This window comes from Calypte anna, chromosome W, assembly GCF_003957555.1.
Source record: "Calypte anna isolate BGI_N300 chromosome W, bCalAnn1_v1.p, whole genome shotgun sequence".
Classification (NCBI taxonomy): Eukaryota; Metazoa; Chordata; class Aves; order Apodiformes; family Trochilidae; genus Calypte; species Calypte anna.
In genome coordinates this window covers 1,831,042-1,903,130 of record NC_044276.1, presented here as the reverse complement: position 1 = coordinate 1,903,130, position 72,089 = coordinate 1,831,042, and the positions used below count along the sequence as shown (strand labels likewise).

General features: G+C 46.3%; 1 protein-coding gene across 1 annotated transcript; it reads left to right on the top strand.

Annotated features, from left to right (window-relative positions):
* Window positions 1–35,124: 35,124 nt before the first annotated feature.
* On the top strand, window positions 35,125–65,502 carry LOC115600042 (olfactory receptor 6F1-like). The gene is given in 5 exon segments (XM_030468277.1): window positions 35,125–35,130; window positions 64,516–64,582; window positions 64,585–64,617; window positions 64,620–65,246; window positions 65,249–65,502. Coding segments are annotated over 5 exon segments (987 nt in total).
* The last annotated feature ends 6,587 nt before the right edge of the window (window positions 65,503–72,089 follow it).

The window sequence follows — 72,089 nt, the reverse complement described above, 5'->3', positions numbered from 1 at the left end:
CGTTTGAGTTAGTGGGGGAAAAGGGGGGAGGAACGTGGTTTCCATTTTCCTGTATATTTGTATATATTTAGTAATTTTTCCTATTTATCATTACTGTTTCATTAAAGTTGTGTAGTTTAGTTTCCAACCCATAAGCCTCTCTCCCTTATTCTCTCTCCTTTCTTTATCTGGGAGGAGAGAGAGATTAATAGAGAGCGTCTGTTACTCGGTTTAATTGCCGGGTCAGTGTTAAACCGTGACAGATTTTATTGGCGCTCAACGTGGGGCCCAAGCTAATTGGCTCAATTCCAGTTTAAATTCTGACTAATTCGCCTGAATAGTTTGAATTCCAGCTCCAGTGGAAGAATGGCTTTGCTGAGCTGGAATCAGACCTTGTTCTTTGGAAATTTCACAGGGTCGGAGATTAAACCAATCATGCCGAACCTTTGGTATTTAGGGTATGTGATATGTATTTTTGCAGCTGGAATGAGTGTTACTATGTGGGTTTTCTTTCGCAAGAGCTGCTTAAGAACCACTGTTGCAAAATGGTCCTCAATATTGATGTACATCATTATGCATGGTGCAGTAGTCTTTCATACAGAGATAAAAAACTTGGTTGGTAATTACCCTCCCAGGTTTAATTTGGGAAATTATACCATTCCATCGTATTTCAGGCTGACTCCATCAGATTTTAGTAACAACAGCATTTCATTTCTTAATCTTCTGGTGGGTGGTGTTAATTTTTCTCATATATTGGTGAGGAGTAACACAAAAACCACAGTAATGAGATTGAGCATGCCTTTTTGAAGGCCGAGAGTTGCTGTTCGGAGAGTGAGAGCTGCTCCTCCTGTGATATAAGATGTTAATGAATTTGTATTCCTAACCAGTAAATTCAGAATTAAACTAAGAAGAAAGTGAATAGGGGGCTAGACAAAGCAATTGAGACCTATAATTTTCCACAAAAACAGTGTAAGCAACACAACGCCTTAACGAGGCTTACTTCTGTCTCGCGATAATTGAAGCATGGGCCTTGTTCTTAAAACAAGGCACTGCCAAGGCTAACTAGGCACCAAAAGAATGCAAACATCTGCACAGAGGCAACATAAAAATGCCACAACCAGCAGATAAGGGAAAAATTATGGCTAGGGTCTAATTTTGCTCTGTAACAAGATAATGAAGTCAGCAAAAACAAGAAAGGTACAGGGTTCAAGTTTGAGGAAGACTTCTTACTTCATCCAAAGACCCCGTAACGATCCCCTGATATTTCCCCAAAAGAGGACGCCACCCAGACTCCGCCTAGACTTGACCCAGACTCCGCCTATCATGAATATTGTAATAACATGATGTAATCCCTATGAATATATATGTGAACACATCCCTTTTTAATATTCATAGAATTGTAATCAATATAAGGTAATTCTAGAGTTTTAGAAGCATCCGTGTGAGTGGAGTGGAGACTCCCCATGCACCCTGCGATGCTTTGCTTACAGAAATTTCAATTTATTAATTAAATTAAACCATTAACCGACCGTCTCGGTCATTTTTAACACTCGTAAAGAGCACCCCCACTCCTGCCTCCGCAGCCGCTTCTCGCCCCCCCTCACGCAAGGGCACAACTCAGATACGGCCGGCCAGCATCGCCAGTGTTTCTGCTACAGCTGCAGCTACTGTCTCTACCCCCACAGGCACTGCTCCTGCTCAGAAAGCAAGCCCTGATGCTGCTACTGCTGCAGACACCACAGCCTCTCCCCCTCTGCCCACACAGCTGCTTGTTAACCCTGTAACTAGGAGAAAAGGAAAACAATTGAAATCAGAAATGAGCCTTAACCCTTCCAGGTCTGATTGAGACGACCAGGTGATAGAGGAAATAGAGGATACTGCTTCTCCTCATAGAGCAGCTAGAGCAGACTCTAAAGCAGAGTCAGCTTAGGACTCAGACTCAGAATATGCTCAGTCCTATTCCATGAGGGACTTGCGTACTCTGAGAAAAGACTACAACCGTTTTTCAGGTAAACCACTTCTCTCTTGGTTACTCCGATGCTGGAGGGAAGAGACTGCTACCATAACATTAACTCAGAAGGAAGCCAGGCAGTTGGGATCCCTAGCCAAAGATGCAGGTATTGATCGGGCATTTGGGGAAAAGCCTGGAACCACCAGCCTATGGAAACAACTCTTGTCAGCTGTAAGGGAGAGATATCCCTATAAAGAGGAAATAGACTGCCCACAGGTCAAAGCACCCACACTTGGAAAAGCTATCAGGTATCTGGAAGAATTGGCTGTGCGAGACGTGATCTATAATGATGATGACATTGAAGGTCCTTATCACGTACCGTGCCCTAGGACTATGAGGCAAAGTTTTGTGCATGCTGCACCACCACCTTTTAAACATACACTGTCAGTAATGCTATGGGTTCCTGGAGATATGGATGAAATTGTGGGTGATATAATTAAAACTGCACGAGAATGTGAAGATGCTGTCACAGCCCCTTGTCGGGCCTGGGTCTCAGCTATAAAGAGAACATCTGAGAAACTGCATTCACCACTTTTTCTTCAGACAGAAGGAGGGTGCCGCATTGCAGCCATTAAGAGGAGATGCCCTCCTATGAGACGGAATGGAGAGAAACAGAATTCAGCAAGAGGAATCCTATGGGTACTCCTGAGTGAGTATGGAGAGGACATGAAAAAGTGGGACCAGAAACCTACTGCTGTCATAGAGAAGGAAGTTTGTAAGTTGCTGAATAAGACGAAGGCAAAAGGAGGTCCTTCTAAAAAAGATGGCATCTCAAGTCTCCAGTGTGGAGTTACCCAATTCAAATATGCTGGAGACTCAAGATCCCTGCACATCAGGTGTGAGTACTGGGGATGCAAACTCCAGAAATGCACATACTGACAATGTTGTATGTGCTCAAGCTTAGAGGTGCCCTGCCTCCAACCAGGTGGAGGAGAGGGACAACCGAATCTATTGGATTGTGTGGATTCGATGGCCTGGCACATTAGAGCCACAAAAGTATAAAGCCTTGGTGGACACTGGTGCACAGTGCACCCTAATGCCATTGAATTAGAAAGGGACAAACTCCGTCACTATTTCTGGAGTGACGGGGGGATCTAAAGAACCGACTATTGTGAAGACTGATGTGAGCCTCACTGGAATAAAGTGGCATAAACACCTGATAGTGACTGGTCCAGATCCTCCATGCATCCTTGGCATAGACTACCTCAAGGGAGGTGATTTCGAGGACCCGAAAGGGTACCGGTGTGTAGTGGAACAAAGCAATCAGATGCCTCTGATTACCGAGAAGTGGGTGTGAGCTGGTATCAAATCCACCTGTGCCCAATTAGGGCAGGCCCCCTATTGAGTATGTGCAAGACCAGGGGGCCAATAAAAGGTGAGGCTCACACCCACTGACTAGCTTGCTCTTGGGCTAGTCACAAGAGAGTGTGCTGGTAGCTCATTGAGCGGCAGACCAATCTTGCTAGTTCTACTTTGTGGGCAATAGACTTAGAGCACGGCTCGCGAGTCTATATCATGACACCAGGTAGACCTTGAGGAAACGATCCCTGAAGAAAGATTCATCTTGCTACACCGGTGGTTCTTTGGTACTGCAGCTATTAAGACTGAGAATGCAGAATGGCTGCATGCTTTGTTTGGACTTTCAGATAAATCCTTTGTAGTGGGATTGCTGAGGACTATAAACCAGCCGGTGTCAACTGCTACTTCAATAGTGCATCGAAGACAATATCGTGTCAACAGAGATGCTGTGATCCCCATTCACAAGCTGATCCGGCAACTAGAGAGCCAAGGAGTGATCAAGACTCACTCACCCTTCAACAGTCCTGTATGGCCAGTGAAAAAGCCAAATGGAGAGTGGAGGCTGACAGTGGACTATCGTGCCCTGAATGAGGTTACACCGCCACTAAGTGCTGCTGTGCCGGACATACTAGAACTTCAGTATGAGCTAGAGTCAAAGGCAGCCAGGTGGTATGCGACTATTGACATTGCTAATGCATTTTTTGCTATTCCTATAGCACCAGAATGCAGAGCACAGTTTGCTTCCACCTGGAGAGGTGTCCAGTAAACTTGGAATCGACTGCCCCAGGGGTGGAAACACAGTCCTACCATCTGCCATGGACTGATCCATGACACCTTGGAAAAGGGTGGAGCTCCAGAACATCTACAGTACATCGATGACATCATTGTGTGGGGTGACACAGCAAAAGAAGTCTACGAGAAAGGTAAGAAGATAGTTGAAATCCTTCTAGAGGCTGGTTTTGCTATTAAAAGGAGCAAGGTCAAGGGACTTGCACTAGAGATACAGTTTCTGGGGGTTAAGTGGCAAGATGGACGCCACCACATCCCAATGGACGTGATTAACAAAATAACAGCTATGGCCCCACCAACTACCAAAAAGGAAACTCAGTCCTTCTTAGGAACTGTTGGTTTCTGGAGGATGCATATTCCTTCTTATAATCAGGTTGTGAAACCTCTCTACGAGGTTACTCGGAAGAAGAAAGACTTTAAATGGGACTCAGAACAACAAGCTGCTTTTGAAAGTATTAAACAGGAGATTGTGCAGGCAATGGCCCTTGGACCAATTCGAACAGGGCCAGACATCAAAAATGTGCTTTACACTGGAGATGGAGGTGATGGTCTTACATGGAGCCTCTGGCAGAAAGCTCCAGGAGAGACTCGAGGCCGACCTCTAGGATTTTGGGGTCGAAACTACAAAGGCTCTGAAGCCAACTACACAGCCACTGAAGAAGAGATACTGGCCACATACGAAGGAGTTAGAGCTGCTTCAGAAGTGATCGGTACTGAAGCACAGCTCCTCCTAGTTCCACGATTGCCTGTACTGGGTTTTATGTACACAAGTAGAGAATCTTCCCATCATGCTACCGATGCTACCTGGAGTAAATGGATTGCTTTACTCTCACAGAGAGCTAGGATAGGAAGACTCAATCGTCCAGGAATTGTAGAAGCAATAACACATTGGCCAGAAGGCAAACACTTTGGAATGCCACCAGGAGAAGTGGTAAAACGGGCTGAAGCCCCACCATATGACCAACTACCAGAGAATGAGAAACAATATGCTCTTTTCACCGATGGATCCTGTCGCCTGGTAGGAGGCCATCGAAGGTGGAAAGCTGCTGTATGGAATCCTACAGGACTAGTTGCAAAAACAGATAAAGGAGATGGTGAATCAAGTCAATTTGCAGAGGTAAAAGCCATCCAATTGGCTTTGGACATTGCTGAACAAGAAAAGTGGCTGAGACTTTATCTCTATACTGACTCATGGATGGTAGCAAATGCCTTATGGGGTTGGTTAAAGCAGTGGAAGCAAAACAACTGGCAGTGTAGAGATAAACCTATCTGGGCTGCTGAACTGTGGAAAGACATTGCTGCTAGGTTAGAGAAACTTGATGTTAAAGTACGTCATGTATATGCCCACGTACCTTCTTATTGAGCTACTGAGGAACATCAAAACAACCAACGAGCAGATGAGGCTGCTCAAGTGTTCCAAATAGATCTGGACTGGGATCATAAAGGTGAACTGTTTTTAGCTAGATGGGCCCATGATGCTTCAGGTCATTAAGGCAGGGATGGAACATATCGATGGGCTCGTGACCGAGGGGTGGATTTATCTTTGGATGCTATTGCGCCAGTTATCTACGATTGTCATGTATGTGCTGCAGTTAAGCAAGCTAAAAGGTTGAAACCTCTATGGTATGAAGGGAGATGGTCAAAATATAGGTATGGGGAGGCCTGGCAAGTCGACTACATCACACTGCCTCAAACCCGCTAGGGTAAGCACTATGTGCTTACAATGGTAGAGGCAAGTACAGGATGGCTGGAAACATATCCTGTGCCTCATGCCACAGCCCGGAACACCATTCTGGGCCTAGAGAAACAAGTCTTGTGGAGACATGGTACACCAGAAAGAATTGAGTCAGATAATGGAACTAATTTCAAAAATAGTCTTATAAATAATTGGGCCAAAGAACATGGTATTGAGTGGATATACCATATCCCCTATCATGCACCAGCCTCAAGTAAAATTGAAAGATACAATGGACTGTTAAAAACTACCTTAAAAGCAATGGGTTGTGGAACTTTTAATAACTGGGACTGCTGGGGAAACAGTTCAGAAATATACAGATTGTGAACAATACTGACTTACTTCATCTTAGGCTACAGTGGGTTAATGGTTATTGAGGCCTAGTGTCATGTTTCTAAAAATGAGCTAATGGTAAAGAGATAACTAAATTGGCAGCAAAGAGAAAAATAATTATGTGAGAAGAGTGGTTCAGTGAGAATGGAATGTGTAATTGGAATACAAAGCCACCTGCATGATATTATGGTGTAAACAAGGCTTCTCTATATAAGTGAGTGCAAATTATTAATAAATGATTTCATATGATCATATTGATGTGTACATGGAATCCTTAAGCCTCTGCAGAATTTTTTCCCACAGACTAGCATGCAGTAACTTCCTCAAAGTTAACTTGAATCTGAAACCTGTGGACCATGGACATGAACTGTGAAGATTGCTCCTTGTTTTAGGAATTTGTTACAATAGATGAGCATCTGCAGTCATAGACTGAATTACTTAGTGAATTTTAGCACGAGAGATAGTAGTGATTTGTGTATAGATATGTTTAGGGATAAGAGATAGTAATGATTGGAGCATGATGCAAATGGTATGGAATAAGGGGTGGAATGTCCTGGTTTGGGCCAGTAAAGCGGGAGGAGCCCTTCTTGCTCCTAGGGCTGATCCTGAGGCCTCGGGGTTTAGCCCATTCCTGGACGATGTCCTAGGGCTGTTCCTGGGGCTCCGGGATCTACCCCTTCTTGCCTGCTCCTGGGGCTTCCAAAGAGAGAATCCTTATCTTGGCTTCCCTCTGCTCAGGGGTTCCCAAACCAAAGAGCTTGCTGGTCATCTTTCAGGGAGAGTGTTAGCCCAGGCATTTTTTCAAATCGGGGATAATATTCCTGTTGCCAGCTTCTCACACTGCCGCTTCTTTATGTTGCCCGCATTCTCCACCAAATAAAGCGGGAGGAGCCCTTCTTGCTCCTAGGGCTGATCCTGAGGCCTCGGGGTTTAGCCCATTCCTGGACGATGTCCTAGGGCTGTTCCTGGGGCTCCGGGATCTACCCCTTCTTGCCTGCTCCTGGGGCTCGACGAGCTGTGTGCTTCTCCATGCTTACTGAAGAGTGAGAGCCCTCTCCGTGGGTGTCAGCTGCTCTCTTATTGGCCCCCTGCTCCTGCACATGCTCAGGAGGGAGGCCAGACACAGGTGAACCCACACCCACTCATCAGTAACTCAGGGCACCTGGTCCTGTCTCACTACAGGCCAGGATAAAGGTGATTTTCTGTCTTGTACTTTTGCTTTTAGCTAAGTCTCTTGGAAGTAGTTGCACTTGCTGAAATTAACAGCAAGTTTCTCAGACAGTGTGTGCTTCTAGGACTGATAACACTTGATGTTTATAGTTAGTGCAAGAGACTGGTATGCAGAGCCAAGGACACTGCTCAGCTCTGAGGAAAACATTTTACCCTCCAGAAGGAATAAAGAGGTCCCACCTGCAGCCCTTTTTTGGGGAGGAACAGACAAGATAGATGCCAGAATTGACCAAACAGGGTATTCCATCCCATATACGTCATACTCAGTATAAATCTGAGGCATCACGAGGGACAAGCCATGCTTCCTGCTTCCATCTTCTGGCTTCCTGCCCTTCCTACTTCCCTTCCTTCACCTGGCATCCTGGAAGGATTCCATCCGTTCGTCTGCCTGTGGTCCTGATCCGTGCCAGCCTGAATCTGTGTGTTCCTGCCTCCAGTTCCCGACTGCTGCTGACTCCAGGAGTCCAGCCTGGACTTTCCCAGGGCTGCCCTGCAGCCTCGGTGGTGACGTGAGAGTTATTGGGGGAAAAGGGGGGAGGAACGTGGTTTCCATTTTCCTGTATATTTGTATATATTTAGTAATTTTTCCTATTTATCATTACTGTTTCATTAAAGTTGTGTAGTTTAGTTTCCAACCCATAAGCCTCTCTTCCTTATTCTCTCTCCTTTTTTTATCAGGGGGGCGAGAGATTAATAGAGAGCGTCTGTTACTCAGTTTAATTGCTGGGCCAGTGTTAAACCGTGACAACTAGATATCTAGACAGAGAGAGACAAAAGCCATCTCACGTTCCTGCCTCTTTCCCCAGCCTTTGTTACATAGCTAAAATATGACTTTTTCTAAAATTTTACAGGTTTCAGTTAATAACTGAAATCACCCTTGTGCAGGGTGCTCCCGGGCTGCAGATCCACATCTGCCCCTCCATGCTCCTCTATGGGTTGCACAGGACAGCTGCCCTCTCCCTACAGACTGCAGGGGAACTTCTGTTCTGGCCCTTCCTTCATTCACTGACCTTGGTGTCTTGTGGAGGGCTGGGAGCAGGCTTCCACCTCCTTCTCCATGGACATCTTGTGCATTTTCTGCCACAGACATTCCATGGTCACCCAGGGCAGCTGCTGACTCCTGAGGAAGGTGCTCTCCCAGATATGGGCACTCCAGGTCTCTACACCCCTTATATACCCCCAGGGTCACCACAGAGACCCCCATGACATTGGTGTCCAGGCACCAGACCCTGCATCACAAAGCCCTGGTGGTGGCTGTGGAGGCGCCCAGACCTGAACTGGCTTGGACTGTGTCACAGAATCATGGAATGGGTTGCGTTGGAAGGGTTAAAGATCATCTAGTTCCAACCCCCTGCATGTATAGGTAGGGATGCCTCCACCCCAACTGAAGCCAACCGTGCCTCTGTCCCCATGGAACTTACTTCTTAATCCCATCCACAGCATCAGCCTCATTCAGCAGTAGTTTCTCTTGGAACTGCTTGAGGATGAGTTTCCCATGCTCCTCCTGCTGCATGATCTTACAGATCATTCCCATGACTCTCCAGATCATTCTGAATCACAAAATACCTCAGGCTGGAAGAGACCCCTGAGCATCTCCTTGTCTGAGAGCCCTGCTCAAGGCAGGATGAACCAGATGAGGTTTCTCAAGGGCTTCCCCAGTGTGGCTTCATCCACCAAGGGGGTGAAAGTGCCTTTTGTCCCACCCCACAGGGGGATTATAAAGACAGCAAACAGTGTTGGCGCTAGTGCTGGACTCTGAGGCAGCATCACTGCTTTCCAGGAGGACTTTGGATCACTGATGGCCCTGTGACCCTCATCATCTCGTGAACTTCCCACCCACCACATCACCCACCTCTTCAATCCAGACATCCCCAGTCTAGCTACAAGGGGACAATGGTAGAGCATGGCAAAGGGCTTGCTAAAGGCCTGGTGCACCCCATGCCTTTCTGTCCCCTGCCCACCCTACTTCAGCAATCCCCTCTTTGTCTTTCACCTGCCTGGAACAGGCTAATTTCTGATTTCCATGGTTTTCCTCATCCCAGGGTCGACGAGTATCTGTCTGTGCTGAGGGGGAGAGGCTGTAGTGTCTGCAGCAGGAGCAGCAGCAGCACTGGCTTTCTGAACAGCAGCAGTGTCTGTGGAGGGAAGGCAGCAGCTGCAGCTGCAGCTGTAGCAGATACGCTGGCAATGCTTGCCGGACATATCAGAGTTGTGCCCTTGTGTGGGGGGGTGAGCAGTGGCTGCGGAGGCAGAAGTGGGGGTGCTCTCTGTACCAGGGGCAGCTCTCCATCTCCCAAAAGGAGTGCTCCTTCTTACCAGTGTGGTTTCTGTCTTACTCCTCACCAGTATACGAGAAAAATTAACAGCACCCATCAGAAAATTAACAAAGGAAATGCTATTGCTACCAAAATCTGGTGGAGGCAGCCTGAAATAAGATGGAGTGGTATAAATTACCAAATTGAAACAGAAAGTGTAATTACCAACCAAGTTTTTATCTCTGTATGAAACACCACTGCACCACGCACCATAACATACATCAGTAGTACGGACCATATAACAACGATGGCTCTTATGAAAAATAAACCACATAGTAACAGTAATCCCAGCTGCAAAAGTACGTATTACATACCCTGAATACCAAAGATATGGCACAATTGGTTTAATCTCCAACCCTGTGAAATTTCCAAAGAAATTGTCCTGATTCCCTCTCAGCAAAGCCATATTGGTATCCTCCCACCGGAGTTGGCATTCAAACGATTCAGGCAAATTAGTCAAAATTTGAAATGGACTCGAACTTATTATCTCAGACCCTACGTTGGGCACCAATAAATCTGTCAGGTTTTAACACTGGTCTGGCAATTAAACCGAATGAGAGATCCTCTCTATTAATCCCCCTCCCAGAGAAGACAGGAGAGAGACTTATACACAGCTTTAATTGAAACAGTAATGATAAAAAGGAAAAATTACTGAATATAGACAAATATACAGGAAAATTGATACCACGTTCCTCCCCCCTCTCCCCCAATAACTCTCATGTCACCACCAAGGCTGCAGGGCAGCCCTGGGAAAGTCCAGGCTGGACTCCTGGGGTCAGCAGCAGTCAGGAGCTGGAGGCAGGAACACACAGATATGGGCTGGCATGGATCAGGACCACAGGCAAACGAACGGACGGGATCCTCCCAGGATGCTGAAGCAAAAAGGGAGAGGTGAAGAAGAGGAAGCAGGAAGGGGGTTTGATGATCGTGATGCCTCAAATTTATACTGAGTATGACGTGTATGGATTGGAATACTCTGGTCAATTTTGGCCATCTATCTTGTCTGTTCCTCCCCAAAGGAGGGTTTCAGGCGTGACCTCTTTACTCCTTTTCTCCTTCTGGTGGGCAAAATGTTCCTCAGAACAAGTAGTGTCTTTGGTTCTGCACACCAGTCTCTAACAGTAACTATAAAGAGAAACTGGCTGATAATTTCAGCAAGTGCAGCTACTTAGGAGAAACTTAGCTGAAAGCAAAATTACAAGAGAGAAAATTATCTCTGTCCTGGACCAAACTAGGACACAGGTACATGCTTGGCACATGCTTCTCAAAAGCCGGGCACACACAGCTCACATGTCTGGAACATGCCGTGCACACACCTGGCACACACTGGGCACGTGCTTGGCACACTCAGTTCACATGCCTGGCACATGGTTGGCACATACATCTCACATGCCGGGCACGAGCTTCTCGCACACATCTCAGGCGCTGGGTACATGTCTGCTGCATGCGTCTCACATGCTTGGCACACGCTTTTCACACGCCTCTCATGCACATGGGACACACCTGGAACACTCCTGGCACACAAACCTTACACTCCTGGTGCACGCCTGGTACATGCATCTCACATGGTTGGCACGTGCCGCGCACACACCTGTTGGTGACCTGGACAGAGGGGAGTGACACACGGGGGGGAAATAAAACTGAGGGAAGGTTACGGGGGGGGAAATGGGTGGGGACAGGGGGTGAGAAAAGGGGGAAGAGACAATGTGACAGGAGGAGGGAGATGGAGGTGACACACAGAGGGGATGAGACATGGAGTTGACAGAAGAGTGAGATGGGGCGGACACAAGACGGGGTGGGCACACGGGGGGTGCCATAGTTGGAGGAGGAACTCAAGCAGCAGGGGCTGCAGCCTCGGGGAGGGGCGGAGTGCAGAGGGCTCCATGTTCCCTCCCATCGCCTGCCAGGAGCCCGCCCTCTCTTTCGCCCGCTCCTTGCTTCGTTGCTGCTGCTTCCCTGCACTCCTTTCCCGAGAGCTCGGTACCCATGGGAATCCACATCCATCGGGTGCTGGGCAGAGCCCTGGAGACCCCTCCTGAGTCGACCCTGCCGCAGGGGCCCTCAGGCACCCATCTCTTCGAGCATCCAGACCGGGTTGTGTACAGATTTGTACAGATTGCCATTTTTGTTCCGTACCCCATGTGTTGCTGCTTTTTCCCTCTTCTCGTAAAGCAAAAAGGGAAAAGACAAGGGAACAATGGGAAGGGCAAGGGGAAAGGAAAGGGGCGCTGAGCTCCAGGCTGTGTGTTCCACTCTGGAGCAGGGCCAGCCAGCAATAGCTGCACACCCACACCCTGGGCGCATGGGGCATCCCTTGTCCAGCCCAGGCCTGGCACCTGGGGCTTGTCCTCACCAGGGTCTCTCCAGTCCTCCACATCTCCTTGTTCTCGACCTCTCTCAGGAGCTTCCTCCACCCCAGGAACTTTGCAGAGGTGAGGAGGGCTTTTCCAGAAGCCTGCAAAGCAGCACACGGTGGGAGCTGACACCACAGCTGGGAGAAGGAGACCTCTCACCCCTCTCCTCTGGGAAAGGCTGCAAATTGTCCCCAGCTACTTCTGGGAAGAGGCAGCTGGGAACAGAGCCTGAAGGGGATTCAGTGCCTGAGGCAGGGACCCGGGACAGCCACCAGCTCAGGTATCATGCTCTGCAAGCCAGCAGGAGAGAGATGGGCAAGAGCTGCTGAGCTGCTGCCAGGGCTGGGGCAGAGGGAAGGGCAAAGCAGGGGGGTCAGCTCTGAAGTCTGTACCTCGGCCACGCTCTCAGTGTTGTCATGCATCTTCAGGAAGAGAGAGATGAGGGTCATCCGGATTAATATATTCATCCATCTCTCCCGTCTGATCTTCACAGCCCCCATCATCTCTCCAAAGAGGTTGATGGAGAGCTCCCACACCTGTCTGGACTCCAGGAAGGAAGGAAGGAAGGAAGGAAGGAAGGAAGGAAGGAAGGAAGGAAGACAGGGGGACTGCAGCAACAGCCTCTCCCTACCCACCGTTACCGTGGTTCTGAGTGGGGAGATGTTTCAGGGTGGTGGGGCTCAGGGCAGCAGAGGCCTCAGCCTGCCAAGGAGAGGCTGTGCTGGGTGAGCCCAGAAGCCCTCCCAGCAGAGCCCAGGGCCGTGAGAAGGGCAGCAGCCCTGCCCAAGTGCTGCCTGTGGGGCTGGGCTGGAGGGCAGCTGTCCTTGCCCCATGCCCCTCTGCAGGGTCAGGTCCCACAGCAGCATTACATCATCAAAGAGGGGTGGGAGCTTCAGCCCCAGCACCAGAGCGATGTTGATGGCTTTGTCCTCTGTCTTGGGAGCAGCCATGATTTCCCTGAGGAGGAGCAGGCTCTGCCACATGACCTCTCTGCAGTTGTCCTGCAGTCTCCTCCAGATGCTGTGCAGCGTGACTCTGTCCCGCATTTCTCTTGCCTGTGTGAAGAAGAGAATTTATGTGCTACTGGAGCAGTGGAGGAGCAGCCTGGCACAAACACCATGTGCTGAGCACCAGGCTCCTTCCCGGCTTCCTGGCAGGCACTCCCAGCATCGCTGCCTCCTCTCCTGCCTGCGGGAGCCGAGGGAGAGCCAGGGAGGGCAGGACAGCAAAGGCTCTGTGGGCCCCTGCTCAGCCACCCCTCTGCTGACACCCACCTCCTCAGCTGGAGCAGGCACAAGGTAGGTGGCAGTCTCTATAGGTACCTCTCCTGAGTCCTCAAGGCTCTCCTGGCCATCCTTGTCCTCAGATGGTAGAGGATCCAGATGTCTGCTGGAAGCAGACTGGGAATCTAACAAAGCAAGGGAGGAGGGTGAGCTGAAGGTGCTGGCAGGAGAGACTGAAGGGCCTGACCCAGCACCCAGCCAGGTGCCAGTTCCTGAGGACAGAGCCAGCTCTGGACAGGGGGACCCAAAGAGTGGACTGGCCCCTCACTCACCTGTCTCTAGCAGCTGGGCCTGTGCGGTGGGGGGATGTCACAAAGGGTCCCCTTGTCACCTGGAAGCCAGGTCAGGTGTGCCGAGGCAGGTGCTGGAACATGCCTGAAGAATCACGGAATCGGGGAACCATCATGGCTGGAAAAGACCTTCAAGATCACCGAGTCCAAGTGTAAGTCCTACACCCCCAGAACCACCACATCATCTCCCCAAGCACCACAGCTGTCCCTTTGTTGGACACCTCCAGGGATGGAGAGTTCTCCATTGACAGCCTGCGCCAATGCTTCTAAAAAGATGGCTGCTCAAGTCTCCAGCGTGGAGAATACTCTTTGTTCATTGACATGCCCCTGGGTGCTGCTTTGAGCAGCAGGTTGTTCAAAGCTCGCCTGTCTTTCAGCAGCCTGATTGTCTCTTTAGACACCTCTGTCATGGTGATCACAGCTCTCTTTTCCCATCTGTCTCTCTAAACCATTTCTCCTCAGATTCTTCACTTTCTCCGTTTGACTTTTCTTGGCTGGCACAAAGGAAAACTCCTGCTGTGCCCATGTGCAGTCAATTCTCTAAGGAGAGCAGGTGGGAGGTGGTGCAGTGGAGCTGTAACCTCCATCTGCAGAGAGGAGAGGAGAAGTCTGATGCAAGGACCAGGGATGGAAGCCCCAGGTGGGACATAAAAGCAATTAGGGTTGGGAGGGTGAGATGTAAAGTTGCTCACACAGTGTCAGACCTCATGGAACTTCTATCACCTCTTCTGAAAAATGAAAATCATGAGATGATTTGTTAAAATATGTTTTAAAAGAACAAAAAGCAAAAACTGCAAAAGTACCAAAACCAGTTTTCATTAAGCACAGTATGAATTTTTCATCCATAACTATAGTGGGAAAAACTCTCCAATTAGCTGTACAAGTCTTGAAGATGTGAAGAATATCGCATGGAGAGCCATGGCTCTTTACTGAACTCTTTATTTCAATGAGCCCCAGGGTGTGTTTGATGCTGAGTCCATGATCCTCAGGTGCTGAGAGATGAATGAAGAAACTGCTCCAGAAGTCAGAATGGAACCTGAAAGTACCTTGAAGCATTGATTGGCCTCACTGAGGGCCATTGCTTCCAAAGCCTCCCCATGGCCTTGTTAGAACAGATCACTGGAGGCCATGATTGCAAAAAGGGCAACTATTCTGTAAAGGTGGCTTTTGTTTATTTGTTTTTATTAAGCAGTGAGGCCACTCTCTGAATCCCAGGTAATGGGAAGGCAGAGCCCATCCCTCACTTGTGGGTCAGGATTCTTCCTGGGGACAGTGCGGTGAGAAGATCAATAATATCAGAAAATGTACACCACCTCCCAGCTACCCCAAGATGGGATGAGGAGCAAACCAAGGTCAAAGCCTCAAGAAAGAGTTTTTCCTGGTGGTGGTGATGATACAGTGACCGTTTCTAAAGTCTCCTTTCCAGACACAGACTGTCCAGACAAAGGGACAGGATGGACAGGTTAGCCCATGAAAACTTCATGAGGTTCAGCAGGGACAAGCACAAGGTCCTGAACCTCGGTTGGGGCAATCCTCAGCAGAAACACAGTTTGGGAAGAGCATGGATTAAGAGCAGCCCTGAAGAATTGGACTTGCGGGTGCTGGTTGATGAGAAGCTCAGCACCAGCTGGCAAGGTGTGCTGGCAGCCCAGGAAGCCAAGCATGTCCTGAGCTACACAAAAAGCAACATGGCCAGCAGATCAGGGGAGGAGATTCTGCTCCTCTGCTCCACTCTGGTGAGACCCCACTGCAGTGCCGGGTCCAGTTCTGGAGCCCCAAGCACAAAAAGGACCTGGAGCTGTTAGAACAAGTCCAGAGGAGGCCACAAAGAAGATAAGAGGGATGATCATCAGGAGGTCTCTAGGCCAACCTCCTGGTCTCATCAGGGATGGTTTGGGGTAGGAGAAGTTGCTCAAGGTTTATTAATTTTGTGCTCAAAAAGATGCGTGATAGAGATAACAAAAGCTCTCTGGGAGACCTGCTGCAGTGCTTGAATGTCTTGATGAGGAGCAGGTTACCTCATTCACTGTCACTCTTTGTGCTCCACCTGTGAGCCAGTTGCTCACCCGTCACATTGCACGGTTGTCCAGCTGTACAATGGACATTTTATCCAGGAGGATGCTATGACAGACAGTACCAAAAGCCTCACTGAAGTCCAGAAATATTACATCCACATGCTTCCCTTGATCAGCTGGGTGGGTTACCCTGTCATAAAAGATTTGACCCAGTAGGATCCTCAAGTCGTTTTCTGCAGGGCTGCTCTCAATCACGCATCTCCCAGTCTTTACTGACAGTGGGGATTTCCTCCTCCGAAGTGCAGGACCTTGCACTTGGCCTTGTTGAAATTCATGAGGTTTGCACAGACCTACTACTCAAACCTGTCCAGGTCCCTCTGGTTGTCATCCCTACCCTCAAGTAAACCAACTGTGCCACTTAGCTTGGTGTCATCTGAAAACTTGCTGAGGAATCACTTGATCCCACAGTCTCTGTCACTGATGAAGATGCTAATTAGTACTGGGGACATCCACTACTATCTTTACAATCAGAAGGTATCTTTACAATCCTTTATTAATAGCATGCCCTCGAACACTGATCCATTGACCATATTTGTCTCCATGAAGTTTTCAGGCCATTTCCTTGGTCATCCAACTGTCCATCCATCAAACACATCTCTGTCCAATTTAGCAATGAGAATGTTGTAGGGGATCATATCAAGTCTTGGTAGATGATCTCTGCAGCTCTTCCCTTCTCCACTGCTGCAATTACTCCATGACAGAAGGCCAGGAGGTTGGTGAGGCTCAGTTTGCCCTTTGTGAAGCTGTGTTGGCTGCCTCAGGTCACCTCCCTCTCCCCCATACATTTTGATATGGCTTCCAGGAGGATCTGCTCCATGATTTGACATCTTTTCAGCACTAACATGGACTTCTGACTCAGTCATCCTGACCCTTGTTGTGTGATAAAAATACCAGGAAATGTAATTTTAGTATGGAAGGTGTGACTTAAGAGGATTTGATGTCAAGAAGTGTTTTGTTACTAAGTGGAAGTGACGTGTAGAGGTTAAAATTGGAGTGGCTGACACAGATTTGAGGCAACAATTTGCAGAGACAGTGGAAATGGAGCCAGGACCAGGTTGAAGAGGCTTGTTCAGGGATAAGGGAAAAGAATGACGAAGGCCCTCACGTTGAGTCATAAGGGTCAGAGTGAACCCCCTTGCTTTCTAAACTCCTTCTCAGAGGAGTCCAGGTGTGGCTGGATCCAACTCTAAAACCAGAAGAAGTCTCAGAAACAGTACCTCAGGTAATTAAGTCACTGCTGGGTCCTTTGATTATTTCAGTACCCAGGGAACATAAATATTATTTTAAATCTTTCCAGTTAATATTATAAAGGAAGATACAGAACTTGGAATGGTATGAACAATGAGATTTCTTTGTGCACATCATTGTGATACGTAAAACAGAAAAAGAACGCAACCATGAGAAGTCCCAGAAGGCAGGCTGAGCCTGTGTTGAGACGTTATGAATGAGATACATTATCAATGATAAGCATAAATATTGTTTCATTTTTTTTCTTGAGAAAAAATACTGTCATCAGTTCCAACAAAGCACCCTTGAGCTCCTGGTTCCTCATGCTGTAGATGAGGGGGTTCACTGCTGGACGAGCCACCAAGTACAGAATTGCCGCCAGGAGGGTCCCGTAGTGCAGGGGTTTAGAGATGGCCACGTAGCGGTCATAGGACATGACAGTGAGAAGATAAAACTCTGCTGAAATGAAGAATAAAAAAAAAGATCTGTGCAGCACATGCCTTGTAGGAGATGTCCCTGTTGTCTCAGAGGGAATTAGCCATGGCTTTGGGCAGAGTGGTGGAGATGGATCCCAGGTCGAGGAGGGAGAGGTTGAGGAGGAAGAAGTACATGGGGGTGTGGTCACAGGCAATGGCGGTGATGATGAGGCCATTGCCCAGGAAGGCAGCCAGGTAGATGCCCAGGAAGAGCCAGAGTGCAAGAGCTGCAGCTCCTGCCTGTCTGCAAATGCCAGGAGGAGAAACTGGCTGATGGAGCTGCTGTTGGACATCTGCTTTTCACCACGGAGCACTCATGATGGGGGAAATTAAAGGAAGTAAGAGGAAACCTGTCTAGAAAATCAAAGACAGTTTCCCAATTATCTTTTCCTAGTACAGAAACACACACTTTTCTACGAGACCTTCCTTCAGCTCTATGCTTGCATCTCTTGGGGGCAGTTGTTAGTGGTGAAATTTGTCATGTGAAAGCAGTGCTAAACAAAAGGCATCGTCAGCATCTATATTCTTAGTGCTGAAGAACCAGGTTGCAGAAGGACAGTTTCAGAGAGGTTTGGATTTTTATTTCAGCTCCCCCCATCTCTCCTGGGGAATGTTCTTGGATGTCTAAAACTCTCAGCATTTCTGCTGCACTCGGGGAGAACAGAGCAAGGCAAGAGGATTGCCTGTGGCTGCGTACAGAGAAGGGGGAGCTGGTCTGATGAAGGGAGGGTAAGCTCCTCCCCAGCCTCATAGAGGGTATTGCTGAGAGCTCCAGAGGGCAGAGGGAAGATGGACACCTCCTTGCCATGGACACATCTGCTGCCTGGAGCTGCCCCAGCCAGGAGCTGGTTCCTTGGCCCCATCTCCCTTCCTGTCCCTGATCACAGAGCCCAGCCCAGCCCCTGGGTACCCAGCTCTACCCTGCAGCCACTCAGGGGGTGCAGGGGCTAAAGAACAGGGCACACAACCCTGAGGACAATGGAAAGGGGAGCCTGAGCTGAGAGGCTGGGGTTGGTCGATTGAGGCACTTTCCGAGGTTCCCAGTTCCCCTCCAGGTGATGCTTGAGGAGTCTCAGCCCCTGCTCTCCCCTGCACAGCTGAGTTTCCATCCCCCCAAGCTGAGCCAGAATGAAGTAGAAGCAGAGACTGAGGAGAGCACAGACTGGAGCAGGAAAGTGCTGCATAGCCCTGCCCTGAAGGGAGTCCTGAAAAGTCCCCTCAGAAATCTTCTGGGCATCAGCTGGAGATGTGAGCAGCCCTGAGCAATTCATCCCTCTCTCAAGAGCACCAGGACAATGCCCTGTGCTCCCTGTCTCATGCCAGCCACAGCTTCTGCTAGCTCCAGGGAGCTCCCCGGGCAGGCTGAGAGCTGCCCCTGGCAGGCAGGCAGGCAGGCAGAAGAGACCCTGCCCCAGCACACAGCCCCTGGGCTGCAGGACCCTGCTCTGAAGGACAGCCCTGGGCACCTCTGCCTGCAAACACACCCTCACTCCTCTTCACAATTCCCCTTCCACCTCCAGCCCCTTCCCCCCTTACAGCTCCCAGCAGCTCTGGCTCTGCAGCTTTAGGAGATGCCTCCAGGAACTGCACCAGCTTCACTGCCCTGCACCAGACACTCAGCATGTCAGAAGCTGGAAAGGTTCTCCTCAACTGTGCTGGCACTCATCCCCTCCATCTTCACCCCCTTGAAGCTCTCTCTGCCTTGCTCATCTCCCCCAGATACCCTGGCAGTGCCCTCAGCCCTGCTGTGCTCTGCAGAGGAGCTGCTCCTGCCCAGAGCTGTCTCTCTGCAGCACTGCCCACTTGCCAGCAGCTCCCTCCATCCCATGAGCCCAGGTCACAACTGTCAGGAGCCCTCTGGGGCGTTGATGCTGAGCCCATGACAATTGCTCAAGAGGCAAGGAGAGGAAGCTGCAGAAGCTTCTTTCTCAACAAGAAAGTCCAAGGCAGAGTACAAGTCCAAAGTTTCTTGCTGTGTGCTTGGGTCCCCCTGAGGGACAGCCCTGAGAAAGCATCCCCGGCAGGGTGGGGGGGGAGCAGGAAGCAGGAGGCAGTGATGGCAGGTGGGGAAAAGGAAGGTGTAGGTGGCTCTGGTGCTGAGGAAGCCTGGCTGTGTGTCAGGACTGCAAAGGGCCCAGCCCTGAGCCCATTCCCCAAAGGTGCCAGGCCTGAGCCTCAGACCCTGGGAAGGGCTCTCCTAGCAGCACTGGGATGTGGAGATGGGCAATGCCAAGGGCAGGACTATGGCACAGCACCTCCCAGCCTCCTGCACATGGACAAGGAGCCCCTGAGCCCCAGTGCTGCTGGAAGCTCCACTTGTGTCCCCATGGCCGTCGGGGACAGAGACAAGAGCCATCAGCAAAGTCATGGAGAGCTTGGCTCTGCCAAGTGTGCCTCCAGCTTTTCCACAGCTTTTCCCTCTCTCATCTCCACCACAGTCTGTTCTAGGGTGTCCCATCCCCTGTGCCTCTTTCCCTGCAGGCTCTGTTCCTTCACCTGCCTGCCCCACCTTGCTGTCCCCTTCCTCTCCTGACATCTGTGTCCTCCCTGCCTCTGCCTTGGCACACAGAGCCTTGGGCTGATCCAGGCTCCTTCTGGGGGATGTGGTGTTCCCCAGCATGGCCCTTGCAGTGACATTTCTTTCTTCTGCTCTCCACTCCAGACCTCCCCCCACTGCACTTTGGGCCATTGTTTCTTGCCCAAGCAGTTTCCTACACTGAAGAAAAGCTTCACCATGGCCAGACCCACCCTTCAAGCACTCCCAGGATCCTCCTTTACACCCCACATTCTTCACAGCACTGAGCCTTGGCCCATTAACCTCTCCAGACTGGCCATCATCTTGGGGCCTCAAAATCCCATCCTGGCAAAGCTCTGTGCTCCCTCCTTTGTAACTGACGTTGTTAAAGGTCTTATAATCATCGAATAACAGAATTATTTTGGTTGGAAGGGACCTCTAAAGGTCATCCATTCCAACCCCCCTGCAGTAACCGGGGACACCCTCAACTAGATCAGGTTGCCCAGAGCCTCCTCAAGCCTCACTATGAATATCCACAGGGATGAGGCCTCCAACACCTCCCTGGGAAACCTGTTCCATTTTTCCCAGTACCCTCATGGTAAAGAACTTTTTTCTAACATCCAATGCAAATAAACTCCTTTCTTAATAAAACCCATTGCTCCTCATCCTATCAGTCCAGGCCCTTGAAAGCAGTCCCTCTTCAGTATTCCACTAGGTTCCCTACAGGTACTGGAAGGTCTATTTTGCTACAGTCAGTACAACACAGGAGGATGAAAGAGGGGAAGGAGAAAGCTTCTGTTGAAACTGAGTGGATTCCACATCTCTGCATTGGTAGATGTAGCTCTCAATAATGAGTAGGAAAGGAGAATATTCAGTACACAATGTGAAAACACAAAGAACGTTTTTAGGAGCAGCCAACATTTATTTACTAAACAGAAATCTTGCTTGACTATCCTGATATCCTTCTGCAAAGGGATGACCAGATGGGTAGTCTAGAGGGCCAATAGTGTCCTGGAGTGCATCAGCAAAAGTGATCTAGAAGATCTCGGTTGGTTTTCCTACTGCTATACTCTTCCCTGGTGAGACCACACATGGAATACTGGATGCTATTTTGGGCTCCCCAGTTCTATTGGGACAGGGATCTACTGGAGAGAGTCTAAGGGAGTGATAGGAGATGATTAAGAAACTTGACCATCTCTCCTATGAATAAAGAGTGAGAGAATTTGGTCTGCTTAGCCTTGAGAAAAGAAGACAGGATATTATATGAGTGTTTATATGTGTCTGAGGGGTGGGTGTCAAAAGGAAGGGGCCAATTTCTTTTCAGGTGAACAATGGGTTTACGCCAGAACCTAGGAAGTTCCACCTCAACATGAGGAGAAACTTCTTGACTGTGAGGCTGTGGGAACACTGGAACAGGCTGCCCAGAGAGGCTGTAGAGTCTCCTTTTTTGGAGACTTTCAACACAAACCTGGATGTGTTCCTGTGTGGCCTGCCCTAGGTGATCCTTCTTTGGCAGAGGGGTTGGACTGGATGATCTCTAGAGGTCCCTTCCAACCCCTAACATTCTATGATTCTATGATTCTATGACCTCAGTCCCTGGGACAGTGATGGGGTCCATCCTGCTCAGGGCAGGTGAAGGACCAAGAGGGGATTGCTGAAGCAGAGTGGGCAGGGGACAGAAAGGCATGGTGTGCACCTGGCCTTTAGCAAGCCCTTTGACATGCTCTACCGTTGTCCTGTTGTAGCCAGACTGGTGATGTCTGGATTGAAGAGGTGGGTGATGTGGTGGGTGGGAAGTTCACGAGATGATGAGGGTCACAGTGCCAGCAGTGATCCAAAGTCCTCCTGGAAGGATGTGACAGTGCCTCAGCGTCCAGCACTTGTGCCAACACTGTTTCTTGTCTTTACCCATGGGCATGATCACTTCCCTACTCCTGCTGGCTATGCTATTCCTGATAGAAGCCAGGATGTTGGTGGCCTTCTTGACCACCTGGGCACACAGCTGACTGATACTCAGCTGTCTGTCCACCAGCTCTGACTGAGGCTAATGCTGTGGATGGGATTAAGAAGTGAGTTCCATGGGGACAGGGACAGGGTTGGCTCCAGTTCGGTGGGAGGTGTCCCTACCCATGCATGCAGGGGGTTGGAACAAGATGATCTTTAACCCTTCCAACCCAAACCATTCTGTGGTTCTATGACTCTGTGACATGGTCCCAGACAGTTCCAGGCCTGGGCTCTCGACAGCACCACCAGGGCTTTGTGATGCGGTAGGTGCAATTTCTCAGCTGTTCCCTTTACAGGTGAGACCCAGCCCCGATGAGGAGCCATGACTGCATCTTCGTATTCTTGTGCTTTTTTAATCACATCACCCACAGTTGGTTCCATTTCTCCAGCAATCCCTAACGTTACTGACAGTGTATGGTTAAATGGGGATGGTGCAGCATGCACAAGCCTTTGCCTCACAGGCTTAGGGCATGGCATGTGATAAGGATCTACAGTCTCATCATCGGTATAGATCACATCTCAGACAGACAATTCTTGCAGATACCTGATAGCTTTTCCAAGTGTGGGTGCTTTGACCAGTGGGCAATCTATTTCCACTTTATAGGGATATTTCCTTTGTGCATGAAATGTGTACCCTTTGTGTATTCCCCAGGTGTGTGAAAAAACACTGTACCATATATCACACTGTTGAAGACCATATCACAACTACGGCTTGTAAGCAGCTCTTATCAAGAACGAACCACAGAGCAACACTGATCCCAGATAAAAATCCACAGATCACACACCCTGAATACCAAAAGTACAGCATGATTGGTTTAATTTCCAACCCTGTGAAATTTCCAAAGAAAATAGTTTGATTCCCAATCAGCGGAGCCATCTGGGTATCCTCCCTCTGAAGTCAAAATTCAAACTATTCACATAAATTAGTTGAAATATCAACTGGGCTCGAGCTAATTAGCTAAAGCCCCACGTTGGGTGCCTATATATCTGCCACACTGGCCCGGCAATTAAACTGGCAGATGATCTATATTTAGATCATTTAGATCTTTTAGATCATTTAGATAGACAGATGATCTATATTTATCCCCTTCCCCTCCCAGATAAAGAAAGGAGAGAGAATAAGGGAGAGAGACTTATGGGTTGGAAACTAAACTACACAGCTTTATTGAAACAGTAATGATAAAAAGGAAAAAATACTATATATATACAAATACATAAAAAAAAAATACCATATTCATCCCCCCTAACCCCCAATTTCTCTCACGTCAAAACCAAGGCTTCAGGGAAGCCCTGGGAAAGTCCAGGCTGGACTCCTGGGGTCAGCAGGCCTGGCTTAATCCCAGATCAATTGTAGTTTTGATGGTGGTGTGATCATTGCCATCTTGGGTTCCTCCCTCTTTGTCCTTCAGTTTAAAGCCTTTTTAAAGCAGTTTTAAGAAAGAGCTTGTCGTGATCCGCTTATTATTTTATATATTGATTATGAGGATAAATCAGCCACTACTTATAGACGATGCGTGAATTTACAAAATAACAAGACTGTTTGATTTAAAATTAGTTACAAGGGTTTATTTTAAAAACAGGGAAAGCCGGTTTGCTGGCAAAAAGGCCTTTGCATAAAGTAATCACCTTAACGCAATGGTTGTTAGAGTAAAAGAGGAGAGAACAAAAGAGAAGTTATCACCATCCGCGTGGGGCCTGGCCTCGGGCTGGAGTTGCTTCTGGTTCTCCGTCGTTCGAGCCTCTGCTGTGTTTTTCCATAGCTGGAAGCCCAGGTGCCGAGAGGAGGGGGCGTCTGGACGAAGAAGCCGCATTTTCCTTTTTTCCTAGCGTTTTTTATACCCCAAAAGAAAGAGGGGTCCCTGCATTGAATAGGTCCCTGATACATACAAATCTCCAGGCTTCCTGGGATGAGTCATCCTTATCTTTTGTCTTTTGGTGTCCTGCTAGTTCTGGGTCTCCACCCCCCACCAGGAGGCGACCTGATAAGTAATCTTATCTTTTAGGTGTCTGTCAGGCATACATTGAGGTAAACATATGGTAATTGCAAGCAGGATGAAGGAAAGAGAAAAAAAAAGCTGATTCAAAAGACATATTTTATATTTTCAATTCCACGTGTATACCACAGAGGTGCAGGCATGGACAGTGTAGGGCAGCCTGCAGGAGAGGTGGCCAAGGGCTCTGCAAGGCTTAAAGGGCTTTGTCACCTCAGACATGGCAGCTGCCTCAACCACCATGGTCTATCGGGAGTAATTTTGTCCTGAGGCTCTGGACTTTCTTTCCCTTCTTGGGGTAGTCAAGATGTGTCAGAAATCTTTTTATTACTTATTTTCATACTCCACTGTCCCCAGGAAGAGTCCTGAACGACAAGTGAGGGATGGTTTATGCCTTCCCATTGACTGGAGTTCAGAGTTTGTCCTCAGTGCTTCATTAATAAATAAATAATGAAAAATCCTTGGCTTCAGATCCACCTTTACAGAATCTTTGCCTCCCAGCAATCATGGCCTCTAGTGATCTGCTCTAACAAGGCCATGGGGAGGCAATGGTAGCAATGGCCCTCAGTGGGGCCAATCAATGCGTCAAGGTACTTTCAGGTTCCATTCTGACTTCTGGAACAGTTTGTACATTCATCTCTCAGCACCCGAGGATCATGAACTCAGCACCAAACACACCCTGGGGCTCATTGAAATATAGAGAGCAATAAAGGGCCATGGCTCTCCATGAGATCTTCTTCACATCTTCAAGACTTGTACAGCTAATTGGAAAGGTTTTCCCACCGCAGTTAAGGAGGAACTTTTCTGAGGCAGTACAATCTCGAACTGTTGGTGCCGAGCAATTGTGATGGAACGGTTCGACCATGGGCCCTGGGCTAAGCGCAAGGACAGCTCTGCGTAAAGCAACTTTTGTAACCGCAGGGACCAGTACGTTAGAACACTCGAAGGTTAAGGAGTAAGCAAGACGATTAGATTAAGGGACTTGGCACGATTGTTATGTCTACAAAGAAGCTCAAATGTGTGAAAGACAAGCTTTGTTAGTTAATTGTTGCTAAATGCTTTGTAACCAATCAAGTTAAAACGTGTGTAACGAGATGTAGAAATCACCAATCAGCAATATGTATACGTGGCATTAGCTCTTAGATTAGTGTATAAATATCGCCTTCTGATTCAATAAAGTAGGACATTTGTTTGCATTAAACTGGGTCCCTGTCTTGGACTGCAACAAATGGTGACCCCCACGTGATCCGGATTGAAGATTATCCGGTCGCAGGTCTCCAAGAACTCGACAGTGAAGAAAAAGGCTGAAAGGAAGCCGATAATTGTGGTGCGCACCCTCATCACCTCCTTGCGATTGGCAGGTGAGCTTGGAGAAACTTTTTGTTATGGGTTTAAAAGAAGAACGAGACGTTTATTATACTTTAAAGACTTTACTTAATAAGGATAAAAAAGTTATACCGGGCCATGATCTAAAACTGCTTTTAAAATGGACTCATGAGCATTTTTCTGACATCAATTTGGTCTCTATTTATGACCCAACATTTTGGGACGAGGTCGGAGTTAAATTATGGGATGCCACTACACGGGGCGATAATGAAACCGCCAAACTCTTAGCACCTTGGCGAACACTTTTTGAAACTTTAAAAGGGAAAGACTCTACTACTTCATCTGACCCCCCTTCCGCCCCCCCGCTGCTAACCACTGCCGCTATGGTGAATGTGGATTCGGAGCCAGACCCCTTTGACCCAGACCCTATCGATCTTGAATCAGAGCCTGACCTGTATCCTGATGACTATAATGACCCGCGAAGTGTATGGGCGGCGATTAAAGTTGAGGCACAAAAATCAGGGAATATGGACATTGCTTGTTTAATTGAAATCCCCCCAAAGCCGAAACCACGTAGGACAGACAGAGGATCCATGATAGCTGCGCCTGTGTTGTATGCCGGGAAGGGGCGACCTCAATGGACCGCGCTGAATTTCTCTATTGTAAAAGAACTTCGCCGCACTGCAGCAGAAAACGGCTTAAGCTCTCATTATTTTCAAGGCTTGTTTGCAAACATTTGTGAGGGGCATGTACTTACTCCTTATGATTTAAAATCTATTGCTGCTCTTCTTCTCAATCCCGCACAACAATCATTATGGGAATCGCATTGGAGAACGGCGGCAGAAAAACTGCTACAGGAGTATGCAGCCGGAGATAACCAGCAGCTGCAAGCCCTTACAATTAACCATCTCATGGGTACGGCTGAGTTTGGCGACCCCGCGAGACAGGCTCGAGATGTTCCGAGAAGGGCACTGATAGATAATATGCATATAGCAAAAAGAGCCTTGTTGCAAATCCCTGATGCAAATAAGCCTGAAAAAGCCTTTACAACAATTTCTCAGGGGCCAAAGGAATCTTATATGGATTTTATTTCAAAATTGCAGGATGCCCTAGAAAAACAAGTTGATAATGCCGAAGCCCGAAACATTCTCCTTCTTAAATTAGCCGCTGAAAATGCTAATTCTGATTGCAAAAAGCTTTTGAAAACTTTACCTAATCCTAACCTGAAATGATGGAAGCCTGTAATAGGTTTGGGTCTTCCGAACATAAATACGAAGTTATGGCAGCGGCATTCAAAAATATCCAGCTCACTCCAGCACAGCCTAGATTCTCTGGGTCCGCCCCTATTTGTTACGGTTGCGGGAAAATGGGACATTCGCAAAAGCAGTGTCGAGCTAGAACACTCATTCCTATTTGTAGCCAGTGTCGAAAAGGTCGGCACTATAATAGCCACTGCCGTTCTAAGTTTGATATAGATGGGAATGTGATACTTCAACGTCAGAATGCCTTCCAGGGAAACGGGAGGCAGAGCGCGGGTCGGCGCCGCGCTCCAACACCAAATTGCATGCCGAATCAGCAGATGCACAATCTTCCGCAACCACAAGCGCCAGTGCTAATGCCGACCCAAACACCATTTGGGCCACCAGTGGCAGCGCAGGCTTGGACCTTTATTATAATTATACCTCTAAAAATGTATCTAAATCCACTAACAAACTTTTATTGCTTCCCCTGGGCTTGTTTTTTTTATAGACCATGGCCTAAAAGTTGCTGAGGAAAGTGAGAACTGCTCCTCGTACAGAGAACACAGAGTCAAAAAAAAAAAAAAAAAAAAAAATAAGTGTGTGTGTGCCTTTGCTGTTTATAGGCTTGGAGTTTTGTCTCTTAACAATTTTATTTGGCTTTTTAGGTTTTAATTTGGCAACCATGGAGGAAACCAGGACTCCACCGTGCTGTGGTCCGGGAGGGGTCTGGGGACGCTTTTGGGGCCCCCCGACCAATTTTTGTCGGATAAGCCTCCTCTACCCCCTTGGTTCTATGCACCAGTGGACATCTGAACTTCCTCATACTAAAAAGTTGTTAAAGTCCTTCCACTGCAGTGTGAAATGTCCTTTTAGTATTGTGTTGTACTGATAACATGTTTTGTTAATGTTGTAATTCATGTGATCGTTTATATGTCGACTAAGGGATCCCTCGTCTATATGTTGATTGTTGATTGTGCTATTCTGTTGTACTGCTCTTTTTATTGTTAGCTTTTAGGTCATGTTTGTGAAGATTTTAATGGAATGTGTTGTATGAATCTTTCTGAGCACTCGCAATCTATACATGCTGCAATACAATCACTTAAAGAAGGGATCACGCATTTGCAATCACAAGATAATTGGGACTGGTTTGATAAACTTTTTCCAGTATGGGGTTTAACAGGATGGTTAAGAAGTTTAGTTAAGACTGTTTGTTATGCTTTATTTGCTTTCTTGCTTTTGCTAACATTGCTACCTTGTATCTTCCAATGTTTTCAATGGATGCTCAATCGTGCCATGAAAAGAGTTTATCTTGTTCAGTCAGAAGGGGGAATTGAGGCAGTACAATCTCGAACTGTTGGTGCCGAGCAATTGTGATGGAACGGTTCGACCATGGGCCCTGGGCTAAGCGCAAGGACAGCTCTGCGTAAAGCAACTTTTGTAACCGCAGGGACCAGTACGTTAGAACACTCGAAGGTTAAGGAGTAAGCAAGACGATTAGATTAAGGGACTCGGCACGATTGTTATGTCTACAAAGAAGCTCAAATGTGTGAAAGACAAGCTTTGTTAGTTAATTGTTGCTAAATGCTTTGTAACCAATCAAGTTAAAACGTGTGTAACGAGATGTAGAAATCACCAATCAGCAATATGTATACGTGGCATTAGCTCTTAGATTAGTGTATAAATATCGCCTTCTGATTCAATAAAGTAGGACATTTGTTTGCATCAAACTGGGTCCCTGTCTTGGACTGCAACACTTTTCATACTGTGATTAATGAAAACTGTTTGTGGTACTTTTGGGGCTTTTGGTTTTTTTAGTCTTTTAAAAAATATATTTTAATAGATCGTCTTATGATTTTTATTTTAGAGAACTGGTGATAGAAGATCCCTGTGGTCTGACACTGTGAGCAACTTTACTTCTCACCCTCCCAACCCCAACTGCTTTCATGTCCCACCTGGGACTCCCATCCCTGATCCTTGCATCAGACTTCTCCTCTCCTCTCTGCAGATGGAGGTTACAGCTCCACTGCACCACCTCCCACCTGCTCTCCTTAGAGAACTGACTGCACATGGGCACAGCAGGAGTTTTCTTTTGTGCCAGCCAAGAAAAGTCAAACAGAGAAAGTGAAGAAGAATCTGAGGAGAAATGGTTTAGAGAGACAGATGGGAAAAGAGAGCTGTGATCATCATGACAGAGGTGGCTAAAGAGACAATCAGGCTGCTGAAAGACAGGCGAGCTTTGAACAACCTGCTGCTCAAAGCAGCACCCAGGGGAAAGGCATCTGATTGAACAAAGAGTAGGAGAAGGGGACAATTGGAGAGGAATGGGAATGGCCTTTGTCTGGACAGTCTGTGTCTGGAAAGGTGACTTTAGAAAAGGTCACTGTATCACCACCACCAGGCAGAAGTTTATGTTGAGCCTCTGCACTTGGTTTGCTCTGTGCTGCTTCTTGGGGTATACAGGAGGTGTTGTGCATTTTTCCTAGAGTTTTATTGCTCATCTTCACACCCCACTTCCCCTAGGAAATGTCCTGACCCTTAAGTGAAGGAGGGCTCTGCCTTCCTATTGCCTGGGGTTCAGAATGTGGCCTGACCGATCCATAAAATAAATAAATACATAAATAGATAAACACAATAACAAATAAATATCTGTTGCTTCAGAGCCACCTTTACACAATCATGGCCTCCAGTGACCTTCTTTAACAAGTTTCTATGGAGGCTTTGCCAATAATGGGATCCAATGGGGCAAATATATACTTCAACAGAATTTGGGTGCTTTTTTTCAGTCTCCTGTCAGTACCTGAGGATCAAGGACTCAGTCCCACTGTCACCATGGGGCGCATTACAATACGGACCAGCCATGTCTCACCCTGTGGTGTTTTTAGTGTTCAGGACTTGCACAGATCAATGGAGAGGTTCCAGTGTCAAAAAAGATTAAAAAGAGCATCTAACAGAAATTACTGAAAAGTTCTTTTTTACTGGTTTTCAGTTTAGAAATGCATTTACAACTGCTATTTGTGCAGAGTGTCTCCGCAAGAGACATGGACAGTGAGGAAAAGCCTTTGAAGTCCAACACTCCATGAAAAAAAATTTCTCCTCACCTCTCAAAGAACAACATTGCTCTCATTGGCTCCCTGGGAAGGGTCTTAGATCATTTGCCTCCACCAACTTGTCACCACCCCCTTTTCAGTGCCACCACTTCTACCCTTCATCCAGCAGCTGCTGCTCGTTCAGCTCACTCCTGTCCCCACGCTGCCACTTCATCCCCACCCAACCACCCCACATGGCACCAGCATCATCAGGAGCTCTGTGGGTTCCCCAAGCGGTGGCAGCCATTGTCCTGTCACACAATGAGGGGATGGGGGCACCGGCAGCGAGCCCGTTCCTGCCCTGCCTGCAGGACACCTTCCCTTAGGAGCAATGCATGACAAGTGTCCCTTTCCAAAGGCGTGCAGCAGCCTCTCTTTCCTACGGCAGCTGCTTTCTGCACTGCCATCAAGAATGCCCTGCAGGCTGCACTTTGCATTTCCCCCTAAGAAAGGGAATAGTCGTCCTTGGCATCACCCAGCACGGATGGAATGACCTCGCTTCGGAAGAAAACTCAACACAAAAAGGGGGGACATCCACTCCCGCTGGCACGCTGGGTTTGCCCAGGGGCTCTGCAAGTGAAGAGGGGAAAGGGGGAGGTGGGGGCCAGTGAATCCAAATGCAAAAGTCTACAGTTGAGGTCAATTGTAGATACAAAGGTGATATGCACAGACAGTGCAACACAACCGATGGAGACAAGCTGTCTGTCATACAAACCGTGGGATAAACATAGTCCCGAGCTATGCTAGATAAGTATGGAATTTCCTGAATATGCAGCCCCCTGATTGTGAGATTGTCTGGAAGGGATTAGTGATATAGATAAGGTGCGATTTCTTTCCTTGGGTAAATCACCATTGTAAAATAGTGGGATAAGAAAAGGTATATAACTGCATGTAAGGATACAAATAAACGGATTTAGTTTGCATCAAACTGTTGTCCCCGTCCTTGCTGCGGCAAAATGGTGACCCCGGACGTGATTCGGGAAAAATTCTGCTGAAGAAGCAGCCGGCCAGCAGGTCTCCGAGAACTTTGAATTTGAGGCTGAAAGAAGCCTGGACGAGGGCGGCCGCCCGTCTGCACCTCCTCGCGTTTGGCAGGTGAGCTCGGAGAAACGAAGTCATGGGTAATCAAAGTTCCCATGAAGAACAGGACGTTTATAGACTTATGAGAGAACTGTTGCTTAAGCAACAGAAAGAAATCTCGGATCATGCACTTAAGCTCATTTTAAAATGGGTCCGCAATAAATTCCCAGGTACTTCTGCTATTACTATCTTTAAATCTGAACTGTGGGATAAAGCGGGAGTCCGTTTATGGGACCTGAGTACGCGAGGGGATCATGAAGCACTTAAACTCCTATTTCCCTGGCGGACAGTATTTGAAGGGATTAAAGCGCGAGAATCGGAACGAGCAGACACTTCTGCCGCTTCTGCCGTTCCCAGCGCCCCCCCGCTACCAGAGGGAAGAGCGCGGGAAGACGCTCCCCCTGCCAGAACTGTAGCCAAGGTAACCAGACCGGATTCGCCGAGCGACAATCGGTTCGAGCCTGATACTTTCGATACAGGACAAAAACCAGATCTAATTCCCGATTATTACGATCCATACGCGGTATGGGCTGCTATTAAAGAGCAGGCTTTAGATGCGGGAGAAACTGACATGGCTATAGCTATCAGTGCCCCCACACCCTGCACAGCGACGGCACGAAAAAGCCGCAGGGAAACTATTATCGCAGCGCGGCACGACACCGCGTGCAGACACAAGTTCCTCTGTCATATCAAACCCCATCGGCTCAGCAGTCATTTCGAACATACCCGATGCAGCAATGTCCAGTTCTCGGTGCGCCACGGCGAGTGACCTCACCACAGCACGGAGCGCCGGACTGGATTTATCGACCCGGTTCACAGTGGGTCGGTCATCAAGTACTTTTAGTGGTCTTTTTGTTTTACCAGGAGTCATCGACAACGATGCATTAGAAATAAAAATAATGGCTTGGACGCCTACCCCTCCCTGCACAATACCCGCTAAAAGCAAAAAAGCACAATTGGTGTTGTTACCTTTAAATATTGATTTTTTCCCCTCAGATGTCCCGCGGCAGGGCGCCTTCGGATCTACAGGCTGCCCGCAAATATACTGGACACATGCAATCTCAAAGGACAGACCATTGAAACAATGTAAACTTAAAAATGGGTGTCAACAAGTTGTGTTAACAGGTCTTATTGACACAGGTGCCGATGTTACCGTAATCTCCCAAGCTAAGTGGCCACGCCAGTGGAATCTAACTCGCACTGCACAGCCATTAGCAGGAATAGGGGGAATTGGTAACAGTTACCAGAGTGAAGATGTTATTCAAATCATTGGTCCTGAGAACAGGGTAGCTAGTACTCGACCCTTTGTATTGCCAGTACCATTGAATCTGTGGGGAAGGGATGTTCTATCACAATGGGGATTGCATTTAGAAACGTTTTTTTAACGAGGGTCACTGATGAAGGGCGTGAAATTCCACAATTAACCTGGAAAACACAGGAGCCAGTGTGGGTGAATCAGTGGCCCTTATCAGAGGAAAAACTCACCGCCCTAGAACAATTGGTACAAATTCAATTAAAAAAGGGACATGTAGTTCCAACTTTCAGTCCGTGGAATACTCCTGTTTTTGTAATTAAGAAAAAATCAGGTGGTTGGAGATTATTGCAAGATTTACGAAAAATTAATGCTGTTATGGAGCCAATGGGAGCTTTACAACCAGGTCTCCCTTCACCAACAATGATCCCGCGGGAATGGAATCTGATTGTTATTGATTTAAAAGATTGCTTTTTTGATATTCCCTTACATCCTGATGATGCACCTAAGTTTGCCTTTTCTGTGCCTAGCCTTAATATAGGAGCACCTCTTAAACGCTACCATTGGACGGTTTTACCTCAGGGCATGAAAAATAGCCCCACAATCTGCCAGTGGTATGTTGCCAAAATATTGGCCCCAGTACGTCTTGAATTTCCAACTGTAATATTGTATCATTATATGGATGACCTGTTAATTGCTGCTGCCACTGAGGGTGATTTACATAAAGCAATAGAATCTGTGTTAACTGCCATCGATCAGGCAGGCTTGAAAGTCTCACCAGAAAAAATTCAAAAACAAACCCCCTGGAATTATCTAGGGTGGAAAATTACCAATCATTCCATAATTCCGCAAAAGCTATCTATTAATACTCAGATAGCCACACTGCATGATGCTCAAAAACTTTTGGGATGTATTAATTGGTTGCGACCCCTTCTGGGTATTTCAAATTCTGAATTGGCTCCTCTATTCGATCTTCTTAAAGGAGACGCGGACTTAATGGCCCCCAAACACCTCACACCCTCTGCGGAATTAGCATTACAAAGAGTTTGCAGGGCCATCGAACAGAGGCAAGCCTCTCGGTGGGACCCTGATTTATTCTTTCAATTAATAATTTTAGAGGATGGTGTAAAATATTGTGGCATGATTTTTCAGTGGGACACCACGCTTACAGATCCATTGTTGATTTTAGAGTGGATTTTCCTGCCGAATCAATCCTCTAAAACTATTTTACAGCAACCAGAGATGTTTTCTCAAATCATTATGAAAGCCAGAGAGCGACTGTTAACTCTTTCTGGCAGATCTTTCTCTACAATTTATATGCCTGTTTCTGAATTGTATCTTTCTTTTCTTCTACAGAATTCACTTCCTTTTCAGATTGCCGTACAGGACTTCACGGGACAATTTTCAAATCATTTTCCTCCACATAAACTCTTTCGATTGTCCTTTTCCCTTGCAGAAGTTCCAAAGAGAAGTGAAATTCCTTTACAGGCAATTACTGTGTTTACAGACGGTTCAGGTATCTCTCATAAAGCTGCAATTGTATGGAGAGACCCTGAAACCAAGGACTGGCAATCTGATATCACCTTTCACCCAGGTTCTCCTCAGCTTGTTGAATTAGCAGCTGTGACTAGAGCCTTTTTTCTTTTCCATAACCAACCTTTAAATATTATTACAGACTCAGCTTATGTAGCAGGTATCATGCTTCGAGCAGAGTCTTCAGTCCTAAGAGACATTTCCAACTTACAACTGTATAATCTGCTCAGAGCACTTATTGATCTTATCAACAAACGGCAACACACCTTCTTTATTATGCATATCAGGTCTCACACGTGCCTCCCAGGCTTTGTAGCCGAAGGAAACAGGGCGGCTGACCTGTTAACAATGTCAGTGTCTCCTCTTCCCAATAACTTTGAACAGGCTTGCCTAAGTCACAGATTTTTTCATACAAATGCTAAAGGCCTCCGCAGACAATTTGGTCTGACTTCACAACAGGCAGCTGATATCTTATCTGCTTTCCCTGATTGTCAAAAATTTACTTTTCAGCCTTTAGCAGGAGGAGTTAACCCTAGAGGACTTCAAAGCCTTGAACTCTGGCAAACTGATATTACTCATTTTTCCGAATTTGGTCGTCTTAAGTACATACACTCTTCCATTGATACCTTCTCCGGAGCTATTTATGCATCATGCCATACAGGAGAGAAGGCCAGAGACGCCAAAAAACACTTTTTAAAAGCATTTGCCTCTCTAGGAGTTCCTCACACAGTTAAAACAGACAATGGTCCTGCCTATTCTTCTCAGCTTTTGAAGACCTTTTTTACAGAATGGGGAATTAAACATGTGACAGGTATCCCCCATTCTCCGACAGGTCAATCAATTATTGAACGCTCCCATCAGTCCCTTAAGGCACTATTACTAAAACAAAAAGGGGGAACTGGTGGACTGATAAATACACCAGAAGAAAGATTGCAAAAAGCTATATATACTTTTGCTTTTCAGACAATGCCCCACCAATTACAAAGCATTTTGCAAGTAACCATCTTTTTAAATTTCAGGAAAGACCCCCTGTGTTAGTACGGGATTTGGAGTCCGGGAAAGTTGAAGGCCCATTTCCTTTAATCACCTGGGGCAGGGGCTACGCTTGTATTTCCACAGAAGCAGGACCTAAGTGGTATCCGGCAAGGAACATCCGCCCATATCGAGAAGGACAACCGAAGGAACAGACGTAACACAGATCTCTCAGCACACGCAAAATGCTATACAAATGGCTTTGTATGTTGCAATTGTTTGTATGTTGTTATGCTGTATTAGAAATCTCTCCAAGGCGAAACATGTGGGTAACATGGGCAAATGCAACTGGCACCACTGATTTTTGCATTGCAATGGCTTCCGCTACAGACCCTTTCCGTACCTGCCTTATAGGTATCCCAGGTTTTAATGTTTCTCTGTTTGCTGACTTTTCAATTGGATCCTGCAAAGCAAGCCCTTCACTTGGAAATTGTTCAGCAGAACTGATTTTGGGGCTGAAAAAATCCCTCTCCTGGGATCCACAGGAATTAAATCTATTAGGATCCCAGGCAGTCGGCAACGTATCAGGAAACTGGACACCTACTTGCATAGTTTTTGGTCCTAAGTATGCTGCTAGGGCATACCCTGATACCTGGCCGGACATCAGTCCTACATCTGGAGATTATAGACTGGGATCAGGATATTGTGGGTACAATGGGTCGGAGCGAATGCCGGTAATAGGGACAACACATAACCCCAAAGCTAACATTAAACTTATTTGGGTAAATGACACTGCTAAGGCTTTACCCCCCGGGGTATTTCTGATCTGCGGTGATAGGGCCTGGCAAGGCATTCCCCGTAATGTTGTAGGCGGACCTTGCTATTTAGGCTCGTTAACCCTTTTTGCTCCTCGCTTTGCTGAATTAAGGCAGCTTGTAAATCCTATATATCGTGCTCGTAACGCAAGAAGTATTGGCCTCACACCGCAGTGTGATGATAATGTTAGGCTTTTAAGTGTAGCTGCTAGAACTGCTTTAGCTCTTTTTATTCCTGGTGCTGCCGCAGGAAATGCGCTTACTAACCTAGCTAGATTAGCATGTTGGGCTGAAAAGCAAGCAAATATTACTACTGAGATTTTAGATAGCCTTTTAATGGATCAAAATAGTTTGCGACACGCTTTATTACAAAATCGCGCTGCTATAGATTTTTTATTGCTAGCCCAGGGTCATGGCTGTCAGGAATTTGAAGGCATGTGCTGTATGAATCTTTCTGATCATAGTGAGAGCATCCACACCAGCATCACGCAGTTGAAGCAACACACACAGAAGATTCAGCAACAAATAAACCCTCTCGGCAATGCTTTCACAACCTGGCTTCATGATATGGGACTTAAAGGATGGCTTTTATCTTTAGTTAAAACTCTTTGTTATGCTGGGATTGTTATTGTGATTTTGCTTTTGTTATTGCCTTGTCTTTTTCAATGTATCCAGGGAATGCTTAATAGAACTGTTTCTAAGGTTTTTTTAGTGCAACAGAAGGGGGGAGATGTAGATACAAAGGTGATATGCACAGACAGTGCAACACAACCGATGGAGACAAGCTGTTTGTCATACAAACCGTGGGATAAACATAGTCCCGAGCTATGCTAGATAAGTATGGAATTTCCTGAATATGCAGCCCCCTGATTGTGAGATTGTCTGGAAGGGATTAGTGATATAGATAAGGTGCGATTTCTTTCCTTGGGTAAATCACCATTGTAAAATAGTGGGATAAGAAAAGGTATATAACTGCATGTAAGGATACAAATAAACGGATTTAGTTTGCATCAAACTGTTGTCCCCGTCCTTGCTGCGGCAGTCAATAAAAGGTCAAGCTGTCCCACCAGGCAGCGGGGCAGAGAGGGAACACTCCAGGAGGTTCCTGGAGTGTGTGGAAGAGACCTTCCTGACACAGCTGGTGAGGCAACCAGTCAGAGAAGACACCTCAATGAACCTCCTGTTTGGAGACACAGAAGGTCTTGTAATTGATGTGATGGTTGAAGGCCATTTTGGGCACAGTGATGATGAAATAATAGAGATCTCCATCCCTAGAAGTACAGAATCATGGAACCATCAAAGTTGGATATAATATCATCGAGTCCATCTGTCCACCCTAACACCCCTAACCACTAAACCACCTTCTGTAGCTCTTCATCTATCTGGTTTTTTAATAGCTTCAGATATGGTGCCCCCACCACCTCCCAGGGCAGCCTGGTTCAATGCTCCACCACTCTTTCTGTGATGTTGTTCCTATAATCAAACTGAACCTCCTCTGATGGAGCTTTAACCCGTTTCCTCTTGTCCTATCACCAGTCAGAAGAGAGAAGAGGCCAACATCTTCTTGTTACTACCTCCTTTGTAGTAGTTGTAGAGAGCAGTGAGGTTTGATCACCTACCTGGCCCTGCTGGTCACACTCTTCCTGATTCAGGCCAGGATGGTGGTGGCCTTCATGGCCACCTGGGCACACTGCTGGCTCATGTTCCGCCAGCTGTCAATCAGCACCCCCAGGTCCCTCTCTGCTGGGCAGCTCTCCAGCCTCTCCTCCCCAAGCCTGTAGTGCTCCTGGGGGTTGGTGTGGCCCAAGTGCAGGACCCGACATTTAGCCTTAGTGAAACTCATGCACTTGGCCTTGGCCCACCCACATCAAGCCTATCCAGATTCCTCTGCAGAGCCTCCCTACCCTCATACAGATCAACACGTCCACCCAGCTTAGTGTCACCTGCAGATTTTCTAAGGGTGCACTCTATCCCCTCATCTAGGTCCTTGGTAAAGATGTTCAACAGGATTAGTGTTGCTCTGTGGTTCGTTCTTGGTGAGAACTGCTTAAGAACCGTAGTAGTGTTATGGTTTTCAATTCTGATATACCCTGTGGTACATGGTACAGTGGTGTTTCATATAGAGATAAAGAATTTAGTTGGTAATTACACTTTCAGTTTTAATTTGGGAAATGGTAGCACTCTGTTTCATTCCAGGCTGAGTCTACTGCAGTATCCAGCACTCCATCTTATATCAAGCTTACTCCACCAGATTTAAATAGCAATAGAATTTCATTTCTGAATCTCCTGGTGGGTGCTGTTAATTTTTCTCATATATTGGTGAGGAGTAAGACAGAAACCACACTGGTGAGGATGAGCACTCTTCTTGGGAGATGCAGAGCTGTCTTGGTACAGAGAGCACCCCCACTTCTGCCTTTGCTCACCCCCACAGACAAGGGCATCAGGGATTCAAAGTCCTCCTGGCAAGCAGTGATGGTGCCTCAGTGTCCAGAACTTGTGCCAACACTGTTGCCTGTCTTTATAATCCCTCTGTGGGGTGGGACAAAAGGCACTTTCACCCCCTTTGTGGATGAAGCCACGCTGGGGAAGCCCTTGAGAAACCTCATCTGGTTCATCCTACCTTTAGTAGGGCACTCAGGCAAGGAGATGCTCAGGGGTCTCTTCCAGCCTGAGGTATTCTGTGATTCAGAATGATCTGGAGAGTCATGGGAATGATCTGTAGGATTATGCAGCAGGAGGAGCACGAGAAGCTCATCCTCAAGCAGCTCCAAGAGACACTACTGCTGAGTGAGGCTGATGCTGTGGATGGGATTAAGAAGTAAGTTCCATGGGGACAGGGGCAGGGTTGGCTTCAGTTGGGTGGGAGGCGTCCCTACCCATGCATGCAGGGGGTTGGAACAAAATGATCTTTAACCCTTCCAACCCAAACCATTCCGTGGTTCTATGATTCTGTGACACGGTCCCAGACAGTTCCAGGCCTGGGCTCTCGACAGCACCACCAGGGCTTTGTGATGGGGTAGGTGCAATTTCTCAGCTGTTCCCTTTACAGCTGAGACCCAGGCCAGGTGAGGAGCCATAACAGCATCTTCATATTCTTGTCCTCTTTCAATCACATCACCCACAGTTGGTTCCATTTCTCCAGTAACCCATAACATTGCTGATATTGTAGGGTTAAATGGGGATGGTGCAGCATGCACAAACCTTTGCGTCATAGACATGTGACAAGGATCTAAAGTCTCATCATCGGCATAGATCACATCTCGTACAGCCAATTCTTCCAGATACCTGATAGCTTTTCCAAATGTGGGTGCTTTGTCCTGTGGGCAGTCTATTTCCTCTTTATAGGGAAATCTCTCACGTATAGCTGACAAGAGTCATCTCCATAGGCTGGTGGTTCCAACCTTTTCCCCAAATGCCCGATCAATACCTTCATCTTTGGCCAGGGATCTCAACTGCCTGGCTTCCCTCTAAGTTAACGTTATGGTAGCAGGCCCTTCATTCCAGCATTGAAGTAACCAAGTGAGAAATGGTTCACCTGCAAGATGAATAGTCTTTTCTCAGAATACACAAGTGCCTCATGGAATAGGATTGAACATGTACTTCTCATTCTGAGTCCTCCTCAGATAACTGGTTTGGCTGCTCTCTGAGGAGAGGTTACATCCTCTATCTCCTCTATCACCTGGTTGTCTCTTGCAGACTTTGAAGGACTAGGCCTAACATCTGATTTCTTTTGTTTTACTTTTCTCCTAGTTCACTAGTAGCTGTGTGGACTGAGGGGGAGAGGCTGAGGTGTCTGCAGCAGTAGCAGCCACATGCCATCTGTGTCCAAGTTGTGGCCTCGGGTGAGAGGGGTCAAGCAGTGGCAGCAGAGGCAGAAGCAGCGGTTCTCTCCATACAAGGCACGCTCATTCCCCTAATTGTGGTAGTTGTCTTAGTCCTCACCAATATATAATAATATATGAGGATTAATACAAAACATATGAGAAAAATTTATAATATCATGCAGTAGAACCAAAACTATAATAAGCACAATGCCATTTTGAGCAGAATCCGCTGAACTCAGCCTGAGTTCGGCTGGTACTTGGAGTGGTATAATTCCTCAAAGTAAAACTGAAAATGTAGTTATCAACAAAGTTTTTTTATCCTTGTCAGCGTGTAACGCTGGTCTGGAAATTAAACCAAATGACAGGTACTCTCTGTTAATGCCCTTCCCTGAAAAAGAAAGGAGAGAGAATAAGGGAGAGAGACTTATGGGTTGTAGCTAAACTACACAGCTTTAACTGAAACAGCAATGATAAAAAGGAGAAATTACTAAATATATACAAATATACAGAAAAATTGATACCATGTTCCTCCCCCCTCTCCCCCAATAACTCTCACATCACCACCGAGGCTGCGGGGCAGCCCTGGGAAAGTCCAGGCTGGACTCCTGGAGTCAGCAGGGGTCAGGAGCTGGAGGCAGGAAAACAGAGATTAAGGGGGTATTGTGGTATTGTTTTTCTTTATATTTGTAAATGTTTAATAATTCTTCCTTTTTATCATTACTGTTTCATGAAAGCTGTGTAGTTTAGTTTCCGACCCATAACTCTCTCTCCCTTATTCTCTCTCCTTTCTTTCTCAAGGAGGGGAGGGGGATTAGTTGAGAGCATCTGTCATTTGGTTCATTGCCAGACCAGCAATGACAAACACTCTAGGTGAGTTCTCACTAGGCAGAGAAGAGGGGGAGGGGAACCTCCCTCCATCTGCTGGACACACTCTTCTTAATGTACCCTAGGATACCATAGGTTGTCCCGGTGTGCCAAAAGGCAAGCCGGAGGGGAAGACAACCGGTCTGGCTGAAAAGGGAGATTTTGAAAGAAATTAGGGTAAAGAAGAGGGCCTACCGGTTATGGAAAAAGGGCTAACTACTCAGGAGGAATTCAGGAATATAGTCAGGTTGTGTGGAAAGAAAATTAGAGAGACAAAGGCACAACTTGAACTGAATCTCACCACCTCTGTGAAGGATAACAAAAAGTCCTTCTACAGATACATTAATGGCAAAAGGAGGTGCAAGGAAAACATCCATTCTTTACTGGACATGAGCGGGAATATAGTTGTCAAAGATGGAGAAAAGGCTGAGGTATTTAACACTTTCTTTGCCTCGGTTTTCAACAGTAAGAGAGATTATCCTGAGGACAGCTGGCTTCTGGAACTTGTAGAAGGTGACAAGAATCTAAAAAGCCCCCCTGTAATCCAGAAGGAAACAGTCAGTGACCTACTGAGATGATTGGATCCCCACAAGTCTATGGGACCAGATGGGATCCACCCAAGGGTGACGAGGGAGCTGGCAGAAGAGCTTGCCAAGCCTCTCTCTATCATCTATCAACAGTCCTGGCTCACTGGGGACATCCCAGATGATTGGAAGTTGGCGAATGTCACGCCAATCCACAAAAAGGGCCGGAAGGAGGACCCAGGAAACTACAGGCCTGTCAGCCTGACCTCAGTGCCTGGCAGGGTTATGGAACAGGTCATCCTCTGTGTAATCACACAGCACCTGCAGGATGGACAAGGGATTAGACCCAGCCAGCACGGGTTTAGGAAGGGCAGGTCTTGTCTGACCAACCATATCTCCTTTTATGATCAGGTGACCCACCTGATGGATGAGGGGAAGGCTGTGGATGTGGTCTACCTGGACATTTTGACACCGTCTCCCACAGCATACTCCTGAAGAAGCTGTCAGCCCACAGCTTGGACAGGGGCACTCTGCACTGGGTTAGGAACTGGCTGGAGGGCCAGGCCCAGAGAGTGGTGCTGAACGGTGCTGCATCCAGTTGGCAACCAGTCACTAGTGGCATCCCCCAGGGATCAGTGTTGGGCCAGTTCTGTTCAATATCTTTATTGATGATTTAGATGAGGGGATTGAGTCCATCATCAGCAAGTTTGCAGATGACACTAAGCTTGGGGGAAGTGTTGATCAGCTGGAAGGCAGGAAGGCTCTACAGAGGGACTTGGACAGACTGAAGAGATGGGCTGATTCCAACAGGATGAGGTTCAACATGGCCAAAAGCCAGGTCCTGCACTTTGGCCACAACAACCCCAAGCAGAGCTACAAGCTGGGCACAGAGTTGTTGGAGAACAGACAGACAGAGAGGGACCTTTGAGTCTGGATTGACAGGAAGCTGAACATGAGCCAGCAGTGTGCCCAGGTAGCCAAGAAAGCCAATGGCATCCTGGCCTGTATCAGGAACAGCATGGCCAGCAGGTCCAAGGAAGTGATTCTGCCCCTGTACTCAGTCCTGGTGAGGCCACACCTTGAGTTCTGTGTTTCCAGTTCTGGGCCCCTCAGTTTAGGAAGGATATTGAGGTCCTGGAGCAGGTCCAAAGGAGGGCAATTAAGCTGGTGAAGAGACTTAAGCAAATATCCTATGAAGAGAGGCTGAGGGAGCTGGGGCTGTTCAGCCTGGAAAAGAGGAGGCTCTGAGGAGACGTCATCACTCTCTACAACTACCTGAACGGAGGTTATAGCCAGGTGGGGGTTGGTCTCTTTTCCCAGGCAACTCTCAGCAAGACAAGAGGACACGGTCTTAAGTTGTGCCGGGGGAAGTTTAGGTCTGATATAAGAAAGAATTTCTTTACCGAAAGGGAGATCAGGCATTGGAATGGGCTGCCCAGGAAGTAGTGGATTCTCCTTCCCTGGAGATTTTTAAAAAGAGACTGGATGTGGCATTCTGTGCCATGGTCTAGTAACTGCAACGGTAGCGGATCAAGGGTTGGACTTGATAATCTCAGAGGTCTCTTCCAACCCAGTCGATTCTATGATTCTATGATTCTATGATTCTTGGACACCAGGGCACATTGCTGTCCCATGGAGTACTTCTTGTCCACGAGGACTCCAAGGTCCTCCAATCTATTCTCTCTAAGAGAGGTTAATTACACAAAGGAAGGACCTTATGGGAATTATTGAAATGGGCATGGGATAGAGACTTGATCCCCTCGATGGGTAACGTTTTTGAGTTACCTACTTGGGAAGCCATAGGTACTGCCCTATGGGATAAAATTAGCGATGGAGATAAGGAGGCACAACGCTTAGCGACACTCTGGAAACTGATTAAAGAAACCTTAAAAGAAATGAAAAGTGAGAGGGCAGCAGCATCCTCAGTGTTTGCTGTCTTAACGTCTGATCTTCCAGTACCAATGAATGCTCAAAAGATGGACTTGACCTCTAAACAGTTATTTGAGACACCTAAAATAACCTTACCAGCACCTGAAGGGACTATACTGATTCAAGCTCAGCCAACTGTGCAATTTGACCCTGGGGGTTGGATGAAAACCAAAAATGGGACCGAGAAGCAAAACCAAAAGCGACCAAAAACACCACCAGAATCGCTGGAGGACCCAGAGAGAGAGAAGCCGGAGAACACAGGCGAGGAATCTTGGAATGCAGACTCCCTCCCTTCCGCCCTCCCGCCATGGCTCCCGGCCGCTCTGCCACCTTTCCACCTCCGACGCCTGATTTATCTTCTTGACCACAGTTGTCTTCAATTAATCCTCTGCTTCACCTGTCAACACCATCAGTGCCTGCTATAGAGCAACAACTAAGGAAAGAACTGGGACTCAGAGACAAGCAACTAAGGAAACTGCTGAAGAAAAAACTGAAAGAACTGGAGACCAAGGATGAGTATACCCCTGAAAAAAACCCTTGTTTTTGCTCTGGGGAACATCCCGAACAGTCCAGGGGCACTAATCCATTTTTACCCCCTGATCCGTTCCCTATTCCTGCTCCTACTTCCCTTAACCCTTTAACACCCACTGCTCCACCTCTTCCAGCTCCAACATGGGGAGGGGAGGGTGGTGAGGGGGGTGGTGGGGGGGATGGGAGTGTGTATCCAGTAACTAGATGGAAGGGAATTATTCAAAATGCTATAGTTGAAGGAGAAATGGTTCCCAGTATGAGTCCAATGGTTTTCCAGTGATTCTGGGACAAGGAGGAGGAGGTCAATCGGTTGCATTAGATTGGTAAATGATAAAAGAAGCAATTGTGCAGTACGGTTTGAAATCGGTTTGAGTCGTTTACTTAATACCCTTTGCAACATCTTTTTACTGCTCGGTTGTTGATGCCATATGACACAAAAATGCTCATTAATACTCTGTTAACTCCTTCTCAACAACTGCAATTTCATCATAAATGGTAAATGCTGTGTGAAAATGCAGCTGTGATTCCTAGACAGAACACCAATGCATTACACGGAGCGCAAGCACAAATGTTACTGAGTGCTGGTCCTTTTGTATGTGCAGATTTCCAGGCATGGTTTCAAACTGAAGTGTTAAAACTTTCACAAGAATTGGCGTATAAAGCTTTGCAAGCTGTTCATGATCCTGCACAAGCAATCTCCTCTTTTACAATTATTAAACAGAGGGAGCAGAGTCATATTCAAAATTTGTGGATCACTTATATTCAGTGGTAATATCACATCTCGATTTGTCAGAAGAGATGAAAAAAAAAAAAAATTTTTTTTTATATGTCGGCATATGACAAATCGAATGAAAAAACTAAATGAGCATTAGGACAACTCACAAAAAGGTGCTACAGCAGACCAATTGTTAGAAGCTTCTTAAGGTAAAGATGATTAAGGTAAATATGCTTAAGATAAAGCTGCTTAAGGGCCATCACTGCAATACAGTTCTCAATATTGATGTATATTGTGGTGCATGGTACGCTGGTGTTTCATACAGAGATAAAAAACTTGGTTCGTAATTGTACTTGCAGTTTTGGTATGAGAGATTGTACCACTTCATTTTATTTTACCCTAACTTCACCAGATTTTAGTAGCAATATCATTTCATTTTTGAATCTTCTAGTGGTTGTTGTTAGTTTTTCTTGTATATTGGTGAGGAGTAGGAAAAGGTAAAGAAAGAAACAAACAAAGCAGGGAGCACGGTTGTGAGAGTGAATATGCCTTTTCGGAGGCTTAAAGTTGCCGTTCGGAGAGTGAGAGCTGCTCCTGGTACAGAGAGAACCCCCACTCCTGCCTCCGCAGCCGCTTCTCGCTCCCCTGCACACACTGCTGCTGCTCAGAAAGTGAGCCCTGCTGCAGACACCACAGCAGAGAAAAAAAAGTGTGTGTGTGTGTGCCTTTGCTGTTTATAGGCTTGGAATTTTGTCTCTAAACAATTTTATTAGGCCTTTTTGGGCCTCAATTTGGCAACCATGGAAGAAACTAGGACTCCACTGTGCCGTGACCCGGGAAGGGTCTGGAGACGCTTTTGGGGCCCCCCGAGGAATTTTTGTCAGATAAGCCTCCTCTACCCCCTTGGCTCTACGCGCCAGTGGACACCTGACCTTCCTCATACTAAAAAGGTATTTAAGTCCTTCCACTGCAGTGTGAAATGTGCTTTTAGTATTGTGTTGTATTGATAACAGGCTTTTGTTAATGTAATTCATGTGATCGTTTATATGTTGATTATGGAATCCCTCATCTATATATTGATTGTAGATTGTGCTATTGTCTTGCACTGCTAAGCAGGTAAACTTAACTTCTGGTATTTTAACACAGATGCTAAAAGATGTTGATAGTGTCAGACATGCAGTTTTACAAAGTCATGCTGCCACTGACTTTTTATTGTTAGCTTTTAGGTTATGTTTGTGAAGACTTGGATGTAGTGTATTTGCATAAATTTATCTGATCATTCAGAGTCAATTCACAACTGAAAGCGATTGATTAAGATAACATGAAACAATTAACTGTTTCATATACTGGGTTAAATGAATGGTTAAAATCATTTAAGGATATGGGGATAGCTTAGAGATAAGTGGACCCGGGACAGATCATTTTGCCCCTTATGCAGGTATATTTGGTTTGGCTACTGCGAACTTCAATGGACCTGCAAATAGCCTTGGCCTTGGCACAGTTTGGCAGGGAAATAACAAATTCTTACCCCTCATATCGCTTGTTACCACTTTTATCTAACATGCAGTGGGTCATGTAGTTTTTTGTCTGACAGTCCAGTGGACGGCATAACTTTCTTTCCGGATGCTGGAAAATAAATCCCGTAAAACTGTTGTTACCTGGGAGGAGACGCCTGGGCAATGGCAAGAACATTTAATTCAAGGGAAGTCATTTGACTCTTTGCAAACCCTTGAACTTACCGCGGTTATTTGGGTTTTTGAAACGTGGAATAATACTGCTGTAAATATAGTCTCTGATTCACTTGATGTAGTAGGTATTGTTTTGAGAATGTATCATGCCATTTTGAAGGAAATTTCGAATAAGCATTTGTATTTCTTGTTGCAGAAGTTATTAAGACTCTTAGCAGAAAGAGAACATCCTTATTTTATCACTCATATCCGGAGTCATCTTAGTGACCAAGGTTTGGCTATTGGTAATAACCGAACTGACTATTCAGTTGCACCAGTGTGGACTGGTCCTTCTGTTGATGTTTTTTCACAAGCGCGACAATCTCATGCATTTTTTCATCAATCTGCTAAAGTGCTAGCGAAGCAATTTCATTTACCTCTGGGGGATGCCCAGGGAATTGTGAAATCTTGTCCTGATTGCCAAAAGGTTGATCTTGGTATTGGGATGGAAGTCAATCCTAAAGGTTTAAAATCCTTGGAACTGTGGCAAATGGATGTCACTCATGTACAACAGTTTGGATGCTTAAAATATGTGCCTGTTGTTATAGATACTTTTTCTATGGCTGTTTGGGCCGCTCTGTTCAGACTGGTGAAGCAACGAAATGTTATCAGACATCTATATGTATCCTTTGCTGTTCTAGGAGAACCTCAGTCTATTAAGACGGATAATGGCCCCGCTTATTCTTCTGCTCGTTTTCGACAGTTTTGTGTACAATGGGGTATTTGAAATGTTACTGGTATTCCTCATAATCCTACGGGTAAAGCAATAGTGGAACGTTGCCATTCGGTACTAAAGACACTCCTTGAAGGACAAAAAAGGGGGGAGGAAGGTAGTCCTCCTCAGGACCGGTTAAGTAAGGCTGTGTATGTCATGAACTATTTACGCCTTAAAGGAGAATGTACAGAACCTCCGATATTGATTCACCAAAAAGCTTTAGCAGACTTTGCTTCGGAACCTTCCCACAAAATTTTGGTGGAATTCAGGAATTCCATCACTGGACAATGGGAAGGGCCAGCAGAGGTGAAACTGACTGATCGAGGTTGTATGTGCTTACTTACAGGTACTGGAGTGCGTTGGGTACCGAGTAGATGGGTTCGACCATGGAAACAAATGCCTTTAAATGCGGATTCACAAGATATGATATTTCTGATACAAATATTTGGTTTGGGAGATTGTACTGATTTATTTTATTTCAGGCTGATTCCACCAGATTTAAGTAGTAATAGTGTTTTGGTTTTTAAAGTTTTTGGTAGGTGTTGTTAAATTTTTTTCATATATTAGTAAGGAGTACGATAAAGTCATGAGAATGTTTTTCAGAGGCCGAGAATGGCTGCGGAGAGAAAGAAACTTCCCCCCCCCCCCGACTCTTTCCCCCGCGGCTGCTTTTCAACCCCCCTTCGTGTGGCTGGTGATTGCTGCCAGCAAGTCTGCTACAGCTGCAGGTGCTGCCTCTGCCCCCGCAGATACTGTAGCTGTGAGCCCTGCTTGAAGGGGGGGAAAGGACACCACAAAGCCTCATTAAAAAAAAAAAAAAAAAAAAAGTTTCTCTAATGCCTTCTCAAAGGTATGAAGCAGAAGTGGGAAATATTTTTAGATTGTTCTTGGCACCAAATGTCCAGGCCTGGATCTTGGTAGGCAATAACTTGAAGGTTACCTGCAGCTCATGAAAGCTAGTGATATTTTCTTTTCTTTGACAGGAGATTTTAGCTATCCATGAAATAGAATTTTTTTAATGTGTTAAGCCATATAAAAAGCTGAAGACATTTACATATAAAAAAATAACTTCAATTAGGTAGTGTCACTACTCTACTTTTATGCAAACTCCAGTTATTTTAAAACAACCTACTTTGATGGGCACATTGATTATAATTTGATCTATTATTTAAGAGAAGAGTTTAAAAGATCCTCAAAGCTGTACTACAAAATACTGGATACTGTGCAAGTGTGTGGTGTGATAGAAAAAAATTTCTTCAAGTTTAGTGTCCTGGTTTGGACCAGGATAAAGGTGATTTTCTGTCTTGTACTTTTGCTTTTAGCTAAGTTTCTCAGATAGTGCGTGCTTCTAGGATTGATAACACTTGATGTTTATAGTTACTGCTAGAGACTGGTGTGCAGAGCCAAGGACACTGCTCAGCTATGAGGAAAACATTTTACCGTCCAGAAGGAGTAAAGAGGTCCCACCTGAACCCTCCTTTGGGGAGGAACAGACAAGATAGATACCAGAATTGACCAAACAGAGTATTCCATCCCATATACGTCTCACTTAGTATAAATTTGAGGCATCACGAGGGCCGAGCAAGATCTTTTCCGGATCTTTACCGGATTTCCTGCTTCCCTTCCTTCACTCGGCATCCTGGAAGGATCCCGTCCGTTCGTCTCCCTGTGGTCCTGATCCGTGCCAGCCCATATCTGTGTGTTCCTGCCTCCAGTTCCCGACTGCTGCCGACTCCAGGAGTCCAGCCTGGACTTTCCCAGGACTGCCCTACAGCCTCGGTGGTGACGTGAGAGTTATTGGGGGAGAGGGGGGAGGAATGTGGTATCCATTTTCCTGTATATTTGTATATATTTAGTAATTTTACCTATTTATCATTACTGTTTCATTAAAGTTGTGTAGTTTAGTTTCCAACCCATAAGTCTCTCTCCCTTATTCTCTCTCCTTTCTCTATCAAGGAGAGAGAGATTAATAGAGAGCGTCTGTTATTCGGTTTAATTGCCGGGCCAGTGTTAAACCGTGACAGATTTATTGGCGCCCAACGTGGGGCCCGAGCTAATTGGCTCGAGTCCAGTTTAAATTTTGACTAAATTGCCTGAATAGTTTGAATTCCAACTCCAGTGAAAGAATGGCTTTCCTGAGCTGGAATCAGACCTTGTTCTTTGGAAATTTCACAGGGTTGGGAATTAAACCAATCGTGCCGTACCTTTGGTATTTAGGGTATGCAATCTGTCTTTTCGCAGCTGGGATTGCTGTTGCTTTGTGGTTTGTTCTTCGTAAGAGTTGCTTAAGAACCATCATTGCAATATCGTCCTCAATACTGGTGTATATCATGGTGCATGGTGCAGTAGTGTTTCATACAGAGATAAAAAACTTGGTTGGTAATTACACTCCCAGTTTTAATTTGGGAAATTATACCTTTGCATCATATTTTGGGCTGACTCCACCTGATTTTAGTAACAGTAGCATTTCATTTCTCAATCTTCTGGTAGGTGTTGTTAATTTCTCTCATATATTGGTGAGGAGTAACACAAAAACCACAGTAATGAGATTGAGTATGCCTTTTCGGAGGCCGAGAGTTGCTGTTCGGAGAGTGAGAGCTGCTCCTCGTACAGAGAGCACCCCCACTCCTGCCTCCACAGCCGCTTCTCGCCCCCCCTCACGCAAGGGCACAACTCAGATAAGGCCGGCCAGCATCGCCAGTGTTTCTGCTACAGCTCCAGTTGCTGTGTCTACTCCCACAGACACTGCTGCTGCTCAGAAAGCAAGCCCTGCTGCTGCTACTGCTGCAGATGCCTCAGCCTCTCCCCCCTCAGCCCACACAGTTACTTGTTAACCCTGTAACTAGGAGAAAAGGAAAACAATGGAAATCAGAAACGAGCCTTAACCCTTCCAAGTCTGGACAAGACGACCAGGTGATAGAGGAAATAGAGGATAATGCCTCTCCTCCTAGACCAGCTAGAGCAGAGTCAGATGAGGACTCAGACTCAGAATCTGCTCAGCCCTATTCCATGAGAGACTTGCGTACTCTGAGAAAAGACTACAGCCGCTTTTCAGGTGAACCACTTCTCTCTTGGTTACTCCGATGCTGGAATGAGGGGGCTGCTACCATAACATTAACTCAGAAGGAAGCCAGGCAATTGGGATCCCTAGCCAAAGATGCAGGTATTGATCGGGCATTTGGGGAAAAGGCTGGAACTACCAGCCTGTGGAAACGACTCTTATCAGCTGTAAGGGAGAGATATCCCTATAAAGAGGAAATAGACTGCCCACAGATCAAAGCAGCCAGACTTGGAAAAGCTATCAGGTATCTCGAAGAATTGGCTGTGTGAGACGTGATCTATAATAATGATGACATTGAAGATCCCTATCACGTATCATGCCCTAAAACCTATGATGCAAAGGTTTGTGCATGCTGCACCACCACCTTTTAATCATACACTATCAGTAATGCTATGGGTTCCTGCAGAGGTAGATGCAACTGTGGGTGATGTGATTAAAACTGTACGAGAGTGTGAAGATGCTGTCATAGCCCCTTGTCGGGCCTGGGTCTCAGCTATCAAGAGAGCATCTGAGGAATGGCATTCACCCCTTTCTCCTCAGACAGATGGATGACACCGCATTGCAGCCATTAAGAGGAGACGCCCTCCTATGAGACAGAATCGAGAGAAACAGAAATCAGCAAGAGGAACCCTATGGGCGATCCTGTGTGAGTGTGGAGAGGACATGAAAAAGTGGGACAAGAAACCTACTGCTGCCCTACAGGACCGAGTGTTTGAGTTGATGAGTAAGCCAAAAGCAAAAGGAGGTCCTTCTAAAAAGATGGCTGCTCAAGTCTCCAGTGTGGAGTTACCCAACCTAAAAATGCTGGTGACTCAAGACCCCTGCACATCAGGTGTGAGTACGGGGGATGCAAACTCCAGTAATGCACATACTGACAATGCTGTATGTGCTCAAGCTTAGAGGTGCCCTGCCTCCAGCCAGGTGGAGGAGAGGGACAACCGAATCTACTGGATTGTGTGGATTCGATGGCCTGGCACATTAGAGCCACAAAAGTATAAAGCCTTGGTGGACACTGGTGCACAGTGCACCCTAATGCCATCGAATCAGAAAGGCACAGACTCCGTCACTATTTCTGGAGTGACGGGGGGATCTAAAGAACTGACTATTGTGAAGGCTGATGTGAGCCTCACTGGAATAAAGTGGCATAAACACCCAATAGTGACTGGTCCAGATGCTCCGTGCATCCTTGGCATAGACTACCTCAAGGGAGGTGATTTCGAGGACCCAAAAGGGTACCGCTGGTCCTTTGGTACTGCAGCTATTAAGACTGAGAATGCAGAATGACTGCATACTTTGTTTGGCCTTTCAGATAAATCCTTTGTAGTGGGATTGCTGAGAACTACAAACCAGCGTCTGCCAACTGCTACTTCAGTAGTGCATCGTAGACAGTATCGTGTCAACAGAGATGCTGTGATCCCCATTCACAAGCTGATCCGGCAACTAGAGAGCCAAGGAGTGATCAGCAAGACTCACTCACCCTTCAACAGTCCTGTATGGCCAGTGAAAAAGCCAAATGGAGAGTGGAGGCTGACAGTGGACTATCGTGCCCTGAATGAGGTTACACCGCCACTAAGTGCTGCTGTGCCGGACATACTAGAACTTCAGTATGAGCTGGAGTCAAAGGCAGCCAGGTGGTATGCGACTATTGACATTGCTAATGCATTTTTTGCTATTCCTATAGCACCAGAATGCAGGGCACAGTTTGCCTTCACCTGGAGAGGTGTCCAGTACACTTGGAATCGACTGCCCCAGGGGTGGAAACACAGTCCTACCATCTGCCATGGACTGATCCATGACACCTTGGAAAAGGGTGGAGCTCCAGAACATCTACAGTACATCGATGACATCATTGTGTGGGGTGACACAGCAAAAGAAGTCTACGAGAAAGGTAAGAAGATAATTGAAATCCTCCTAGAGGCTGGTTTTGCTATTAAAAGGAGCAAGGTCAAGGGACCTGCACAAGAGATACAGTTTCTGGGAGTTAAGTGGCAAGATGGACGTCGCCACATCCCAATGGACGTGATTAACAAAATAACAGCTATGGCCCCACCAACTACCAAAAAGGAAACTCAGTCCTTCTTAGGAACTGTTGGTTTCTGGAGAATGCATATTCCTTTTTATAATCAGATTGTGAAACCTCTCTACGAGGTTACTCGGAAGAAGAAAGACTTTAAATGGGGCTCAGAACAACAAGCTGCTTTTGCGGGTATTAAACAGGAGATTGTGCAGGCAATGGCCCTTGGACCAATTCGAACAGGGCCAGACATCAAAAATATTCTTTACACCGGAGATGGAGGTGATGGTCCTTCATGGAGCCTCTGGCAGAAAGCTCCAGGAGAGACTCGAGGCCGACCTCTAGGATTTTGGGGTCGAAACTACAAAGGCTCCGAAGCCAACTACACAGCTGCTGAAAAAGAGATACTGGCCGCATACGAAGGAGTTAGAGCTGCTTCAGAAGTAAGTGGTACTGAAGTACAGCTCCTCCTAGTGCCACGATTACCTGTACTGGGTTTTATGTACACAGGTAGAGAATCTTCCCATCATGCTACCGATGCTACCTGGAGTAAATGGATTGCTTTAGTCTCACAGAGAGCTCGGATAGGAAGACTCAATCGTCCAGGAATTGTAGAAGCAATAACACATTGGCCAGAAGGCAAACACTTTGGAATGCCACCAGGAAAAGTGGTAAAACGGGCTGAAGAAGCCCCACCATACGATCAACTACCAGAGAGTGAGAAACAATATGCTCTTTTCACTGATGGATCCTGTCGTCTGGTAGGAGGCCATCGAAGGTGGAAAGCCGCCGTATGGAATCATACACGACTAGTTGCAAAAACAGATGAAGGAGATGGTGAATCAAGTCAATTTGCAGAGGTAAAAGCCATCCAATTGGCTTTAGACATTGCTGAACAAGAAAAGTGGCCGAGACTTTATCTCTATACCGACTCATGGATGGTAGCAAATGCCTTATGGGGTTGGTTAAAGCAGTGGAAGCAAAACAACTGGCAACGTAGAGATAAACCTATCTGGGCTGCTGAACTCTGGAAAGACATTGCTACTAGGTTAGAGAAACTTGATGTAAAAGTGCGTCACGTAGATGCCCACGTACCTTCATATCGAGCTACCGAGGAACATCGAAACAACCAACGAGCAGATGAGGCTGCTCAAGTGTTCCAAATAGATCTGGACTGGGACCATAAAGGTGAACTGGTTTTGGCCAAATGGGCCCACAATGCTTCAGGTCATCAAGGCAGGGATGGAACATATCAATGGGCTCGTGACCGAGGGGTGGATTTATCTTTGGACTCTATTGCGCAGGTTATCCACGATTGTGACATATGTGCTGCAATTAAGCAAGCTAAAAGGTTGAAACCTCTGTGGTATGAAGGGAGATGGTCAAAATATAGGTATGGGGAGGCCTGGCAAGTTGACTACATCACACTGCCTCAAACTCACCAGGGTAAGCGCTATGTGCTTACAATGGTGGAGGCAAGTACAGGATGGCTGGAAACATATCCTGTGCCTCATGCCACAGCCCGGAACACTATCCTGGGCCTAGAGAAACAAGTCTTGTGGAGACATGGTACACCAGAGAGAATTGAGTCAGATAATGGAACTCATTTCAAAAATAGTCTCATAAATAACTGGGCCAAAGAATATGGTATTGAGTGGATATACCATATTCCCTATCATGCACCAGCCTCAGGTAAAATTGAAAGGTACAATGGTCTGTTAAAAACTACCTTAAAAGCAATGGGTGGTGGAACTTTCAAAAACTGGGACAAGCACTTGGCAAAAGCTACCTGGTTAGTTAATACCAGGGGTTCCATCAATCGAGCTGGTCCTGCTCAGTCAGATCTTCTACACACAGTAGATGGGGACAACGTGCCTGTGGTGCATGAGAAGAATCTGCTAGGGAAAACAGTTTGGATTTATCCTGCCTCGGGCAAAGGCAAACCCATTCGTGGGGTTGCTTTCGCTCAAGGGCCTGGACACACTTGGTGGGTGATGATGAAAGATGGAGAAGTACAATGTGTACCACAAGGGAATCTAACACTAGGTGAGAATTCCTAATTTCTGCTTGTCTAACTTAATCAGTAATGCATGGACTCTTTGGGAGTCGTGAACTTGTATCCTACCTTAACTACTGTTATGTGAACTGTTGCATAAACTAACAGTGTTCTATGAGTGTTTTTCAGGATGATTTTGTGGTGATGAAACCAGAATTAGGTTCATCGGCTGACATCCAGTAACTTCCTTGAAATTACCATCTGCAACCTGCAACTTGTGGACCATGGACATGAACTGTGAAGACTGGCCCTTCTTTTGAGAATCTGCTACAATAGATGAACATCTGCAATTGTAGACTGAATTACTTAGTGAATTTTAGCACTGAGAGATAGTAATAATTTTTGTATAATATGTTTAAGGATAAAAGATAGTAATGATTGGAGCATTACGCAAATGGTATGGAACAAGGGGTGGAATGTCTTGTTTGGACCAGGATAAAGGTGATTTTCTGTCTTGTACTTTTGCTTTTAGCTAAGTTTCTCAGATAGTGTGTGCTTCTAGGATTGATAACACTTGATGTTTATAGTTACTGCTAGAGAATGGTATGCAGAGCCAAGGACACTGCTCAGCTCTGAGGAAAACATTTTACCGTCCAGAAGGAGTAAAGAGGTCCCACCTGAACCCTCCTTTGGGGAGGAACAGACAAGATAGATACCAGAATTGACCAAACAGAATATTCCATCCCATATACGTCACACTCAGTATAAATTTGAGGCATCACGAGGGCCGAGCCAGATCTTTTCCGGATCTTTTCCTGATTTCCTGCTTCCCTTCCTTCACCCGGCATCCTGGAAGGATCCTGTCCGTTCGTCTGCCTGTGGTCCTGATCTGTGCCAGCCCATATCTGTGTGTTCCTGCCTCCGGTTCCCGACTGCTGCCGACTCCAGGAGTCCAGCCTGGACTTTCCCAGGGCTGCCCTACTGCCTCGGTGGTGACGTGAGAGTTATTGGGGGAAAGGAGGGAGGAATGTGGTTTCCATTTTCCTGTATATTTGTATATATTTAGTAATTTTACCTATTTATCATTACTGTTTCATTAAAGTTGTGTAGTTTAGTTTCCAACCCATAAGTCTCTCTCCCTTATTCTCTCTCCTTTCCCTATCAAGGAGAGAGAGATTAATAGAGAGCGTCTGTTATTCGGTTTAACCACCGGGCCAGTGTTAAACCGTGACATTTAGTTTGAAACCATTAGTATACATGATTCGATAATAAAACCTTTTTCATTTAATTCATAAAAAAAAAAAAAAAAAAAAAAAAAGAAGGAAAGAAAAGGGGAGAGCGTATACCTTATGAGAATAAAAAAAGAGAGTGACCTCATGAGAGCACTAATGAGTTATCAATAACATTTTCGATCAAATTGGTCAATGCAACAGTTGGGCCTAGAATATAAGGGAAAATTTGAAATTTGGGTTTCTTGCTGTTTCATTTGTATCACACATAGCAGCAGGAAAAGCCTTCGGTAAGAACTGATAAAAATCATAAAATAAACCAGTTAGCTTGTTGGCTTACAGATTTAATTAGGCAAGGCTTACCAGTTATATATGCTATTATTGCTTTTATATTACTAGTATGTTATTATTGCTTTTGTATCAGTATATATGTTAGTATTGCTTTTGCATTATTAGTATGTTATTGCTTTTCCATTATTAGTATTCTGTTTATAACAATATATTATTAGCATGTTATCTTACGTAATGAAATAAGTCAGAATTGCTCAAAAAACAAAAAGGGGAATATGTTGGGGAAACAGTTCAGAAATATACAGGTTGTGAGCAATCCTGACTTACTTCAATTTAGGCCACATTGGGTTAATGGTTATTGAGGCCTAGTTAGAGGCTTTCTGAGAATGAGCTACTGGGAAAGAGATAACTTAATTGGCAACAGAAGAGGAAAATAATTATGTGAGAAGAATCTTTCCGTGAGAATGTTTTGTGTAATTGGAATACAAAGCCATCTGCATGATATGATGGTGTAAACAAGGCTTCTCTATATAAGTGAGTGCAAATTGCTAATAAACAATTTCATACGATCATATTGATGTGTACATGGAATCCTTAAGCCTCCGCAGACTTTTTTCCCACACTTGGACCCATGGGTCTGCTCTCTAGCAGGTTGTCTCCTAACCTAAGTGGTGCATTTTGCTATTACTTCCCAGGTGCAGGACTCTGCACTTGTTCCTGTTGATCCTCATTATATTCCTGCTGGCCTCGCTCTACAGTCTCTCCAAATCTTGCTGAATGGTCACACAGTTTTCAGGTGAATCAGCCAGTCCTCCCAGTTTTGTATCATCAGCAAACTTGCAGAGAAGACACTCTGTCCCCTCATCAAGGTCATTGATAAAGATGTTGAACAGGACTGGACCCAGCACTGATCCCTCTGGGGAACCCCAGTAGTTTCAGGTCTCCAGCTGGACTCTGCACCATTGATCACCACTCTTTGTTCTCTATTGTGTGGCCAGTTCTTAATCCATCTCACTCTCCATTCTTCTATCCCACATTTCTTGAGCTTTCTCATGAGGATGTTGTGGGACACTGTGTCAAAAACCTTGGTAATGTGTAGAAAATCCGCAGACGCTTAAGGACAACATATAGTCACCCATATGGTTAAAGTGAAGTCATCTATTAACAATTCACACTTGCTTTATATAGAGCCCTTGTTTATATAACGATATCTTGCAGGTGGCTATATCTTGGCCACAAATCCTGTTCTCACAGAACTTCTGCTGGCTACATCATTATCCTGTTATTCTTCTTTTCTGTTGCCAGCTCCCTTATCTTTTTCTCATAGCTCATCTTTCAGTAACCTTGCAGCTGAGTCTCAAGGCCCTTAGCTTACTCTCGCTAAAGCTAAATAGTCAGGATTGCTCACGTCTGTTTTCTTCCAGACAGCTTCCCAACAGTAAGGTACCAAGGATGCCAGTTAATTTTGAAGGTGACTCCTTTTTGCTTATTTTGGAGGTGGTTGAATTAGAAGTGGTTTATTTTCCAAAATCAATCACTTCGTTTCAAGTTGATCCTCTGTCTCTGACCAGTCTTTCCTCTTGCCTATGTGGATGATGAGATGGGAGAGCTTCTGAGTCACCCAGGGGACTAATGAGTTAAGCGCTTGGGCTGCACACCAGCACAGCTTTGTTTCAAACCCACGGCGTCTTCCCCTCCTCCTCTTGCGTTTTGAATTTTCCTACTTTTGGAGTCATCTGCTCTGATCATTTCTATGTCTGGAAACAAATGTGAAGGTGAAGGGAAAATTGTTAGTCTTTATTCAATATATTTTTCTGGTGCTTCCTTCCGTTGGATGCATGATTTGTCTTAAAAAAAAGTCATTAATAAATGAGAGATTTGAGACTTGAACTGTGAGTTTCATCTACTTCACTGCAGCTACCACTGAGAACTTGTTTTCCCAAGGCTCCCTATAGACTCACTGGAGACAAGAGAAAAATCTAGAGGCTGGATCCTCACAACCTATAACTGGCATGCAAAAGAAAGGCTACAAATCTCTTCCAGCATTTCAGTTGGGACATTTGATAGTAATAACAAAGCTCTTTGGAAGCAACTGCACCTCAGTGCAAACAGGTGTCAGATGAGACTGTGTGACAAAATGTGTGGAACCATAGGAAATACGAGTCACTGTGTCACGGTTTAACACTGGCCCGGCGATTAAACCGAATAACAGACGCTCTCTATTAATCTCTCTCTCCTTGATAGAGAAAGGAGAGAGAATAAGGGAGAGAGACTTATGGGTTGGAAACTAAACTACACAACTTTAATGAAACAGTAATGATAAATAGGTAAAATTACTAAATATATACAAATATACAGGAAAATGGATACCACATTCCTCCCCCCTCTCCCCCAATAACTCTCACGTCACCACCGAGGCTGTAGGGCAGCCCTGGGAAAGTCCAGGCTGGACTCCTGGAGTCGGCAGCAGTCGGGAACTGGAGGCAGGAACACACAGATATGGGCTGGCATGGATCAGGACCACAGGCAAACGAACGGACGGGATCCTTCCAGGATGCCGAGTGAAGGAAGGGAGGAAGGGAAATCAGGAAATCCGGAAATCCGGAAAAGATCTGGCTCGGCCCTCGTGATGCCTCAAATTTATACTGAGTGTGACGTATATGGGATGGAATACTCTGTTTGGTCAATTCTGGCATCTATCTTGTCTGTTCCCCCCCAAAGGAGGGCTCAGGTGGGACCTCTGTATCCTCCTGGACGGTAAAATGTTTTCCTCAGAGCTGAGCAGTGTCCTTGGCTCTGCACACCAGTCTCTAGCAGTAACTATAAACATCAAGTGTTATCAATCCTAGAAACACACACTGTCTGAGAAACTTGCTGTTAATTTCAGCAAGTGAAACTACTTACAAGAGACTTAGCTAAAAGCAAAAGTACAAGACAGAAAATCACCTTTTTCCTGGCCCAAACTAGGACATTCCACCCCTTATTCCATACCATTTGCGTCATGCTCCAATCATTACTATCTTTTATCCTTAAACATATCTATACAAAAATTATTACTATCTCTCAGTGCTAAAATTCACTAAGTAATTCAGTCTACAATTGCAGATGTTCATCTATTGTAGCAGATTCTCAAAAGAAGGGCCAGTCTTCACAGTTCATGTCCATGGTCCACAAGTTGCAGGTTGCAGATGGTAATTTCAAGGAAGTTACTGGATGCCAGCCGATGAACCTAGTTCTGGTTTCATCACCACAAAATCATCCTGAAAAACACTCATAGAACACTGTTAGTTTATGCAATAGTTCACATAACAGTAGTTATGGTGGGATACAAGTTCATGACTCCCAAAGAGTCCATGCATTACTGATTAAGCTAGACAAGCAGAAATTAGGAATTCTCACCTAGTGTTAGATTCCCTTGTGGTACACATTGTACTTCTCCATCTTTCATCATCACCCACCAAGTGTGTCCAGGCCCTTGAGCGAAAGCAACCCCACGAATGGGTTTGCCTTTGCCCGAGGCAGGATAAATCCAAACTGTTTTCCCTAGCAGATTCTTCTCATGCACCACAGGCACTTTGTCCCCATCTATTGTGTGTAGAAGATCTGACTGAGCAGGACCAGCTCGATTGATGGAACCCCTGGTATTAACTAACCAGGTAGCTTTTGCCAAGTGCTTGTCCCAGTTTTTGAAAGTTCCACCACCCATTGCTTTTAAGGTAGTTTTTAACAGACCATTGTACCTTTCAATTTTACCTGAGACTGGTGCATGATAGGGAATATGGTATATCCACTCAATACCATGTTCTTTGGCCCAGTTATTTATGAGACTATTTTTGAAATGAGTTCCATTATCTGACTCAATTCTCTCTGGTGTACCATGTCTCCACAAGACTTGTTTCTCTAGGCCCAGAATGGTGTTCCGGGCTGTGGCATGAGGCACAGGATATATTTCCAGCCATCCTGTACTTGCCTCCACCATTGTAAGCACATAGCGCTTACCCTGGCAGGTTTGAGGCAGTGTGATGTAGTCGACTTGCCAGGCCTCCCCATACCTATATTTTGACCATCTCCCTTCATACCATAGAGGTTTCAACCTTTTAGCTTGCTTAATTGCAGCACATATGTCACAATCGTGGATAACCTGCGAAATAGAGTCCAAAGATAAATCCACCCCTCGGTCACGAGCCCATGGATATGTTCCATCCCTGCCTTGATGACCTGAAGCATTGTGGGCCCATTTGGCCAAAAACAGTTCACCTTTATGGTCCCAGTCCAGATCTATTTGGAACACTTGAGCAGCCTCATCTGCTCGTTGGTTGTTTCGATGTTCCTCAGTAGCTCGATATGAAGGTACGTGGGCATCTACGTGACGCACTTTTACATCAAGTTTCTCTAACCTAGTAGCAATGTCTTTCCAGAGTTCAGCAGCTCAGATAGGTTTATCTCTACGTTGCCAGTTGTTTTGCTTCCACTGCTTTAACCAGCGCCATAAGGCATTTGCTACCATCCATCCGTCAGTATAGAGATAAAGTCTCAGCCACTTTTCTTGTTCAGCAATGTCCAAAGCCAATTGGATGGCTTTTACCTCTGCAAATTGACTTGATTCACCATCTCCTTCATCTGTTTTTGCAACTAGTCGTGTAGGATTCCATACAGCAGCTTTCCACCTTCGATGGCCTCCTACCAGACGACAGGATCCATCAGTGAAAAGAGCATATTGTTTCTCACTCTCTGGTAGTTGATCGTATGGTGGGGCTTCTTCAGCCCGTTTTACCACTTTTCCTGGTGGCATTCCAAAGTGTTTGCCTTCTGGCCAATGTGTTATTGCTTCTACAATTCCTGGACGATTGAGTCTTCCTATCCGAGCTCTCTGTGAGACTAAAGCAATCCATTTACTCCAGGTAGCATCGGTAGCATGATGGGAAGATTCTCTACCTGTGTACACAAAACCCAGTACAGGTAATCGTGGCACTAGGAGGAGCTGTGCTTCAGTACCACTTACTTCTGAAGCAGCTCTAACTCCTTCGTATGCGGCCAGTATCTCTTTTTCAGCAGCTGTGTAGTTGGCTTCGGAGCCTTTGTAGTTTCGACCCCAAAATCCTAGAGGTCGGCCTCGAGTCTCTCCTGGAGCTTTCTGCCAGAGGCTCCATGAAGGACCATCACCTCCATCTCCGGTGTAAAGAATATTTTTGATGTCTGGCCCTGTTCGAATTGGTCCAAGGGCCATTGCCTGCACAATCTCCTGTTTAATACCCGCAAAAGCAGCTTGTTGTTCTGAGCCCCATTTAAAGTCTTTCTTCTTCCGAATAACCTCATAGAGAGGTTTCACAATCTGATTATAAAAAGGAATATGCATTCTCCAGAAACCAACAGTTCCTAAGAAGGACTGAGTTTCCTTTTTGGTAGTTGGTGGGGCCATAGCTGTTATTTTGTTAATCACGTCCATTGGGATGTGGCGACGTCCATCTTGCCACTTAACTCCCAGAAACTGTATCTCTTGTGCAGGTCCCTTGACCTTGCTCCTTTTAATAGCAAAACCAGCCTCTAGGAGGATTTCAATTATCTTCTTACCTTTCTCGTAGACTTCTTTTGCTGTGTCACCCCACACAATGATGTCATCGATGTACTGTAGATGTTCTGGAGCTCCACCCTTTTCCAAGGTGTCATGGATCAGTCCATGGCAGATGGTAGGACTGTGTTTCCACCCCTGGGGCAGTCGATTCCAAGTGTACTGGACACCTCTCCAGGTGAAGGCAAACTGTGCCCTGCATTCTGGTGCTATAGGAATAGCAAAAAATGCATTAGCAATGTCAATAGTCGCATACCACCTGGCTGCCTTTGACTCCAGCTCATACTGAAGTTCTAGTATGTCCGGCACAGCAGCACTTAGTGGCGGTGTAACCTCATTCAGGGCACGATAGTCCACTGTCAGCCTCCACTCTCCATTTGGCTTTTTCACTGGCCATACAGGACTGTTGAAGGGTGAGTGAGTCTTGCTGATCACTCCTTGGCTCTCTAGTTGCCGGATCAGCTTGTGAATGGGGATCACAGCATCTCTGTTGACACGATATTGTCTACGATGCACTACTGAAGTAGCAGTTGGCAGACGCTGGTTTGTAGTTCTCAGCAATCCCACTACAAAGGATTTATCTGAAAGGCCAAACAAAGTATGCAGTCATTCTGCATTCTCAGTCTTAATAGCTGCAGTACCAAAGGACCAGCGGTACCCTTTTGGGTCCTCGAAATCACCTCCCTTGAGGTAGTCTATGCCAAGGATGCACGGAGCATCTGGACCAGTCACTATTGGGTGTTTATGCCACTTTATTCCAGTGAGGCTCACATCAGCCTTCACAATAGTCAGTTCTTTAGATCCCCCCGTCACTCCAGAAATAGTGACGGAGTCTGTGCCTTTCTGATTCGATGGCATTAGGGTGCACTGTGCACCAGTGTCCACCAAGGCTTTATACTTTTGTGGCTCTAATGTGCCAGGCCATCGAATCCACACAATCCAGTAGATTCGGTTGTCCCTCTCCTCCACCTGGCTGGAGGCAGGGCACCTCTAAGCTTGAGCACATACAGCATTGTCAGTATGTGCATTACTGGAGTTTGCATCCCCCGTACTCACACCTGATGTGCAGGGGTCTTGAGTCACCAGCATATTTGGATTGGGTAACTCCACACTGGAGACTTTAGCAGCCATCTTTTTAGAAGGACCTCCTTTTGCCTTCGGCTTACTTATCAACTCAAACACTCGGTCCTGTAGGGCAGCAGTAGGTTTCTTGTCCCACTTTTTCATGTCCTCTCCACACTCACACAGGATCGCCCATAGGGTTCCTCTTGCTGATTTCTGTTTCTCTCGATTCTGTCTCATAGGATGGCGTCTCCTCTTAATGGCTGCAATGCGGTGTCATCCATGTGTCTGAGGAGAAAGGGGTGAATGCCATTCCTCAGATGCTCTCTTGATAGCTGAGACCCAGGCCCGACAAGGGGCTATGACAGCATCTTCACACTCTCGTACAGTTTTAATCACATCACCCACAGTTGCATCTACCTCTGCAGGAACCCATAGCATTACTGATAGTGTATGATTAAAAGGTGGTGGTGCAGCATGCACAAACCTTTGCATCATAGGTTTTAGGGCATGATACGTGATAGGGATCTTCAATGTCATCATTATTATAGATCACGTCTCACACAGCCAATTCTTCGAGATACCTGATAGCTTTTCCAAGTCTGGCTGCTTTGATCTGTGGGCAGTCTATTTCCTCTTTATAGGGATATCTCTCCCTTACAGCTGATAAGAGTCGTTTCCACAGGCTGGTAGTTCCAGCCTTTTCCCCAAATGCCCGATCAATACCTGCATCTTTGGCTAGGGATCCCAATTGCCTGGCTTCCTTCTGAGTTAATGTTATGGTAGCAGCCCCCTCATTCCAGCATCGGAGTAACCAAGAGAGAAGTGGTTCACCTGAAAAGCGGCTGTAGTCTTTTCTCAGAGTACGCAAGTCTCTCATGGAATAGGGCTGAGCAGATTCTGAGTCTGAGTCCTCATCTGACTCTGCTCTAGCTGGTCTAGGAGGAGAGGCATTATCCTCTATTTCCTCTATCACCTGGTCGTCTTGTCCAGACTTGGAAGGGTTAAGGCTCGTTTCTGATTTCCATTGTTTTCCTTTTCTCCTAGTTACAGGGTTAACAAGTAACTGTGTGGGCTGAGGGGGAGAGGCTGAGGCATCTGCAGCAGTGGCAGCAGCAGGGCTTGCTTTCTGAGCAGCAGCAGTGTCTGTGGGAGTAGACACAGCAACTGGAGCTGTAGCAGAAACACTGGCGATGCTGGCCGGCCTTATCTGAGTTGTGCCCTTGCGTGAGGGGGGGCGAGAAGCGGCTGTGGAGGCAGGAGTGGGGGTGCTCTCTGTACGAGGAGCAGCTCTCACTCTCCGAACAGCAACTCTCGGCCTCCGAAAAGGCATACTCAATCTCATTACTGTGGTTTTTGTGTTACTCCTCACCAATATATGAGAGAAATTAACAACACCTACCAGAAGATTGAGAAATGAAATGCTACTGTTACTAAAATCAGGTGGAGTCAGCCCAAAATATGATGCAAAGGTATAATTTCCCAAATTAAAACTGGGAGTGTAATTACCAACCAAGTTTTTTATCTCTGTATGAAACACTACTGCACCATGCACCATGATATACACCAGTATTGAGGACGATATTGCAATGATGGTTCTTAAGCAACTCTTACGAAGAACAAACCACAAAGCAACAGCAATCCCAGCTGCGAAAAGACAGATTGCATACCCTAAATACCAAAGGTACGGCACGATTGGTTTAATTCCCAACCCTGTGAAATTTCCAAAGAACAAGGTCTGATTCCAGCTCAGGAAAGCCATTCTTTCACTGGAGTTGGAATTCAAACTATTCAGGCAATTTAGTCAAAATTTAAACTGGACTCGAGCCAATTAGCTCGGGCCCCACGTTGGGCGCAGATAAATCTGTCACGGTTTAACACTGGCCCGGCAATTAAACCGAATAACAGACGCTCTCTATTAATCTCTCTCTCCTTGATAGAGAAAGGAGAGAGAATAAGGGAGAGAGACTTATGGGTTGGAAACTAAACTACACAACTTTAATGAAACAATAATGATAAATAGGTAAAATTACTAAATATATACAAATATACAGGAAAATGGATACCACATTCCTCCCCCCTCTCCCCCAATAACTCTCACGTCACCACCGAGGCTGTAGGGCAGTCCTGGGAAAGTCCAGGCTGGACTCCTGGAGTCGGCAGCAGTCGGGAACTGGAGGCAGGAACACACAGATATGGGCTGGCACGGATCAGGACCACAGGGAGACGAACGGACGGGATCCTTCCAGGATGCCGGGTGAAGGAAGGGAAGCAGGAAATCCGGAAAAGATCCGGAAAAGATCTGGCTCGGCCCTCGTGATGCCTCAAATTTATACTGAGTGTGACGTATATGGGATGGAATACTCTGTTTTGTCATTTCTGGCATCTATCTTGTCTGTTCCTCCCCAAAGGAGGGTTCAGGTGGGACCTCTTTACTCCTTCTGGACGGTAAAATGTTTTCCTCAGAGCTGAGCAGTGTCCTTGGCTCTGCATACCAGTCTCTAGCAGTAACTATAAACATCCAGTGTTATCAGTCCTAGAAGCACACACTGTCTGAGAAACTTGCTGTTAATTTCAGCAAGTTAAACTACTTCCAAGAGACTTAGCTAAAAGCAAAAGTACAAGACAGAAAATCACCTTTATCCTGGCCCAAACCAGGACACACTGTTTAGAGTGAAGAGGAGGACAAGTCATACTTAGTCCCTATCACAGCCTGTCCTCCCCTTTTCTGAAGAAACAGAGAGCAAGAAGTCATGGAAGAAAGTCACGGGTTTCCAGAAGAGATACTTGATATTCCATTTTTATAAAATCACCAGTTTCCCAGGCATTCCTAGTCCGAAAAGGCACGTACTGAAAAACAAAAAGAATAGCTTTCAGCATACAGATTTGATTTGAATGGATTTGATGGTTTAATATTTGTGCAACAGAAGAGATGGGTTTGGCACACAGGTGTGACACAGGTTTGGAATAGGTCTGAGTGACTTTTGAGTTTCTCAGAGACTGGGTGAATTAACTAGCAGCCTTTAAAAATCCTTAAAATTCTTAATGAGTGTTTGAAAGGAAGGAAGAAGACAACAAACACTCTGAGGACTCTAGCTGTGATATGAAACAGAAAAGAAAAAAAGCTGTGAGAAATGCTTGAAGGACTCTCTGACTCTGCTGCTTAGGAAGACTGCATAAGGAAAGGTAGAACTTTTATTCCAGATAGTAGAATTGTCACACTTGTTTTTTTGCTATATTTCTGTCTCAACAGCATGAACTGAAATCCAGCGTGGGATCCGAAAATGAAACTGCAGTTATTGAGTTCATCCTAGAGGGTTTCTTGATCAGAGGCTACAGCTATTTCTCTCTCTGGTCCTTCCATGTACCTGACAACAGTGCTGGGGAACGCAGCCATCATTCTCCTCGTGTGTATGGATCACCACCTGCAAACCCCCATGTGCTTTTTCATCGGCAATCTGTCCTTTCTGGAAATCTGGTTTACATCTTATACAAACATCAAACTGCTTGTGATCCTGGGTTCTGGTAGGAGAACAATCTCACTAAGCACCTGTTTTGCCCAGTCCTATTTCAATTTTGCCCTAGGCACTGTAGAGTTCATTCTACTTGTTGTCATGTCCTTTGACCACTATCTTGCCATCTGCCAGCCTTTGCATTATGCTGCCATCATGAAGCCTCAGCTCTGCATCCAGCTGGCTGGCGCTGCTTGGTTGTTGGGCTTCACACTCTTAAGTTACTGCCTGGTCCTCCTTTACAAGTTGATGTTCTGTGGCTTGAAAAAGATCCACCATTTTTTTGGTGAGAGCTCTCCCTTATTCAAACTGTCCTGCTCTGACACCAGCTTGCTTTGGAAAACAGACTCGGTTTTCTTATCATTTATTGTGCTGAGCTCCTTACGTTTAACATTGGTGTTTTACACGTGCATCATTTCCTGTATTCTACAACTTCTATCAGGCTCAGGGAGAAAAAAAGCTTTTGCCACCTGTTTTCCCACCTCACCACCTTGGCCATTGTATATGGGAGTTGCATTGCTCTCTATGTGTGTCCTTCAGAAAGCGATTCCTTGGACACCAATAGAATTGTAGCCTTGCTGAACACTGTCCTATACCCATTCTTAAATTCATTCATCTACAGTCTTAGAAACAAGACTGTGGTCCTGGCCCTAAAGAAAGCCTTTGTCCATTCAACAACACAGCTTTTCCCCCTCTCAGTATGCATTTCTGGGCAGCAGTTCCAATGATCTGCTCTGTCATCTCTTAGATAACACCATTGAATATGTATGCAATGTCCTAACATGACTGCCTCAGGAGACATGTTCTCGTTGTCTTGTCTTGGGATAAGAAGCACACCAGCGAGAAGCCAAATTACAGGCTCCTGAAAAAATGAGCATCTTGTCCTAGTTCCTTCTAGGGCTGTCCTGTGAGAGCCATCACCCCTGTTGTCCAGGTATGAAACCCACCAGGATGAATCACTGAGAGCAGCATTCTGGGTCACCGTTTAGTTGACCAAGGGGATGGTTGGCTAAGGGTGTAGGAAACATTATAGAGTGGAAAGGAAGAGAAATTCTGGATTGCACAAGAATTACTGTGGGAAGTTTAGGGAAAGACCTAAAGACAGGAAAGACAGTGCCATCTGTCCTGTCTTCTCATTAAACTTTATTTCTAATTCTTGTGAGAGTGAATCTCTTTTCTGTGTGAAGCACAGGGGTGTGAGTGCAGCAACTGGGGCAGGAGGTCAGGCAGCCCCTGTGTCATTAGTGTCAGCAACTGAGAGACCACAGTGACTGGACTCGAGTGTTAGTATGTATGTGACTGAGGAGGACTGCACCAGCACCTGGAATGGGGATGTGGCCTCAGGGGATCATATGTCCAGGTGCCTTCAGCTGGCAAGGCTGGTATCCAGGAGCAGATTGAGCAGACTGTCTGAGCCCAGCTGCTGCAGAGATCCACCCTGCACAGCTGCATATATAGACCATACCAGACTAGTTCAGTGGTCATCTAGTTCAAATGCCTGACTAATTCAGGGCTGACCAAAAGATAAATCATGTCATCAAGAGCATTGTCCAAATGCCTCTTAAGCACTGACAGGCTTGGGACATCGACCACTTCTCCAGGAAGCCTGTTTCAGTGTTTGACCACCTTCTCAGGAAAGAAATGCTTCCTATCCTCCACTCTAAACCTACCCTGAGGCAGCTTTGAACAATTCCCATCTGTCCCATCAAGAACTCAGCACCTTCCTCTCCACAACTCTTCAGGAATCGGCACAGTGCCATGAGGTTGCCCCTCAGACTCCTTGTCTCCAAACTAGGAAAACCCAGAGTCCTCAGTGGCTCGTCACAGGGCATGCCTTCCAGCCTCTCACCAGCTTTGTTTCCCTCCCTCCTCCAGAAGTGTTTGGGGACTTTCACACCTTTGTTGAATTGTAGGCCCCAGAACACACACTACTCAAAGTGAGGCCACACCTCTCTTGACTGGCTGCTCTTCCTGTATTTGATGTCTCCAGGAAGTGGTGCCAGGGCACACTGCTGGCTCCTCTGAAGCCTTCTGCTGACCAGCATCTCCAGGTCCTTTCTGCAGGGTTGCTCTCCAACCACTCCTCTCCCAATTTCTAGTGATGCCCAGAATTACTTGATCCCAGGTGCAGAATCTGTCATTTCTACTTGCTGAATTTCATCGCATTTCTCAATGTCCAATGCTCCAAACCACTGCGATCCCTCTGCAAGGCCTCTTGTTCCTCAAGAGACTCAGCAGCACCATGCAGTTAAGAAACATCAGAAAAGTTGCTAATGGTGTATTCAGCTCCTGCCTCCAGATAATCTCTCAAGACCCATGGATAGAACTCGTCAGGTCCCATGGATTTGTGCAATTTCATGATCTTTAGATGGTCTCAAACCTGCTTTTCTGCTACAGTGGGCAGATCGCCCTCCTCTGAGCCCCTGCCTTTGTTTTCTCTGACTTGGATGGTGGTGTGGCCAGAGCCCTTGATGGTAAAGACTGAGGAAAAACAGTCATTGAGTACCTCAGCCTTCTCCATATCTCATCAAGGCTCACCTTGAATATCCCCAGGGATGAGGCCTCAGCTACCTCCCTGGGCAACCAGTTCCATTTTTCCTCTATCCTCATGGTAAAGAATTCTTTTTCTAACATGCAATCTAGATCAGCTCTTCTCTAATTTAAAACCATTGCCCCTTGTCCTTCTGGGTGACATTCTGTCCCTCTGGCTTATCAACAGCACCACTCAGCTTGGTGTCATCTGCAAACTTGCTGATGGTGCACTTGATCCCGCTGTCTATATAGCTGATAAAAATATTAAACAGTACAGGACCCCTGAGGATCTGCATCTGGACTTCAAGCAATTGACCACATCCCTCTGGATGCAACCATCCTGCCAGTTTCTTATCCCCTGAACAGTCCACCCATCAAATCCCTGTCTCTCCAAGTTGGTGAGTAGGATATTGTGGGGGACCATACCAAAGGCCTTGCAGAAGTCCAGAGAGATGACATCCGCTTCTCATTACTTGAGTCTCTTTCTACCTTTTGCAAACCACAGAATCAATCACAGGTTTGTTCTGGTTGGAAAAGACCTTTAAGATCATCAAGTACAACCATTAACTCAACTCTGCAAAGTCCTGTGCTAACATCTATCCTAAGCAGCCACTCTGGATTGATGTGGTGCCGTTTTTGGGAGAAGGGCAGGGGCCCCAGGGGTGGCTTCTATGAGAAGCTGCTGAAAGCTCTCCCAGCTCCAAAATGTCCAGGCCTTCCTCTGGCTAATGTTGAGGCCATCAGTGCCATCAGTGACATCATCCATCAGTGACAATGGGCACACCTCTGCAATTAACACATTCAAGAAGGGGAAACAACCCGTTGTAAGGCTTGAAGGCAGAGGAGAGGGGGAAGAGATAGCAGTATCAGGAGAAAGAGCACTGCCAGAGTAGGGAGACCAAGGTTGGTGAGGGAGGAGAGGGAGAAGTTGCCCTGAACAGAAGTGCCTCTACATTCTGCAGTGAGATGACAGGCTGTCTCCTTGTAACCCAGGGAGGAGCACGATGGAGCAGTCTCTGAAAGATCATGGTGGAGCAGTTGCGAATCAGCCTGTGAAGGACCACAATGGAGCAGTTGTAGACCTGCAGCCCGTGGAGCACGTCAGAGCAGATCTTGTTGTAAGGGACCGGATGAAGGAACCATGTCCACAGGGAGCAGGGTACCAAGTCAGCTTTGCAAACTCCTGAAAAAATCCTCGTTAGCATTTTGAAAGGGTTTGCTGGAGAGCAAGGAGACATATCAGGGTCTGCATATGGCCTAGGGCCTTCAAACAACAGAGATAAGGACTGGAGAAAGAAGTGAAAGGAGGTCTACTCTGGTTGTTCAACCTGATATGTCTCTACCATGCTTCATAAATGAAACAGGCCTATATAATGAAGGCCTATGTTGGTGGCTTTGGGAGTTTCACTGACATCAGCCCTCCCACACTGGTTGGCCCAATGCTGGATCCAGGCCCCGTGACTGTAACTGTAACTCCAAGGTTACAGTTCTGCTGAACCTTCTCCTTGCATCTCCACAGAAAGAAACTATCATTTCATCATAACTGAACCCAAGATGGCCTCCAACCATCACATCACCCACAAGTCCTTCTCTGTTTACGAGCAGCAGGTCACATGAGGTGTATTCTTCAGATGGTTCCCTCAGCAGCTATGTTAGAAAGATCTGTACCACCCATTCCAGGAACCTCCAGGGCTGTTCCCTCTCTGCTGTACTTTATTTCCAGCAGACATTTGCAAAGGTGAAATTTCCCATGAGAACAAGGTCTTAGCTATTCTAAGAATGCTTCATTGGCCTCTCCATCCTTGTTGGATGCTCTAGACTCCCAACATGGTAGCTGCCTTGTTTCCTTTCCCTCTGATTCTTTTCCATTAATATTCCACCAGTCCTCACCATCATTAAGCTCTGGGCAATCAAAGCTCTCCCTAAAACACAGGACCACGCCAGTGCCTCTCCTGCCTGGCCTATTGCTACAAGTGGTACAAACTACTGAAGGAGGAGAATGGAGCCAGTTTGCAGAGCTGGAAGCCATCTAGCTGGCTGTAGACACTGGGGAAGGAGAAAAGGGGACAGTGCTCCATCTCTGTAATGACCCATGGATGGTGGCAAATGCCCCATGGGGATGGGTACAGTAAATGGGAGCAGAGCAAGTGGCAGCTTCTGGGCTGCTTCAGCCTGGAAAGATGCTGTGTCCCATCTCCGGAACTTGGTTGTAAAAGTACATACCATAAATGCCCACATAGCCAAGATTTAGGCTAGTGAAGAACACACAAAGAACCAGCAGGTGGGTCAGGTTGAAAAAGTTAGCAAGGCTCAGGTGGGTCTGATTTTGGCCTCATGAGCCCATCAAGGAAGAGGCTAAACACACAGGTGGCCTTGTGATGGAGGGGTGGACCTGAGCATGGACACTCTTGCACAGGTGATCCATGAACATGAAATGTGCTGCAATCAAGTAAGTGAAGCTAATCCCTAGAAAATACACAGAGATAGTTGTTTGACCTTGAACAAGACCTAAACCACAACCAGATCCATATTGTTTCCCAGCAACGGGACTGTAGAGGTTTCAGCATCACAATGATAGTCAAAATCTTCAAAAATTCAACCATTGTAGGGAACGCACAGAGAATGAGAAGATGAGGAATGATGACTCCTTATTAAAGGAGAAAAGGTAATTAACAAAAATGTCCCAGAGATGGCACCCAAAGAACAGCCGTATCTCCTCCATAGGTTGCTCATAAAAGAAACGGTAAGGCCTGTAGCTGCTGACAGTCTGCAGGAGGTGGCACCCGCAGGAGGGAGATGATGGCCATACTGACTGCAGGTCTGGGGTCAGTTTCACACAGCACAGCCCAGTGATGCCCTTGAGAAGAGTCCTGAGCTGACAATCAGCACAACAAAGAGCAAGGAAGGTGTGACATCCCACAGCTCTAAGAACAGGTCTGAGAGCTAACCAACCAACATGGTGACCAGCCACTGTTAAACCCATACAATGAAGAATTATATCTAGTTTGTTTTAACATGCTCTGATCAGACCTGTCTTTATCTCAGCCCTTTGTGCCCTATATTTACCACCAAAAATGACTGTGGTGGTTTAATCCCAGAAAGACACTAAGCACCACACAGCCACTCACTGGTGGGACAGCCTTACCTTTTATTGGCCTCAGCTGGAGACTATTTTCATTTGGATTCCCTGGCCCCCACCTCCCCCTTTCCTCTCTTCACTTGCAGAGCCTCTGGGCAAACCCAGCGTGGTGGGGCTAGGGCTGGTGGGAGGCACGGAGGGCATGGAAGGGCGTTCTTGATAGTAGTGCAGAAAGAAGCTGCCGTAGGAAAGAGAGGCTGCTGCAGGCTTTTGGAAAGGGATGCTTTTCATGCATTGCTCCTCTTGCCCCTAAGGGAAGGTGTCCTGCAGGCAGGGCAGGAATGGGCTCGCTGCCAGTGCCCCCATCCCCTCATTGTGTGACAGGACAATCGCTGCCAGCGCTCGGGGCTCCCCGCAGAGCCCCTGATGATGCTGGTGCCATGTGGGGTGGGTGGGTGGGGATGAGGTGACAGTGTGGGGACAGGAGTGAGCTGAACGAGCAGCAGCTGCTGGATGGAGGGTAGAAGTGGTAGCAGAAACAAGGTGATGGTGACAAGGTGCTGACAAAGTGGTGGAGGCACATTATCCCAGACCCTTCCCAGGGAGCCAGTAAGAGCAATGTTGTGTTTGGGGTGGTGAGGAGTAATGCTCTTCATGGAGTGATGGATCTCAAAGGTTTTTCCTCACTGTCCAGATCTTTTGAAGAGACACTCTTCACCAATACCAATTGAATATAAATTTCTAAACTGAAAACCACTAAAATAGAAATTTTCATTAATTTTTCTTTGATGGTCTTTGTTATCTTCCTCAACACTGGAACCTCTCCGATAAGCTCTGCAAGTCTTGAACACTAAAACATCACAGGGTGACTCATGGCTGGTGAGTACTGTAATGGGCCCCATGGTGCCAATGGGAATGAGTCCATGATCCTCAGTGTGGTATACATGTGGAACCAAAAATATAAAATATGCCTCTTGGATCAGTCTTTTTTTTTCTCTTCCCTTTTTGTTCACCCAGCTGGTAATTACCATATGTTTACCTCAAGGAATGCCTGACAGACACCTGGAAGATAAAAGGTTACTCATCAGGTCACCCAAACCTAGCAGGGTTCCAGGACACAAAGATAAGAAATTACTCATCCCAGGAAGCCTGGAGATTTGTATGTATCAGGGCCATCTTGAATGAAGGGACCGCCCTTTCTTTTTGGGGGATAAATTACCCTAGGAAAAGACGGGAAAGGTGGGCTTCTTCGGCTTGACGTCTCCTCAGCTCGTCACCCCGATTTCCAGCTACGAAAAGGCATAGCAGCGACTCAACGGCGAAAACCAGGAGCAACCCTCCAAACCAAGGCCTGGCCCTGCGTGGACGGTGATATTTTCTCTCTTTTGTTTCTCCTTTTATTACTCTTAACGACCATCGATTAAGGTGATTACTTTATACAAAAGGCCTTGTTGCTAGTAAAACCAGCTTTCCCTGTTTAGAAATAAACTCTTGTAACTAATTTTTAATCCAGCAGTCTGGTTAGTTTTTAATTCAAGCGTCATCTCTGAATCAGTGGCTGAATTTTCCTCATAATTAATATATAAAATAATACGTGGATCACGACACTCAGGTACTGACAGGAGACAGAAAAAAAAAACCTTTTAAGAAAATAAAGCAAAAAACAAAAAAAACAAATTATTTTGAAGTATTGATTGGCTCCAT